Consider the following 72089-nt stretch of genomic DNA (forward strand, 5'->3'; position numbering starts at 1 on the left):
TATAAATAAATATTAAAACACACAGACTACCCTTTAACAATAACACAGTACACACGAGGGGCAGGTTAGTTAATGTGAAACACCTGTTTACAGTTTACTGTTATTAATTATCATCACGTTGTTTGAAATGGTTTAACATAAAAACCTCTCATACTCTTTGGTTTAACTCAGGGGGAAACCTGACAGAAGATATCTTATTTAATATCCTTTAAATCAAGCCAGCTGTAGTGTTTTCTCACAGCGTTTAATCATTAAATAGACATGGTTATATTAATGTGCAATCCTTTCATCCATCAGCGATCTCACCTTCAAAAACAGTCTGTGATTGCTACACAGACTGATCCATGCTATCACAGTTGCTCTATGACCAAAAAGGAGGGACTCATTTGTTCAGCTCCTGCTGACCTGAAGTGATGCTGTCAAATATAACACAACACAGGAATAAATGCAGCAACACTTACATCACAGCTTCCAGATGGAGGGTTCAATCCATCTTCGCTCAGGGGAACAGCAGAGCCCAAACTGAAACGTCTGCATACGCTCAATTCAGAAGAGGCCTAAGACTATTTCTGGGCTCAGTGTCCAGGTAGAGTTTTAGGATTAGTACTTTCATCAAAAACCAGCTGTAGCAAGTCCCATGCATGGCTACTGCCATCTAGTGGATGGTCTGGTGGGCAAGTTTTATTTACTGTTTCTGCTGCTTCCTACAGTTAGTGCCTCTCTCAGGGACTAGAGAGTCCTCTATTAGTGTCCTGTGAATATATGTAGAACGAGTCTGAGACAGCTGCAGCTGCTTGCATTTCGCTCCAGCACTGCCACTCGTCTCCCTTTCCCCCGCAGCCGTGCGCGCACCGCCTCCAGCTTCTTAAGTTTTAATGAGGGCAAAACAGAGGTAATCGTTTTTAGTGTAAGTGCTAGTCATGCCTCTAAACAGGAAATTGAGTTCTCTTCGCTGGCCCCTTATAAAAAAGAGCTAGTCATTAATCTGGGTGTAAAGTTGAATGCATCACTAAAGCTAGAGACTCATAAAATGGAGTGGTGCATTCTTGTTTTTTTCATCTTCGCCGTTTATCCAGGATCAAGCCATAGTGTCACAAGCTCATCTGGAGAACATAGTCCATGCTTTTATTACTTCTCGCCTAGACTACTGCAACTCCTTTTACGCCGGAGTTAGCAAGGCTAAACTTGATCGACTGCAGCTTGCACAAAACGCTGCTGCTAGATTCCTGACCGGTGTTCTGACTATCCGTGCTTCCTCGTCGAATTTTCCTACCAATGCGCATTTCAACAGCTGATTCAGTATGTCCAGGTTTACTGAAAATCGGTAGGTACTGTTAATTTATTTCATGAAAAAAGTGGATAGTGTTAGAAGCAGTTTAGTCATTTCATAAAAATTAACCCCTTAGTAGCTAAAAACATTTGAATATTCTCAGAACAATGACGATTTATCTATTACTTTCACCTATGTCGAGAAAGTGATTCATAAAAATGGAGATTTGTAAGACGTTAGCTCTTACCGTTCTATTTCTCTACCTAATCCTTTATTAGACAAATTAATCCACATAGAACAAACATGCTTTCCCCAATACTTATAGTTATTTGTTTGAATGTATAATTTTGGAGATTATTACACAACTATGATAAATTTATTAAATGTATAATATAAAACTTTTGGATATTAATTTGGGACTCCTTCAGAAACTGTAAATAGGAGAAATTTCAGGTTTACAGTATAATAATAATAATGACATTTTAGAAGCCATTTAGAAGCTAACTGTCAGGTAAACATACAGCAGGCAGTAATTTAATAAAACAACTTAAAGAAATACTTACTGTGACCTTCGACGAGTTGAAAGTAACTAGATAAGTGGCGAGATTAAACGTAAACTTCCACAGATAGTGCGTCTCGACTTGTGAACAGCCTGTGACACAACAATCAGCCTGTGCATTTCCCCAAAGTAGCACATTTCGACGGGGAGCACGAATAGTCGGAACACCGGCACCAGAAAGCGGGAACACATCACACCTGTCTTATACTTGTTTTTGTTTTCAAGTCTCTGCAGGGCTGTGCTCCAAGTTATTTGACTGAGTTACTCACCCAATATAAACCATCCCATGTGCTTAGGTCAGTCATCACAGCGAGACCTACTAGTTTACCCAAGACCAAAATGCTCAACTAGAGGAGGCAGGGCTTTTTCAGTGTTGGCCCCCAAAATATGGAATGGTCTTCCACTCGAGGTCTGACAAGCACCCCCACTGCCGGTTTTTAAGAGTCTGATGAAGACTCACTTTTACACAGTGGCGTTCCCTCAGCACACCAGCTAGCCATATTTTTAGATCATTTAGCTCATTTTAATTCAGTCTTACTTCACTTACTTTATCTTGTTTTTTTTATTATTGTCATTCGTTGCTCTCATCTCCTGCTTTTATCTGGTCTTATTTGTTATGACTATTTTTGTAGACCATTGAATGGGTCAGCTATGTTTTTAATGCATGTACAGCTCTTTGGCTTGCCTTCTGGCAGTTGGAATGTGCTATATAAAGTTGATAAGGATGATAAACATGATTTCCAGCTTTCAATCCAGTGATCACATGAAGTTGGTGCAGGACAACCAACCCAAGGTGAAGAAGCATAGTTTCCCCAAACCAGCAAGGCTGTCATGGAGAGAACCAGCCCCCCCATCCCCCACCCCCACCACCACCACAAGTAATAAATGCCAACGGAACACATTTAAATAGCTTTAATGACATAATAACATTTAAAGAACTCAACCGCTTAATGAACTCCAACATAATGACACAATAATGGTCTAGGCTGTCAACAGCTCAGTAACCAAAGCAAAACTTCCAATGATCCAGAGACTTCAGTCTGTTGACCAACGGATTAGAAACAGGCTTAACTCTGTTATACAGAAATTCAGGTGTTTACTTTGACCACAGAGCTGTCAATTGAACATTAATTGCACTGTTTAATTAATTAACCCCTCCCCCAAGAAAGATGAGAGACAGTCTTGTCTGACTGGATCAGCTGACAGGGAGGTCTGGGGTGGGCCACGATGTTCTCATTAACTCAGAAAGCACCATTTGTTCCTTTCATAGGATGGGTACAGAAACATAACCCAAACCAGTCTGACTTGGGCAACTGGTTCAGTCATACACCGGCAAGCCAAAGAGCTGTGGATCAAACTTCTCCATGCTCCTGAGTCTGAGTGTAGCCCCCTGGGTAAGGCTTGGGTCCAGGTTGTCATCAGGAATCATCACCACCTGCATTCCTGCAGCAAGCGCTGCCTGAACCCCATTAGGTGCATCTTCAAACACCAGGCACTGATGAAACAGGACAAGACAAACAAATATTCAGTATTACAAAGTGTGGAAGGGGCAAAGTTAATCTGACATCATAGGCCCAGCAAACATGTGGCTTTGGTTTCAAGTCAAGTCTCTGTCAAATGACTGACGTCCGCCATTTCATTACCAGGTAAACTTAAATAAATAAAAAACCTGAAAGGAAAATAAAGATCTGCAGTAAAACCTGAAAACAAAAACAAATTTAGAACCAAGAAACATTTCAAAGATCCTCAAACATGAATATTCAAGAGTATAAACCTGATCAGAATAAACGTCCCCTCTTTGTGTACATAAAACCATACATCCAATCTGTTTTCAGCCACTTATCTGTGGTCGGGTAGCGGGGGCAGCAGCCTAAGCAGACTTACCTCTCCCCTGCCACTTGGGCCAGCTCCTCTGGGGGGCAGTCTTTTTCTCTCTCTTATTCAGATCCAGGTCTCAGATGCAGCAGCCCAAGCATGGAAGCCCAAACTTTACCAACCCTACTCACTTTTACCAGCTCTGGGATCCAAGCTAGGGGTCTTCTCTCAGAAGGCATCCCTGGAAACCCTTCCTCGGGGAAGTGGTCAGTGGGCGTGCAAACCACAAGCTCAAACCGCTTCAGCTGGCTCCGCTTAAGATGGCGAAGAAACAGCCTCTCTTCTCCAGTAATTTAGAGTAGATTTTCCAGGGAGGTAGAAGCTTGTTATCCCACTACAAGCACAGGCACTACCTCTGCTTCCAATATGCTGCCAATATTAAAGAGGTGCATCAACCCAGACAGTCAAATGCTATTTTTTAGGACAGATTTTGTCATTCCTGGGGCACCTCCACTACTTAAATGTTTAACTACTTTGGTAATTTCTGCTCCATAAGTCGACTTACACCCAGAACACACGAGACACGGAAGCAGGACGAAGTGTCGCGAAACGCCGTGGAACGACGAGCGCTTCTAATCAACGCCCTTGTTAACCTACGCTCTCGGTCACATCAGCTGCAAAGCACCGCGAAGCCCCACGAAGCAATCGTTTCAGCATGAGCTCTCCCAGCTCTGGTTCCTCAATGGAATGTGTGTTGGTGAGATTGAGGATCTTTTCAACCCTTCTTCACGTGACTATGTATCCAGTTGTCTTCAGCAGCTCTGCTTCCCCACTGTAAACTGTGTGAGTGAGTTACTTACTCTTTCTCCAGACAGTTTGCAAGAACCTCTTTAGGGATGATCAATAGTCTTTCAACAATAGGAGAGCAGAACAAAACTGATTTAGGCTCAATCCCCCATTTCCATTGAGAGGTGGTCTTGACAGATTCGTCCCAGGAGACTCTTACTACTCAATTGGGCCTTCCAGATCTACGCGGGGTCTTCCCCGGACATCTGGTCAAATTCACCACCAGATGGTAATCAGCTGAAGGCTCTCCTATTTACCGAAGTGTTCAAAGCATGTGGCCAAGTGGTCCTGCTTGAACACTTTGGGGATGTTCCAAGTAAACTGAGCATGTTTTCCATTTTACTATGAAATGGGTTTTACTGTACAACACAGTGATTCTCACTTCATTTAAGTCTGACTGTGAGGGAGCACTTACAGAGTATCACGTACACCATCCAGGCGCTTCATCTCTGAATAGATTAGGATGTAAAATAAGACTGCATGCTGTTTGTTTCCAGCAAACAGAAGACAGAATTTATATCAGCAGTAATAAACAAAACCGTCACTACAGCTGAGACATATGACTGATGCTTATGTAAAGCTGAATGCTTTGTATGTTACTATATTTGTCAAAAACACACAACAACACAGTTCAGTTAGAAGAGGCAGAATGTGTGTTTATGTTCTGCAGTGCTGAGTGAATAAATGACAGTGACAGATTGCCCGTCGTATTGTTTAAATGATCCTGGAGCCTGGGGTTGTATGAGCCAAGAATGTGGAACATTTCCTCTTCAGTGATGTTGGAGGACAGAAATAAAGTGATGATACACACAAATGTTCAGGTTGGTTCAGAGGTTTTCTCCTCCTTAAGGCAAGTTTTAATGACTGCTGTGGATAAGATGGATGTGACATAACTGAAGGGAGGAAAACGGTGTCTGAGTTCTACGCAGAGCACATTATTAGCACACTGAAAGGTGTCTCAATAAACTAGGCTGCTGTAACGATCAACATGCTACATACCGTAATCACAGCTTAGGAGTAGGCAGCATGCCATACAAACTCTGATCAATGGGGTTAGGATTAGTCCCACTTGGAATGTTACTGGAACCACTCAGATTATTGTTGGTACCACTTAAAACTGTTATTGACACCACTGAGGATATTATACATCACTGGCCAATAGTTTCTACACACTAGGGCTGCTCGATTATGGCAAAAATAATAATCACGATTATGGTGACTGAAATTGAGATCACGATTATTTAGGACGATTTTTCAATTTATGTTGATTTTATTTGTTTTTATTCAGTCATAAAACTGCTCAGGGCACAATCAGGACGAAAATAAGAAACAAGATGATCACTAAAATAACTCCTGATTCCCAGTATAAAAAGACCAATATACTTATAGCTCATAGTTTATGACCCAAGGGCTATGACCTTGGTTTAACTCATTTAAGTCTAACCAGTACAGACCCAAATACCAATATCTTGCAAATACTGACAGCAAGAATTATACTGTGGCATTCATAACAAATACATGCAAATAAATTGATGGTCACAAAAAATTGCATAATACGTATTTAGTCGTGTCAAGGTGCTGTAGGAGAGTGCACTAGCACCGTATCCTCAGAGAGATTAGTTATTATTTATCAGCGTGAGGAACTTATTTCTACCTTATTTATAAACTATTTATTTACAAGTCCATCAGTTAATGTAATAATTGTCCCAACCACAGCTGCACCCCCCACCCCCAACCCGGTCTCACAGCAATCGGGGCAAGCTGCACGTGTGTTTAGCGCGCCGCACGCGCACATTTAGCCGTTTTTAGTGGCTCAGGAGTCCGCAGGTGCGGTGTGTGTGTCACTCACTCTGGTTGCTCCAACAAGGAGCCGGCTCCGAGAGCTGTTTTTTTAGCGACCGACATCGCTACATCATTCCCTTTCCTAATGTCCTGAAGAACGGTCCGGAGAGCAGGCGGTGTTTAGCTAACCTGCAGGAAACGTCGACGATAGTTATCCAGAAAGTAGCTAAGGGTTACCAGAGATGTTTCTGAGGTGTTCACTAGATACTTTTAAGTTAAAAAGTCAAGAAGGGGGTCTGAAAAGCTGCTAGAAATAGCGTCAAAGTCGCTAAATTGGCAACACTGTGGGAGGAGCGCTTCATTTGCAACTCGGGGCAGCGCAAGCGGGAGGAGCAAATAATCGGCTTGTTTTGTTTTTTATAATCGTTCAAAACTCAGATCGTAATCGTGATTAAAATTCGATTAATTGAGCAGCCCTACTACACACCTTCTCATTCAATGTGTTTTCTTTATTTTCATGACAATTTACATTGGGAGATTCTCACTGATGAACACATGTGGAGTTATTTACTTAACCAAAAAAGGTGAAATAACTGAAAACATGATTTATATTCTATTTCCTTCAAAATAGCCACCCTTTGCTCTGATTACTGCTTTGCACACTCTTGGCATTCTCTTAATGAGCTTCAAGAGGTAGTCACTAGGGATGTCCAGATACAACTTTTCCACCTCTGATACGATATCGATATTGCAGCCTTCAGTAATGACCGATAACGATATCAATCTGATAGGATATCAGCACAAATAATCTATACTTTTACCTATTTCGTAGAGTGGAAATGTATGAAAGGCTTGATCGTTATTTTACTCAATCGGAGAACAAGAAATGACATTTTTTTCTTAACCATTGGTTGCAAAACTGTGAACCTTAATACACTGCTTATATCGGAGACTTTTGATGCCATCCGATATAATCCGATACAGTGTTTTTGGGCTGATATCAAATTACTTTCGATATTAAGATTGGAACGGGACATCCCTAGTAATCACCTAAAATGGTTTTTCAACAGTCTTGAAGGAGTTCCCAGAGGTGTTTAGCACCTGTTGGCCCCCTTGTAAATAGTTATGGTCAAGAAAATAAAGAAAACACCTTGAATGAGAAGGTGTGTCCAAACTTTTGGCCTGTAGTGTATATTAGTGAGCTTATTGCTAGTAGTGGTGATGTTATCGTTGGTACTAGTGAACGCGCTTACCTGTGCATCATTAAACTGAACTAGATAATGTGACTGGAGCCAGACTTCCTCTGTGTGTTAAAGGCTCAGCTTAGCTGGGACCTTCGTCTTCCTGAAGTGACGAAAGCCACAATTTAACAGGTGCAACACCTTCAAACATGTTTATGTGGAGTGTTGCATCAATAGTATTTTATTATTGTGAAATATTGTGCTTGTTAAATATAAACACTGCAAATGAAAGGACTTTACATCCAGAACCAGATGTCTTAAAGGAGGTCTTTATGATATTGTTGAATTAAGTTGAGTTTTCCAGATCAAGCAACTGAACAAATGAGTACTGCAGTCTGTTTGACTGCAGTTTTCAGTTCCTAAGTATCCTGAGTAAATTCACAGCAAACAGAAGGTGTGTTTTCATCAGCAGGAAACTTTCCTCTGTTTAAACAGAAAGCATACGGCTCACAGGAAAGCCCCCAGAATGCCCAGAGACTTCATCAAACATCAGAACTGAGCCAGAATTAGACTCGGCACATCTCTCAGCTCCAGAGCTGGAGCCTGCAGCAGGATTTACTCACTCATTTAAAGTCTGGGCTGATAAAATTAAAACGATTCACACTGACACAGCTGTATCCAGATATGAGTTGGCACAAGCAAAACAGATAACACAGGGGTAACTAAAAGAGCAGGTGACTCACTGAACACTGGCTATAAAGCATGGATAGACTGGGACCAACCCAGTGCAGACAAGGACGCATGCTGCTGTTTATCCATTCACGCTGAGAAGGGTGTTAAGCAGCTTGAGGTAAGAGAGAGAGAGAGAGAGAGAGAGAGAGAGAGAGAGAGGGGTGTAGGCAAAGAAATGTGCAGATTGTGTGAGCTTCGGTGGGGCAGATGCGATCATGAGCAGCAAAGTTAACTGTATATTTAAAAATTAAGCACAACCCAACCTGACCAGCAGCAATCCCAGAGTGGGACAGTTCAGGGGCCAGGGCGCTGGGAAATGTCCCGGTGCTACGATGGCCAGTCCATCTTTGTTTTACAGGGTTAAAACTAGAATGTTTAAATTCTCATCAACTGATCACTTCCTGGTGGTGAGTTGAATACGGTTGTGTTGGAGAATGGGAGAAACTCCTGGTAAAACCAAATGAGTTGTGAAGCTGAAGCGCTTAAACCTTGCCACCATGCCTCTTGTGAACACAAGTCATTTTTGTGTACAATTTATTTTTAGTTTTAGGTGCCTACCTCCATCTGACTGTAGCATTTGTATCAACAGGTTACAAAGTTAAAGTTGTTTGAGGCAGCAGTAGCTCAACAGGTTGAGCGGGTTGTACAGTAATCGGAAGGTTGCAGGTTCGATCCCAGCTCGGACAGAGAATTCTGCTGTTGTGTCCTTGGGCAAGACACTTAACCCACCTTGCCTGCTGGTGGTGGTCGGGCAGCTGTGGCTACATCGTAGCTTATCACCATCAGTGTGTGAATGTGTGTGTGAGTGGATGAATGATACACTGTAGTGTTAAGTGCTTTGGAGTCCTTACTCTGAGAGGCGCTATACAAGTGCAGGTCATTTATCATAAGCGATCATCTTGTCTTTATTAATAGACGGCACATAGCTGATCACACTTTAGACTAGAAGCTAATGATGGTATATTAGAGCATCCTGGTGCAATAAGCTAAACTTTTATGAATGACACGATTAGTCGACTACTAAAATAGTCAATTGTAGCAGCCCTAAAGATGTTGCAGTGAGAAGAAGTGGAGAAAAAAATCAAAATACAAAAAATGAAATGGCCAGGGGTGCACGTAAACTATTTTCTACAATTTTTAAGATATTTATCAATAATTATCGATATCAATCAATATAAAAAAAGTTAATCGATATACTTTTTTCTATATCGTTCAGCCCTAAGTTCATGTGACTGAGCGACGTCATGATGCACACACTGATTTGGACTGAAGTCCAAACATGGATTTTCTTTATGGAAGAGCAGTGCAAATGCTTGCTGGAAGAGAATTGTGAATGGTCTTTTTGTTAAAATGTGTATTTGTTGTTTGTTAGAGTGTTAAAGTGTTAAAAAGAAGCCTTATTTTTGTTTCCCTGTGGTGCCCACTATGTGGTATTTTATGTTTTTGTCAAAAAAAAGGGCTACTGGGTTTCTTTCTTTGAAGAGTTTGAGTTGGAAATGAAATGAATCGCTGCTGCATTTGGACGCACACTGAGGAGGAAGCATTTGCTCACAGCCAGAGGTCACATGATCCATTTATCCCAGTTACATTTGTTTAGAAAAAAAGAAATAATCATTCAATAATATTGTTAAATTTCCAGTAATTTAAATTCATATTTAGTTCAAACAAGCTCAACATATTGCCCCAGTAACATGCAAACAGTGCAATTTAATGATTTCACTTAAAAGTATCTTTCCGGAGTTATCATGTATGATTTTTCAGAAATCCGTAAAAGTGATTATCTTACCATGTACTGTGATTTATTAGCAATACGTCTTGTTTTGTGTGTGTGTGCTAAGCACGGCCCCTGCCCCGCAGAGCTCCATGCAATAGGAAACTGAGCGACGACCAGAACTAACCAATAGCGTTAGACCAGGGGTCGGCAACCCGCGGCTCTTCCATCCATCGGATGCGGCTCTCTGTGCTTGTAAAATAATGAATGGATATTTAAATAAAAAGCTTTATATTTTACTGCATTAATTTTACATCTGTATGCCAATTCTAAATGTAAAGATTGTCTGCGTAAACCTGAACAGGTCCAACCCGGTCTTACTGTGTGACCGGGTTGACGCGTCACGCTTGTGCGTAATCATATAGGTGCTTTCTGAGCTGACGAGGATGTGAGATTCTGGGACTCTCCTCAGCCAGGCTCCTGGATGTGTCGCCACATTGGAGACAGGAACAAGCACTATTCAGCCAAAGTTTCATAATCAGGGAACATTTTCTAAGTGACAAGTCTCGCTTCAGTCGGAGGAATCTTCCTGCATGCGCTCTGGTTCTGCGACGCGCTCCAAGCCCCTCTCCACATCTTCAGCTCGCTGTGCACCTTATGTACGCGCTGACAGTGAGCTGCGCTGAGCGGTGTCCAGCTCAGATGTTCAGATGGGAATCTTTTCTTGAGTGATTTAGCTACATCTGCGATGTGCGAAACGAATAAAATGTCAGTTCGTCTGCATGCGTCGGGGTAATTCTTTCTTTCTCCGTCAAAATAAACGGTCAAATACGGGAACTGTCCGGTCAACACAACACAAGCCCTGCTTTTGACTGTTCTGTTTTCTTGTGAAAATTGTTGCAAAGAGATAAAATTAAACTTGATTAACACCAGAGCCAGGCGCACTGCGCCGTTGTCTCTGTCACTGTAAATGAGGGAAACAAATTGATTGGATCCTTTTCTGACCTTCCCCACCTACAAAGTTTAATTACAACAATCAAACGTGACAGAGCCTGGATTTGTATTCTGAACAGTCTAAACATGTTTAAAAGAAACGTATGACAAAAGTGGCACCTGCTCAGTAAAACCACCAACAGGGTGAAAAATATCAAAATATTGTAGGCAGAGACGGGCTACAACTTCTGGATCCACTTATATAAATCGTTTTATTGATTATCTTTTTATGAAAGATAACTTTGACGTGCACGAGCGACCGGTACTGGCTGCTGTCACCTGTTGTGATCTGTTAAAGCAGCTCTCTGCTGTCTGAGGGTAGGCCCCGCCCACAACGCCGCAGCTGCTGTGGCTCCCAGTGTTGTCTTTACTGTGGGAAACAGGTAATAATGGCTCTTTGATGGGAACAGGTTGCCGACCCCTGCGTTAGACTATCGCTTACTTCATGTTTAAGGAATACCTCAGCTGATGCAGAGTTGATGAACTTTTCACGGACAAGTAAGTCTCTAAAATATAAATATATGAAAACACAACATGACATGAGAATAATACTTGTAAAACAATGTGTTCGCTCCGTTTGTTGACTACAGAAGCACATAAATAAACAAGAAATGTGAAGTCGCCATCTTAAAAAAAACAGAAGGGCTGTGTCTCAATTCAGGGTCTGCATCCTACGTCGGCCGGATTCGTCGGCCGGTTACGTCACAGCGCCGCGACTCGGCCTGTCCCAATTCGAAGACTCCTTCAAATGCGGTCGACGAATGCGGCCTTCTTTTCGCCTGAATGAAGGATGGGTCGGGTGTATCCTTCAATAGGTAGCATTTCCCAAGATGCCTTGCGGGCCGGCCAGCAGAAAAACTTAAAAACAATGGCGGACAGTGAAGCGGGAGCTGTCGGAGAGGATTGCGCATATAAATGTCAGTATAAACTTGAAAACTATTAGGTTAAGGACTTTTTGTGATACATGAACGTTATTTTAGTTTGAAATGTTACAGTAAGAGTGCTTGTATTGCGGTCTCGGCTCGTATGTTCGGCCGCTCGGTGTCGTACTTCTCCCGCTACGTTTCCCCCCTGATTTCAATAGAAGTTTGTATTTTAGGAACAAAAGAGAAAACCAGGGAATTTATTAAGCTTTGGGCGGTGATGGACCACATGATCACCGGAGCAAAGTATTCGGCGGCTGTGGCATGGAGGTACAATAACATCTCATATTTTAAAAACTCGTTTGAGTTTATTTTTTCTGCGAAAACATGAAAGGAATAACCCGTTGTCCTCTTTTCTCTTCCTGTTTCTTTTCTTACATGTTTGTTAAGACTATTCTGGAGAAAATGGGCATCCAGGGGAAGGTGCCAGCGATGACCAGCTTCTGGAGCTGATCAGGGAGGACATGAGGCTGCAGAGGGAGGCAGAGCAGCAGAGGGCACAGGAGAGAAGGAAGAACTTTGACAGGCTTTTTACTTTGCTAGAAAAAAATGGTTAATAAAGATTAAACATGTACATATAAAAGAAATATCTAAATAAAATCAGTTCTGCATTAAACTCTTTTTGCAGTTGTTTTCTAAATTTGGGTCTCTGGGGGTTAAAAAGCTAAATAAAACGTTGAGCTCCATCGTTTAAAGTTCCTTCTCCCTTCTGCCCAGCGGTTCCACGGTTGCTAGGCGACGGAACGTTCGCGGAGGGAGTTCACGAAGGCTAGGCCTGTCCAAATTCACAGCCGTTAACATCCGGTCTACCCGGCCGACGGAGGACGCAGCCCACGTCGGCCGGGTGGGCTGGGTCCTTAGAAGGATGCAGACCCTGAATTGAGACACAGCCAAGGAGAAACTAGTTGTGTGATGTGCTTGTCAGCCACTAGATGGTGCCATCGGATAAAAGACATACCCCAGAAAGAGACTAAATTGGGAACATTTCACCTGCTGCTGACCAAACCTGAACTGGTCACCTGCTTGTGCGTAACCAAATGTCTCTAGGGAGTTTGCAGAGTGTGTCAGAGGCACTCCGAGCTCCGCTTCAACATGCCCTTGCACACACTGTCAGCAGCGAGATGCGTAAAGTGTAAAATAATGCTCAGATACGCTGTTACCTCCGCGATGTTCTCTGTGCGTAATGTGTTAAGTGTTACCGCCTAGAAGACAGAGGGTGGCAGAGTTGCTTAACAGCTGTTTGTTGGTTAAAAGCTCCCGCCAACCCCCATTAGCTTTGCTTAGTTCAGTTAGGTTCTAGCTACATCAGCTGAGTTTGATAGGTGCCAATCAGCTGCCCCCATCCTCACAGCACTGTTCTCAGCTCCAGGGGTGACCAGGCACATGAATGCAGCTTCAATTCAGCTATCAGAAACCTACGGGTGATGTCGCGGAGGGTTTGTCCATCTTATACGTACTGTCTTTGGTTACAGTGTGGTAAAATGCAGTAAAATGGATGAAAGCCAGTAAGAACAAGGGAGGAGAGCAGATCCTCATTGCTGCAATGTTGCAGCATCATTATGTGCACATCCAAAAGTCTGGGTCCAGGAGGGAATTCTACCCTGTGTGAAAACCTTTTTTCCTTTATGATTCAGACTGGAAGCTTCCCCTAAATCACCGCAGCTTTGAAGAAGGGTGCAGCAGCAAACCGTTAAAGAATGAATGCTGGTCATTCAGAGTGGTTCATCTGAAATCATTTTCAATCTGAGAAAAGAATCTGGAGACAAACTGTTAAGACGTGTCTGAAAGACTCCCGAAGACATTCCTCCAAAACAAAATAGTTATGCATTACCACTTTGCTTATTTATACTAGAGGTCACATAAACTGTACAATTGTTTTGTTTAAACCAAAATGATTTCTTCAATTTTATGAATGGAGAACCAGTAAGTATGTGAATGCCTGGTGTGAAAACCCGCTCTGCAGAAATGATGTACAGCTGCTACTCTTGCTGTTAAAACATGTTGCTCATCTGTGACTTAAGCCATGATGAAACCAGGACAGGAAGAGGAGCTCCACTAAAACCATATGGCGTAAAACATCACAACACAACACAACACAACCCCTGGAGATGGACCATATAGTGCTCTTGAAGGGAACACCAAAACACAAATAGAAACCTGGATGTTGCCGGGTGTTAAACTCTATGGTTAAAGGGTCAGGTCTCCTCTGATTTACATAGATGGATCCAGAAGTCCCAGTTTTGTGATTAATAGATATCCAACAGCATATCAGAGACATTTAGAAAGAATGAACCAATTAATACACATCTAAAATCAAACTGAGTGGTTTGAGCAACTCAGTGGTCCTGAATTCACTACACACCAGTGTTTAGTACCGTGGATCTTCACTGGGTGTTTCACAATGTCAAGGCATCTGGCCTCACAAGACATCAACTTGTGAGGCCACTGCTTACAAGGACACTGTCCTTTCTTGGTCAAAGGAAACGGTTCAATGGAACAGACTTGCATCACGTGTCCGCCGCGGAAGCTGCGGTCACGGGAAATCACGTGACACAGTAGATAACATTATATTTTATTTGTATAAGTTTATTAGAGCTGGGCAATAAATCAAACATGTATTGTTTTCGAAATGGAGATCATTTTTCCCATGTCAATAAATTGGATAATAAAAAAATGAAAAGATGTGTGTAGGTTGGCAACGTTCATGTCCCTTTAAGAAGCTGTACCACCTTAAGTCACGTAAAGATGTGACTCAACGTAATACATGTGACAGCCTTATCTAGTGGACAACTTTTGTTTCTTTGCATACCTGTACTTATCGTCCATTTATCACTATCGAGGTGAAATCCTCAATATATCATGATATTGATATTAGGCTATATCGCCAAGCCCTAAATGAGATATCTAATGAGCATTTTACTTTTTAATTTGTGTATATATTTGTTAAATATGTAAATGGTAAATGGCCTGTATTTGATATAGCGCCTTCTAGAGTCCTGGCTCTAGAAGGCTCTTGGCGCTTTACAACACAATCAGTCATTCACCCATTCACACACACATTCACACACTGGTGGGGATGAGCTACAATGTAGCCACAGCTGCCCTGGGGCGCACTGACAGAGGCGAGGCTGCCGAGCACTGGCGCCACCGCTCCCTCCGACCACCACCAGCAGGCAACGTGGGTTAAGTGTCTTGCCCAAGGACACAACGACAGCGACAGACTGAGCGGGACTCGAACCTGCAACCTCCCGATTGCGGGGCGAGCACTTAACTCCTGTGCCACCATCGCCCCATGTAAGCGAGTTACTACCTGCTAGCCACCGAAGCTGCAACTACTGAGCAACTAACCAACCATAGCTAACGTCTTTGGTATAAAAAAAATTCAGATATCAACCCAATAGCTATAATTAGTTGACTTACATTTAAACTTGAAATTTGCCCCTGAAGTAGCTGCCAGCTTCTGATCCACCGTCTTTTTGAAAATACTGCGGTGTACTCTGGGAAATTTTTGACCAAGGCTAGGCTAGAAGATACCTCCTGTGTATCCTTGCTCAGCTAGCTAAATGGCTAACAAATGGAGAACAGATGGCTAAGTAGAACATGAACATTGTAACAAGCCTTGGTGACGTATCCTGAACATGTATCTCTTACGCAACTGGGGAGGGGCCAAAGCATCAAGGTGAGGTTCCTTGGCACTGAGAAACACCCACCGTGTCTTCCAATCAGGAAGTCCAAATTCCAGTTTTAGTTCTGCATCATTTGTTTGTTAACTGGTGAAATTAATTTGATATGATATGTATCACGATACGGGGAGACGATACAATATATCCCAATATATTGCGATACATTCAGTCAGACGTTATTAGCAATTTTTGTTTGACTGAAATTAATGTAGGAATATTCAATAAATAGACCAAACGGATACTTAACATGTTTAACATGAGGTATCTGAAGCATAACAGAGGGATTTACATTTCAATGGTGGACACAAAACCCATTGGACATTGCTGCCAACTAGCAGTCAGCGTTTGAATTACAACAAAAGAAAAAAAAACACAAATGTTTACATGTAAATTCTTCCAAAAATTAGACATATGGCTTTTGAATATCGATATAATATCACAGGGAAAAAAATCACAATATTTTGTCATATCAATATTTTCTTACATCCCTACTGGTGTCTGAGGAATGACTGGCGCAGTTGAAGCACCTTTACTCAACGAAAGAAAAGGTTTGTCCCATTTTTGTCACAGCATCTAAAACCAGAAAAGAAAACTGAAAACCCAAGAACATTTTTAACAAAAACACAAAATGATAAAACTACAGCAACAACCTGCTGATAGAGTGGTGTCACTCTCAAAAACTTTCTGCCTCACATCATAAATGCGGGAGGACATAAAATCTAATGAACTGATGACTCCATCAGATATGAAGATAGACGCTGGTTCTTATTCTGAGTTTCCTGCTGTTTGTTTACATGATTCCTTCAGGCTTCAGTTTTTATGACATATATGCTAATATTTAAGATTTTGGGGATTCCCTGGTATTTATTACAGCATTAGCCTCCATCACCACCAAGACGCACGCATCTTTACAATAATGATGGGAACTCCGGCTCTTTTAAGAGAACCGGTTCTTATGGCTCGGCTCACTAAAATAAACCGGCTCTTTCGGCTCTCAAACAGCTCCTCGCATTTTTTTTACTTTTTAAATTATCTCCAGAAAATTATGTAAAATGTGTGTTAAATTATTGACCAATCTACAAACTTTCATTAAACCAACTTTTCATTGTTTAAAGGGAGACTAGGCAGTTTGGGCCTGGTTTTAGCACCTCTAGTGTTCGTTTAGTAGAACCAAAAGCAAAACTCATCTCCTCTCTGTGTGAAACGTCTCCCCAGCCGCCGTTAGCATCTACAGAAGGGATTCATCGCTAAATCAAACACATCAGATGTGTTCATGATCTAAAACATGCAGGGAATCTGCTGGAAGCAGACTGCAGCTCCAGGTATGTCAGCTAAACAGTGGCCCGCCATGCTGAAGGTGTGTGATATTCTGGCTACAGAGAGCGGTGGGGTCTGAGTGACTTTTCATTAACCCTGTAAAGGGTCATTTTAGCACATACTGGCTCAAGAAAAGGATTTAAAATGTGAAAAAGTTGCATAGTATCCCTTTAACTAACTTCTAACTATCCAACACTAAACAGAGTGCAACAAAATAATTTTTAAATAACAAAAACAAAAAAAAACTCTAAGTAAAATACTTATAGACAATTATTTACAGGAAAATAACTTTGAAACACTAAGATAATCACACAGGAACATTTGTAGATTCTGCTTGAAAAGATATATTTGCTTTGCATAGTCCACACTCTTCCTATGAATTGTCAATATTGGTAAAATGTGTTCAAATCTGGCTGCATTTGCTGCTTAAACTCATGTCCTCACCTTCGTGTAGCCTGTTTTTTCTCACCATCCTGCGCCTGCTACTCTGTGAGTTTGAAACCATGACCTGTCTGTAAGCCCCGCCCCTCACCTCCTCCTCCTGCTCGCTGCAGATGAGAAGAGACGAGGGCTCATTGAGGAGTTGACCAATCGCATGCGGCTTAAACATGGAGAGAGAGAAAGGTAGCGAGACAGAACAAAAATGGTAAATGGCCTGTATTTGATATAGCACCTTCTAGAGTCCTGGAACCCCCCAAGGCGCTTTACAACACAATCAGTCATTCACCCATTCACACACACATTCACACGCTGGTGGGGATGAGCTACAATGTAGCCACGGCTGCCCTGGGGCGCACTGACAGAGGCGAGGCTGCCGAGCACTGGCGCCACCGGTCCCTCCGACCACCACCAGCGGGCAACGTGGGTTAAGTGTCTTGCCCAAGGACACAACGACAATGACAGACTGAGAGGGACTCGAACCTGCAACCTTCTGATTACGGGGCGAGCACTTAACTCCTGTGCCACTGTTGCCCCAAAAATAAATGAATAAAAACTCCGACTTAGTAGTTGAGAGAGATGGCGCTTGCGCACGGTCACGTTGCGAGCTGCTCGTCCTCTTTACGCACTGATGCCTTGCATTTTATCGGTTTTTATTGGTGTTTTATTGGCTTTTATGCACTTTTCTTGTCGCTGATCCCTTTTTTGAATGGTGTGGATCCTCTGCTGACATATGATCGAGCTGCGGTGCTGAGGCTTCGTCCTTCCGTTGATGTAGCCGGCAGCGCGCGCTGGGAACCGGGCTGTGCGAGCTATGAACCTCACGGACGATGCTGCTGGTTGAACTGCCCGCGCGCTCTCTCCACCCAAGCCGTGATGTGTCGGCCCTCTGTCCGCCCCAGCTCGAGAAGGAAGCATCGGAGAAGACGAGGAAAGAGAGGTAGCCGGCGCGTGAGACGTCGGCCTGGATCCCTGAACAAGCGGCTGCCCCGATCCGGCCCAGCTTCTGACCCGATGGTCCCGAGATGTCTCCTGGATTACTCGGCGCCCTGCCCAGGGAACTCGGCCGGCTCTGATGGTGTATCGGCACCGCGCCACGGCCGATCGGCTCGAAGATCTCGCCAGACTGGGGTTTGCTGGGAGAATCTGCGCTCGGTTACGGGCACAGAGTTAGAGGGGACTGGGTCCGTGCGCGATCTCTGTGCTGCAGCCCCGCTGCAGACCCGGTTTGGTTTGGTCAATGCCAGGTCTGTGCTGAACAAAACTTTTATTCTTCGTGACTTTTTTATTCAGCATGACCTGGGTTTTCTCTGCATCTGTGAGTCCTGGATCCCGTTTGGTGACACGAGTTCCCTACTCGAGCTCATACCACCTGGCTGCTCGTGTTTTAATATCCCCAGGTCACGGGGCAGAGGTGGAGGGCTGGTTGTTGTTTTTAAATCCAGCTTTCCTTGTAAACAGCTTACACCCACCATGTCATTTTCTTCCTTTGAACTGTGCTTATTTGAGCTGTGCATCTCCCCCCGCCTGCTCGTTGTGCTGATTTATCGGCCTCCAAAGACTGACTCTAACTTCCTTCATGATTTCTGTGATCTTGTGGCAGACTGCATCCTAAAACATGATTATGTCCTATTTTTTGGTGATTTTAACATCCATATCTGCTGTCCTGATAATGTGCTTGCTAAAGGTTTTTTTAATTTGCTAGAGTCATTCAATCTAACTCAATGGGTATCATCCCCAACTCATGCCAGGGGTCACACCCTGGACCTGGTTATCTCTTATGGTCTACCCATCATGAACCTTGTGACTTTGCCTCCTGTGTTCTCTGACCACTCTCCAATACTCTGTGATGTTACGTTGCCATGTCCTGTCCCTGTGTGTGAAGCTCCAGCTACTAGGTTCAGAGCCCTGGATGCAGAAACTATTTCAAAGTTTGTGGACTGTATGTCCGTAAGGTTAGAGACCTTTAACCCAGATCCATCTAACGTTGATCACTATTCACAACACTTTGATGTACTTTGTAATCAGGTCCTGGACGTGGTTGCCCCTCTCAAGCTTTGCAAGTCTCGGCCTAGGAGGGAGCCTTGGCTCTCTGATGTCACACGGGCTTGTAGGCGGGCGTGTAGATCCTCTGAGAGAAAGTGGAAAAAGGATGGCCTACAGGTCTCGCGTGAGTTGTTCAGAGCATCTCTGGTTGCTTATCAGGATGCAGTGAGGGCCGCCAGAATGGCCTATTTTGCAGAGATCATTGAGACAAACTCCAATAATCCTAAGATTCTCTTCAAAACGCTAAACTCAGTTCTGGTGTATCAGGAGCCTAGCACCATGTCTCCTACAGCTGCTGGAAACTCTGAAGCTTTTCACAAATTCTTTGTTGATAAAGTATCGGGCATTAGAGCAGTCATTTCTGGTAACTCTGTTGACCCTGTTCCAGTTCATCCATTACCACCCACCCTGAGCTCCCTCAATACAGTTTCATACTCTGAGCTGAGTAAGCTAGTTGCGAGGCAGAAGCCATCTGGCTCTCCACTTGACGTTCTACCGCCTCATCTCTGGAAGGCTGCCTTTCCGTGCCTTGGCCCATCACTTGGTCAGATTATCAATGGGAGCCTCAGCACAGGTGTGGTCCCAGCTGCTTTGAAAGCAGCAGTTATTCGGCCGACCCTGAAGAAACCTGGTGCTGATGTCTCTGTGATCGAAAATTACAGGCCTATCTCTACCCTGCTCTTTACATCTAAACTGCTTGAGAAAGTCGTTTATCAGCAGCTGGTCTCACATTTAGCTGACTCTGATCTGTTTGAGGTTTTCCAATCAGGGTTCAGGTCTGGCCATAGCACAGAGTCTGCTCTACTGAGGGTCCTAAATGACATCTATCTATCACTAGATCACGGAACATCTGTGCTGCTTCTGTTATTAGACCTGACAGCAGCCTTCAACACAGTTGACCACGCGATTCTACTCGATCGCTTGGAACGATGGGTTGGGATCAAAGGGTCAGCTCTGGACTGGTTTAGATCGTATCTCCAAAACAGGACATTCTGTGTTAAACTGGGTGATGTTTTTTCTTCTTGGGAGGGGCTCCGCTGGGGGGTCCCGCAGGGGTCGATCCTTGGTCCACTTTTGTTTGCCATTTATCTGCTACCTCTGGGGTCAATCTTTCGTAAACATGGCCTATCATTCCATCTGTATGCTGACGATTGCCAGATTTACTCTCCATTGTGTCAGGAGAAAGGTCACTCTATTCAGTCCTTTGTCTCCTGTGTTAATGAGGTGAAGTCTTGGCTAATGTCCAACTATCTACATCTGAATGAGGGAAAGACAGAGCTCATTGTTTTTCACCCCAACAGCAGGAATGTGGATCGTTATGCTGATCTTGGCCCTCTTTCTCCATACTCAAAACCAGTTGTTACCAGTTTGGGGGTGAAACTTGATGTAGGACTTAAATTTGATGCTCACATCAATTCTGTGATCCGGTCCAGTTTCTTTCACCTGAGACGCCTTGCAAAAATCAAGCATATGCTGTCGAGAGCCCACCTGGAGCAGGTACTGCATGCCTTTGTAATTTCTCGGCTTGACTACTGCAACTCTCTCTACGCAGGGTTGTGTCAGTCAACACTGCGTCGCCTACAGGTTGTGCAGAACAGCGCTGCCAGGTTCCTGACTGGGACCAGGAAACGGGACCACAACAGTCCAGTTCTGGCCTTCCTGCACTGGCTTCCGATTTCCTATCGCTCACAATTCAAAATACTCGTCTTTGTTCATCATTTCTTCCAGGGTGGTGCTCCCCCCCTATCTAGCCACTCTCCTGAACAGACACTCCCCATCACGCGCTCTGCGCTCCTCTGACCAAGGCCTGCTCGCTGTCCCTCGGTCTAGGTGTCGTACCCGTGGGGACCGGGCTTTCTCAGTCCTAGCACCGTTACTCTGGAACCAGTTGCCACCCTCAGTTAGGCTGTCCCCTTCTCTGCCAGTCTTTAAGAATCACCTAAAAACACACCTCCTCCGCTTGACGTTTCCAGAACATGTTTGATTATGGCCCTCTATTATGTTGAATCCATTCCACAGTTTTCATTGGTACACTCAATCCATCCACTCAATCCAATTGTGTTTCACACATTTGTATTTTACCGGAATGTTTCATCTATCTTGTAATTTCCATTTTGTATTTTGTATTTTGTAATTTGAATTTCTTTTATTGTTGATTTATTCAGTATAATTACTTACAACTGAACCATATTCAGCGCTTTGGGCTTCCTGACAGGGTTGCGGAAGGCGCTTTATAAATAAAGCTTTGATTGATTGATTGATTGATTGACTTGGCTCCTCCGAGACGGAGCCGGCTCTGATCGGTCCCTCCAAGAGCTACTCACTACTTTACAATGCTCCCACTGACCTCCACAAACAGGACTAAAAGGCCACACAGTAGAACATACTTCATTTGTTTAGCTCAATTTGGTACCAGATCGCAGGACCCTATCAGCCCAGTGTTCATCAGACGTTCCACCTGTCACAGAATGGCATCCATCCAACTAAACACAGTTAAATCTACATCCACTAGATTTAACCCAAACCCTGACCATCTGACTAGAACACAACCGCTATGGCAGCAGCCTCGGATCAGTTCACACAGCCTGCTTTCCTGTTTGACATGCATGTTCCTAACGTGTCAGTGATTTTAAAATGTCAGGGTGTTGTCACTAAAGTAGGTCAGGCATCACAGATAGTTAACTCTGTAGTGAGATTTCTGACAGCTCACTGTCACCGAGTCATGACAGGGAGATAAAGAGTCGCTGAAAGGGCCTGTTAGAGACCAGCTTGCTTTGTAGTGACTCAGGGTTGGACACCGAGTCAGGGACACAAGGTAAGTCCAATAGGACTGCAAATGATTCAAACCTGATACCAAATGGGGACACAGTGTGGAAAATCAAGATAATAAATTACATACAAGGTTAATGTCTTTAATTTACTGAAGTCACTTCTTCATTATTGGAATCATATTATTGATCTGTGTTTATGTGAATTAAAATCAAGTAAATACAGTTTTGTGTTGGTGATAAATAAACACGAGGCGCTAGAGCAGAAAGATTCACAGATTATTCTGAGAACATCTCATCAGACCAATTCATCATAAAATCAAATCCGAGCCACCGATATGCCCAGTAAATAAATCAAAGGAACACAGCAGCAGTTTAAAGGACTTAGTCGACTTAAAACCTTAAATGATCGGGGGGAAAAAGACGAAAAACAATATTTGCATCTTTCCCCAACAAAGCACTTGCCCGCAGGCTGCAGGTTTACTTTAGTGGAACACACACAAGACACAGTCTATGAGCACCAAATGTAATCTGATGATCTGAGATGATGATTCGAGATAACTGTCAAATCTGAACTGATAGGCTGCTTAAACATCCAATATGTTGATTTTTGATGGCAACCAAACTCTGAGGTACATTTTCCCATTTTATTGCATCAGCGTGGTCTTGCGGTTTATTTGTGGGTTTTACAGGATGGTGAGTTTGATGTGCTACTGCTCTGACTTGTGCTGATTAATGTATGTCATTCCAGAAGCCTCAGCCAGATAAAGTTCTTGCTGAAATTTACAGGCGTACACAAACAATGAAAACTTTCTAAAATACCAAAAGCACTTTAGTCTTTAGGTTGAGGTTGGAAATTTTCAACGCCAAGCAGTTTGATCATCTGCCCAGTACTTCTTTTGGGCCCTGTAGAGGGGTAGATATAGTTGCTTTTAAGCTTAATATATTACCTTTACTTATGACCAATAAGATGTGTTACTCTATATAAATATAGAATATCAACCTGCTTGGTCTTATGATGTTTAATCAGAAGATTCTAGGATTCTTTGCTTTTTCAGGGATCAAACACACTTCGTATCAGTTCAGACAGTCAGGTTCATAAAAGGCAAGAAATTTATTTTCTAAACAAATTAAAAACAAGACAACTAGGGAACACTTTATGTGATGACTGGATCTAAAGTGAGGTGTGATTATGTGTGAATGTGATGTTATCAGAACCTTCATACTTAGAAGAAAATGAGTTCTGTGTATTAAAAGAATTTGGTCTGCAGTAACTAGAAGGTTGATTTTCATCAAAACCACATCAGACGCAATTCATGCTGCGTCTATCTCACCCTTTCTTTGGAGACCCTCTTCGCGGATCCGGAGGTCGGACGAACTCTGGGCGCCGAGGTTCAATAGATTAATCGCAGCACTGACGCTCCAGTCCAGAGATGTCACCCGAGTCTCACAACAGATAGATGAAATTGTTTGCGTCTAGAAGGTCTCTTAGGGAGTCGGAACTGTATCAGCTTTGTTCTGCGGGAACCGTTTTGCTGTGTCAGCTGTAGGCAGCTTTTAGCTTGCCGAAAGCTTGTCAAGAGATGCGGTGTGAGCAGTTTCCCTCCGATGGCCAGTCAGAGTTAGCTCAACTAACAGGATGCTGAATCTCACAGAATGCTGAGTCACTCAGAAGCGATTCTGTTTTAATATTCTCATATTATGATTTACTTGGCCAATCGGGACGTGCCATGTTAAGAGGTGTTAACAAACAAACCTCAGAACATCACGCCCTCTCAGATACATGATGCTCTGATTTGTGGGTAAGAAAACATCTATGTGCAGAAATTACTTTAACTTTATCTCTAATGAACATTGTGTCTGAGTGTAGATAATGACTCACTTGTTAAATCAAACATTACTGATCATAACATCAAAATGTTTCATTGTAATAATAAAATTTATTTCAACTACAGTAATTTAAGCACAGATTAATCAAAACATTTAATTAGTATTCATTTAACATTTGTTCATTCAACCATATTATTATTTAATGATTATTTAAATTATGAGTTGTAAAAGTTCCTTTTTCATGAGAGTGAGCAATTCTGCAGTGTTATCAAAAGAAGGCTTCGTTTGGGAACACAGGCTGACATCTTGTTCCTCCTGAAATGTCAACAAGGTTTGCAGAACCTTGTGGCTTGTTGGAAGGTAGAATGTAAAATCCACCTTAGAGGGTGGGATTAGGTCTGTAGATGACCGGTGGCATGAAGGTCAATCTGTAGGTGAAAACTGACCATTCCTGAACGTTACAGCCCTTTTGCTTTCACAAAAAATAAAATAGATCTTTTGACAATATCAGATATTTTCAAGTTTCACCTGTAAATTTCACTTAAATCCTACCATACAGGTCCGTGATCACTCTGAGCCCTGCCATAACACGATGATCTCGGACTGCCAGGCTGATGGAAGGTCATGCTGCGCTAGCACAACGCTGAGATTGCTCCAGGAACACGCCTAACCAAAACCTTGCTTAAATATAAATCAGCTCTACAACCACGGCTTCGAGTCGTTGGGGTGATCACAGAGGTCTGAGTCTTCCTGCTAACAGAATGAAAGCTGTCACAACGTAGCTGAATCTGACCTATTTTCATGTTTTCTATTTTTAACTAGAGCACCAAAAGAACAAGATTCAGAAACACTGTGTGTGTGTGTGTGTGTGTGTGTGTGTGTGTGTGTGTGTGTGTGTGTGTGTGTGTGTGTGTGTGCGCACGCGCGTGCGTGCGTGTGTGTGTGTGTTTATTTTCAATTGTAGATTCATAGCAAAGCCTCCAAAGAACAAATGACACAGATTTCTGTATGTTCTGCAGCTCGTACCTTCTCAGGAGAAGCTGGGGGGTTGAATCTGCTTGCACACACCAGAAAGGAGTCAGGCTGAGGTTTTCCACTCTTCACCTCAGGATCATCACCCAGAACAATGTGGTCAAACACACCAAAGAAGTCTCTATGTGCGCTTGTCTTCAACTTGAATGTCTCACCAGCGGAGCTGGTTGCTACTGCCATGGGGACACCATGCCTCTTCAGGTGGTTAACCAGTTTCTCCACACCTGGTGGAGATGTTAATGTGTCACTACAGCCAGAAGATTACAAACAGCAAATTAAACATGAAACCCATGATTTGGGCTGAAGAGGGATCACATTTTCTTTCACAGAACACACCAAACTACACGCATTTCCTCAGCATTTGGTAACTGCCTTTAAACTGTATGGCTTGGGTCAAATGTGTTTGGTATCTTTCTAGAAGCTTCTGTAAGTAGTTTGCTTGAATCGTGTCCCCTCCACACAGAACCAGTGTAACTGTGATTTAGAGGAAGCTTCCAGTCACATACGGTTTGTAGGCTGCCTTGCTCCCTCATGTCCTTTCTGCTCTGCCCACAAATGGTCTACGGGTAGGGATCAGGGCTTTGTGATCGAAACTCAATTATTAACTAATTTGGCAATATGTTTTGGGTCATTGGCCATGTGGACCACCCATTCGCATCCCTGCTTTAACTTCCTCTTGCTTGAGTGCTTCCAAGTCATGTTCATTCCTCATGACGCCTTCTATTTTGTGAAGAGCACCAGTCCCTCCTGCAACAAAACACCCGCAGAACTTTTGACTATTTGACTATGGTTGCTGGAGTCTCTAATGCCATGTTTCTGACTATAGAGCTACATGACCAGAGTCGGCTTGTTAGAGGGTGAATCACTGAGAGGACTTGTGTTGACGGTCGTGTCAGAAGACTGCTTCCGTGGCTTTCTGTGGCTTTCAATCGGTTTTGTTACTGACAAATTTTTGTGAGTTTAGAAAAGAAGCAGATGAGATGGTGTGTTCAACAATTTTGTTTTTCATCTGCCACCTACAACTGACTGGAAATTGGTTGTTATTGTTGTTGTTAGCCTCAAGGGCAACATGCCGATTATCACTTTTAAGTCGCTAACCCCCAAATTCCACTACCTCCGCTCCGCTCCGACACGAACGCCGGAGCAAAATCGGTCCCGTTCTAGTTAATCAGAGCAATTCCACTACTGCGGCCGTGCTCCGGCAGTGTGGCGCCGTGCGCCGCCCTCTGTTCCGGCAAAAATAGAATCGATCCTATTTTTGCCGGAGCACCTCCGCAGTAAATGGACAGAAATCACAAACGCCCAACAGGAAAAGGAGCAAGCACAACTTCCGTTTTTCACAATAAATCGATAAGCAAAAGGCGTTTTTTGTTTCATATGCACAGGTTTAACAACTTTTAACAACTATCAGTGGCGGCTGAACTTTAAATGCACAAAAGTAAGCCATAAATACAGTTTCCACTATCAAAGTAGTCACACTTTGTTGATCCAAACACTGCTGATCTCTCAACACAAATGATGGGCAGATTAAACAGATCATTTCGATGCTTCTCCCACACAACGGGTGTTTGGATCTAACTTCCGCGTTTATTGCTCGGACTGTATCGCAAGATCTCGAAAATCCCGCGCATGCTTGTTTGCCCACCTCAGGTCTCCGCACCGGAGCGGAGCCGTTGTAGAGCGGGTACCAGTAAAAATTGAGTTCGGAAGCGAGCGGCTGCGGAAGGCGGGGGCGGACCGGAGCGGAGCGTAGGTAGTGGAATTTGGGGGTTAGGAGAAAAGCGTCTGCTAAATACTGTAACAGAATGAAATGACTGTTTTTCCCTCCTCTGCACAGGACTAGTCTGCATGAGAAATGGTCTCAAGGTCTCATGCATTCCTTCTAACCTGCTTATTTTCAGCTCAACAGAAGAATGAAGAATGAACTCTTCTTTTAGTTAATCAAAAAACTCAGTTTTAATAAAGCTAATCCAACCAAGTGTTAGTCAATAAATAAGGTGTGACCGATCTGTGAAATCAAAATATTAATTACTCTATTATAATCCTATAGAATATAAAGGTACTACGACTTTTAATGTTCCAACAGGACTCATTTCACGTAGTGTTAAAAGACATGAAACATTACTTTCGCTGATCCAATCAGAATCTGACAGATCTGACAGAGGCATGGTTTTGATGGTGTTTGGTAAAACCTGTCAACTTTTCATTCGACCATAAACCAAAACATCCAAAGTATAAGGACCACATTGACCTTGAAAAGGGGGGATATGTAAGGTTATGAAGTTCATGGTTTTCAACTCCATACAGCTGGCCCCTGGGCACAATAACACCGTGTAGAAAAACCAAGGTCGGGTTGTTCCTCAGACTGTTTACATTCCAGGAGAAGAGTCCGAAGGAGAAGAAGAAGCTTTACCTAATCAAAGTACTTTATTTGTGATTAAAATTATTAAGCAAAACAGATGTTGATCAACAATAATCAAGTGAATGATCTGTGAAATAAATATGTCATGAATTATGTTTAATGAAACCAGGACTACGGTGCAGACATACTGATCCTCATCTCCATAGAAATGCATGACACATTGTTCCAACCAATCAGAGCTTTCGGCTGCCGCAGGAGAATCTGGTGTTGACTTCAAGTGTCCAATCTACTTTACTGAAACTTATCAACAATTCAGAGATATAAAACAAGGCAACGCCATTTTAAGTCAGTTCCATTTTGACTTCAGTTCTATTCACCATCATCCTAAAGACAAGCGCAGCCTGGCCGGATGCGTTTTCTTTAAACTAAGAACTGTGAAACGGGAGATTTTCGTCGTTTAACAACCAGACGACGTCCTTTCAAAATAAGAGCAACTGCTGACGCTGCTGAATCGTACCGGGCCGACCCTCCAGACAGGTTTTGAAACGTTGTGACCGCTGCACCGACAGCTCCATCGTACATCCGAGGTTTCCAGACCTGGCAATTCCTGATCTACTTGGGAGACCCCACTGGGTACGTACACGGCAAAATAGCGGCTCATGTCATCACTTTATAAGCCTCGTGATATCTAGTCATAACAAAGACGACCAGATTCGATTACGTCATCCTAGAGAATCTGAACCAGACCCACACACACACACACACGCACCAACACAACATCCGAATCCATTCTCATCCATCACAGAGTAGTCCTGGTAGATTGTTTAGAATTTATAATTCAGAAATTAAAGATTCTCAAACGATCCCATCTCTCTCTCTTTTATTGTCTCAAAGTCAATACAGAGTGTTTAATTAAACTCCCTGATGATAAAAACAGCCTATTCTTCTGTTTATAAAAGTGAACTACTAACAGTGTATTAAAATACAACTTTGGTTAGTTACATCACTTTGATTCCGTTACAAAACTATGCCCATGTCATCTTTAACGCCAGTTCAAAGCATTCTAGAGAAAGCTTCGGAGTGGCCAATCCGCAACTCTCCTCTTTAACCAAAAGAACAACGACAAGCTGGAAAATGCGTTTTTGTTCCAAATGCTGCAACGGTTCCTATCCAAATAAAAGCTGAACCATCAAGACCCAGACTCGGGTCTCACCAGATGCCAACAAATTGTCATGACCCGGAAGTATCTCACAGACTGGTCTGGTTGGCAACCGCTGCTTTTCCTACCGGCTCGATTCCAAGAAAGGTCAAGCTGGACCTCGACATTCCTGATCTAACAGGGGCTTCCACCAAGGGTAGGTAGACCGGCAAATGGCGTCGAATGTGTTTATGAACCTCCTAATCAAAGCTTAACGCAAAGACATCACCTTCAGTTCCCATCAGAACTAAACGCTTCTTTGGATTTGCTGGTTCTGAAAAACATCACACGTCATCCATTCACCGTCTTATCCACCTTAGTTACACCATACATGTAGTGCTTGAAGTCAGTCTAGTTTAATTTGTTAGTAATAAAATTCTTAACTTTTGAACTCGACTCACTCTCTCTTCTGTTGTCTCTGAGTGAATATGAAGCTGTTATCTAATACCTGCATTAAAAAGATCCAATCTTCTGGTTTAAATAACCTCACAGATACGTAAGGTGGATTTCAAATTTCCTATGGAATCCTACGCCTTATGGCTTATTAAATAACATGTAATTTAAATCATTACAATACATAAACATAAACATAAACGGAGTGCATGTGGGGTGTGTGGTGGTGCGTTCAAGAGTTGGGGTTGCTAAGCCGTTGCTGGGCCCAATCTTGGGGTTGCTTTAGCAACCCCTAGCTACCGCCTGGCGCCCCCCATGGCAATAAGGTGGCAGGACATTCCCATGGCGTAAGTATATGTGTTTGAACCATCGACATTTATACTGGACATTTCATTTCCATAGGCTCCATTAACACGTTTTTGAGCCCAAATGGGAGGTGGCCACCACCGCCATTTTGACCGTATCACAGGTTCCGTCAAGCCCAGACAATTCCACAAAAGGGAAGAGAGGTGGAGCTGAGGGTGGGGCTGTAAGGCTGGGATCAACTGACGACACCCAGTCGAACTAGCTACAAGCTAACCTGAAGCTAACCCAAAGCTAATGGGAGCTAAGCTAACGGAGGTAGCAACCTAGCTATAACCGGAGTTAACTGTGCACAGCACCAGAGCTTCTGAGTCAGAGATATGCCGGGCTGACCGCGGGTAAAACCGGGTGGAACACAGAGGTCTCCAAGACCTCCACAAGCCGGCAGCCGCACAGCAGACAAGCGCCGCTGCGAACTGAGATGCGCAGAGCTGCCGCTGGGGAGAACCGGGTGAAAAGGTTTCCATCCCAGAGCTCCACAAGCCGGCAGCCCACGCAGCAGACAGAAGCCGCAATCAGACAGAGATGTGCCGAGCTGCGGGGAGGGGAGAACGGGTGGAAAACATCGGTTTCCATCCAGAGCTTCACAAGCCGGCAACCCGCACAGCAGACAGAAGCGATCAGACAGAGACCACTTGCACTCTGGCACTCGCAGAGTACAGACACTTCTGTTTTTGCTCCCTTATCTTTTTTTCCCAAGGCTCTTTGTACTGTCTGCCCACAGAGCGCTTCTCTGCATTTCTTCTGAAAAACCCTATTTTTAACTATGGATTTGAGGAATTGGTCATTCAACGCAATTGATAAGATTTTTTCAATAATGGGAAAGGAGCAGGGGGCTCCCACATGCCCGCGGTGGACACACCCGGCGGGGTATATGCTGGATTCCTGGAGGGAGTGGAAGATCGTATGCCTCTCCCAGCTGTCCAATGAGAACGTCGAAGACGTGTGGATATTTGGCCTGATGATCACTGGATGTCTTCTGATTGGAGTGGGAGGATATCTGGTTTTCTGGAAATTTGGGAAGACGGGAGCGATTGGAGGGCGACCCGCACCCAAGGAAAGCACCGTCCATGTGGAGACCTCACAGACTGGGACGTTAGTCGAGGTGAATCGTAAGCTGGACAATGTTCTAGCTGCAACACCGGTATTAATGCGCAAAATGGATGTCATCTCTGAGAGAGTCACCGGACAGTATAGACAAGTTTTAAAAACCTAAATTGGCTTCACTGAAGGACTGGAATGATCAGTAAAGACTGAAGGCAGAGAGGAAAATTATCTCAGCCTGACCCAAACAAAGTCTTGTTATCCGAATCTGACGCCAGAGCAGCCTCAAGATGCTACCAACAACCCCCCACGAAGGAATGCAGACAGATGCTGTGAACCCCCCCCTTTGGATTGGTGGTCTTCAGCCTGGCGAGGTCATCAACCCGCAGGAGTCAATGTACTCTGCGCTTCTCCTGAGATCTCCCTCCCACCTGTGGCTACAGTGGCTGAGCGCCGTACATGGCTGCTCTCGCTGGGGAAACAGGATCCCAGCCCCCACCCCCCTGCCTTCCTAATGGAGTATTTATGTTGTGTCATGTGAAGTCTGTTGCTTATCTGTCTGAGGTGTTTTTTTTTTGTTTTTTTTTTTGCAGAGCAAAGCTGCCCTCCTGGTGGGAGAGTAGCTATGAAGTGCCTTTTTTCCCTCCTCCCCAATCAATTCGTCATGTTACCCTCTTATCTCTATTAAGGAAGCGTGACTAAGGGTTGCGAATGACCACAGTCACCAATTCTTGTCATGTGTCTTGCCCATGTATGTCTGATCTCTGAATTGTGTGTACTGAAGCTCTAATTTCCCTCTGGGATTAATAAAGTATCTTTGAATTTGAGATGCGCCGAGCTGCGGGGAGAACCAGCCGGCTGCCCGCGCAGCAGTCAGAAGCCGCGAACAGACAGAGATGCACCGAGCTGCGGGGAGAGGAGAATGGGTGGAAAACAGAGGTCTCCCGAGAGCTCCACAAGCCGATAGTCGGAACCCAGCTCCACCAAAATGTTATATTTCAACCCATTTTCTAAAATGCAGCATTATGTTAAATGCACTGGGTTTTACCCTATTACATTTAAATTTCATGGTTAAACAGTACATGTTAAAATCTAAGCTCAGCTCGGCGGTGACCTAAAATACATAAATATAATTTTACTTACCGAAAAAAATGAAGTGGAGACTCCTTGGACGCTCTATCAGCGCAATTAATGCCACAGCAAGTCATTTTGTCCAACAATTGCACAAATAATATCCAAAAAAGAATACACAAACACAGAGACTCAAAATCCCGGAACAGTTTCCAAGCCAGACCGAGGCTCTACTGAGGCCTTTCCATGAAGCTAGCTCTGTGGTCACGTGGGTCTGATGCTCATTAATTATACAGAATTTTAGTCTTTTAATACACTTAAACAGAAGAGTGAGAAAAAATTCACCCCCCTCAGAGTTGTCATGAGTGTAAACTAGATAATTTAAACCAAAAACATGTTTTGGTACCAGGCTGTAAACATGTTTATTTCTGCTGTGAAATTGATATTTTTAACATGGGAGTCAATGAGGATTTGCTCGCTTCAGACACCAGCCCCCAGCGGATGAGGGTGGAACTGCAACTTTTTGGTACTTCCGGGTTGGGCTCAATTTTTGAGCCGCATTGTGGGGGCTTGGTTTGAACAGATGATTGTGGAAGCTTCAGCCATCTGAAAATCATCCCCAGAGATTAACCAGGGCTGTGAAGGTTGATGGTTCTTTTCCAGATATTTTGGCAGAGTTTGGGGGATTTTCACACAATGTCACAAAAAGAAGCAATGTGTTGGAGACATGCCTACAATTTACTAAGCAAACCAATCAAAAGCTACCAAAACCAAGACGCCACCATCTGGGCTTTACCAAATTGTCTATTGGCAAAATTGGGACTTTTAAGAAAGCTATAGACTTTTTTTTAAAAGACTGTCACTATTCATTCAATTATTAACAAGAAAACAGGAAGCGTTTAGCCTGATTTAATGTCAGACAGTGAGTACAAGTGGTTTAATGTCTTTTTATACGGTGCTTATAAGTGTGGTTTCAACTGTATTTAAGGTGCAATGAAGCTTAAAGTCCCCTGAGACACTTTGTCTCATTATAGTTTATGTAAAGACCGACACGGCAACAATAATGATGTCAAACGGCTGCTGTGACACAACAGATTCATCAAGTGAGGTGGTGGAAGAGATGTAACATTGGTAGAAGCAGGGTAAAGGGGACTCATCTCTAAGGCATTCTGAGCATTTTGTGAAAACAGCTATTGGATAACCTTGGCAGTTTAATAAAATCTAGTTATTAACAGAAGAAAGTGAAAGCCCTCAGACAGCTTTAATAAAATATATCTGAAGTTTAAAAATGAAACGGTGTAAGCAGGACTCCCAACACCTGACTTACTGTGGCTAGAACCACATCAGGTTCTGGGTTTTCCGAAGGACCTGATCATGTTATCAATAGTATACGATTTCAGGTTAGGCTGTGTGTGTCTAATAAAGAGCGGCTCTCTCATCACTTTGACAGAATAAATAAGCTCTGGTAGAGACAGAAACTGCTGCTTTTAGTCTTGATTGCATGAAAATTACTGCGCTCTGAAAAGCTCAGAAAGACCAAATGTGTCTGATCTGCAGAGTGTGTGTGGATGTAAAAGAAGCTCATCCTGATAAGTGCTGGCATGCCTGATGAAAGTCTAAAGTGCCTTTTAAATGTTTTGTTTCCATTAATCTATCAATATGGCAGAGTCATGTTTGAGAACCCAGCCTGGTGCTGTTCTAGAACATTCTAGAACACAGTAGGACCCAGTATTATTCGTTCATCACTATCAACACGCCTCGGGTCTGAGCGGCTGCGGTCACTGTAGTGAAGGGTTCATCTGTAATAAAACCTGATTACTGCCTTAAGAATGCAAAAAGAAATGGACAGAAAAGCGGAATCTAACAGTAAAAATCTGGAATCTCACTTAAAGAGCTAATTGCAGCTTAGAGACTCATTTGAGCAGATTTTTAGAGAAACATAAAAGGAACTTGTTCTAAATAAAAGTTAACACATATATTAATTATTTAGGCTTTAGGAGTCATTTGTGTGAGAAAACAGTTTTTCTGCCAAACCAGATGTGACGCAGGCAAAGGAAGTCTGTTAGCTTGATCAAGAGGAAAATATGGATTTTAATGGCGACTCTAGCACAGAGGAAATTTTAAATGTTTATAATTATACTTATGGTGGAAAACCACTATATAGTTATGAGCATGCTGCTTGCCCCAGAGAGCAGAGAAAAGCCAGAGGGAGAAAAGATGGCCAAAGGAGCGAGATTAAGCTGTGGTGTCAGGAGGTTCTGTGGAGCGAGCAGGTGTCTCGGTGAGTGAACAACGCTAGCTAGTTAGCTTAAACGTGTGTGCTAACATCACAATATTGTGCAGATTACTGTCATGTACCAGACAACTAAATATAGTATTGGTTAATTAATATAATAGTGATTCTTGACAATAATAAACTATAATGAGCCATTGTAAACTGTTTCATATTCGCTAATATCCCTTCACGTAAAGTAGCTTAGCGCTTTAGAGAGAGGGAGAGACGCCAGTCAACTTATTCAGGGCAGGCGGTTCGGACCTGGGTCTGACACAGAAACCAGCTTCCCTGGCCCGCTAGGAATTTTTAACAGCTCCCCATCCTCTTCTGGAGCTCAGCACAAACCCCCCTGGTCTGGTTTCGACACTGATTTGGGCTCGAGGAACCTGCAAGTATCTCCGCCATGAGGCTCTGGAGGACAGGAGGCATGGTGAACTCCCATCACATCTTGTAATCCTCCAGTCTGAGGTGCAGCACCGCAAACAACCATGTTCTCAGCTGCACAAAACACACCAGAAACGTTCATTCTCTTATTTGGAAACCTGTGGACTCCGTGTCCTGACATGCTGGAGTTTGCACAGCCTCCACAAACACAATAGGTTACCATATAGAAATGAAAAAGAAAAATGAATGCAATGCAACACTAGTGAACACACACACTGACTCGATAACGCAACCTATCCACCCAAAAACGACCTACTCGCCATACTGAGCTTCAGTCAGTCTGGTTACTCACAGGCAGAGAGGCACATGAGCGGCGAGACTAGGCAGCTCAAAAATAACCAATCAGAAAAAAGGCGGAAATGCTGACTGTACCGTGTGACGGTGTAGTTTTTAGCTGTAGTCAAAAATGGCGCCTGACATTGGCACAAACATCTTTTTTTAGAAGAAAGGCTTTTAGCGCTTCTAATTGTTGTGGTTTTATAGACATTCAAGTCATTTCGAACAAAGGAAAGAGCCGCAGCGAACTCCGCCGCCGTCTTCGTTGTTTATGAGAAACTAAGCGTCACCTATGTGTGATGTCCGCAATGCTGTAGTTTTTCAGCTGTAGTCAAAAATGGCGTCTGGCGACAGCGCAAGCATTTTTCTTTAGAAGAAAGGCTTTTAGCGCTTCTACTTGTTGTTTTAAAGGCATGTCCAAGTAATTTAGAACAAACAAAAGAGCAGCAGCGAACTCGGTGTCAGTCGCCATGTTTATGACAAACTCGGCATTGTGGTGTGTATGTATGCTGCTCAACGCTGATTAGCTTGGTTAGAATTCTCACGGGGTGGGGTTATTTGAATTGGAGAGTTCCCAGACCCTTTCTCTGTGCAGAATTAAACAGAGGAGGAGTCTGGCAGGCCAGGCTACCGGACTCTTGCCACCGAGGATCTATTAAAACCTGGATGGCAGCTTTCTGCAGCTGAATGAAGATAAGACTGAGATCCTCATCTGTGCCCCAGACAAGCTGGTTCCCAAAGTCAGAGACTCTCTTGGTCAGCTTGCTTCTCACACCAAACCTTCTGTCAGGAATCTTGGTGTGACCTTTGACCCAGCTCTCACCCTGGATTCTCATGTCATTTCTCTTGTTGGCTCTTCCTTCTTCCATCTCAGGAACATTGCTAAGCTGGGTCCCATTCTGTCCCGCTCTGAACTTGAGACAGTTCTCCACACCTTCATCTCCTCACGCTTAGACTAATGTAACTCTCTTTTCACGTGTCTGAGCAGAACCTCCCTGAACCGTCTACAGGTGGTTCAGAATGCCTGTGCTCGGCTTCTGACCAAGTCCTCCAAACACACCCACATCACCCCGCTTCTCCTCCAGCTTCACTGGCTGCCAGTCAACTTCAGGGTTCATTTCAAGATCCTGGTTCTGGTCTATAGGGCCTTACATGGACAAGCACCATCTTACATTGGTGATCTTCTCAGTCCCTACACCCCCAGCAGGTCCCTGAGGTCCAGTGATCAAAGCCTACTGGTTGTGCAGCACCAGGCTAAAGACCAAAGGTGACAGATCATTTACTGCTGTGGCCCCCAGACTCTGGAGCTCTCTCCCCCTGAGCCTGAGATCAGTGGACTAAGATTCTAACATGCAGGACGAGGTGTCATGCCACACAATATGACTGAGACTAGTATGAAATGTTTGAACTCCAAACAGCTGCAACGAAAAATTCTGAGCATGCAGCAGCATCTTCACCAGTCAAGGCTTCATTGTTTTGGACAAACCTTCATGTATCATTCAATAACAACATTAAAAATAAAAGTCAAATACCAACCGAGCCTTTGAAGTCTTCCAACATCAAGCAACTCCATCAGGAGAACTTTTAAGCACAGATCAAAAGACGAAGGGAGATGAAGGGCCCTGTCAGTTACTTTATTGATGCCTTTATATATCTGTTAACTGTCGATTAAATAAGACTGATGAAACAAGTGAAATGTTATTTTAGAGGGATGGATTGCGTGTGTGTGTGTGTGTGTGTGTGTGTGTGTGTGTGTGTGTGTGTGTGTGTGTGTGTGTGTGTGTGTGTGTGTGTGTGTGTGTATTTATAACTTATAGAATATGTTTGTGTGTGTGTGTGTGTGTGAGAAATTAAAAAAGCCTGAGTTTACAATCATGTCCATGTCTATTATCTGAATTTGTGAATCACTGAAATTATTTTGAATTTAAAAAGTAATTGTTTTGGGGCCAATTTTCTTAAAAGTTTAAAATGTGATTAATCAAGGTTATTTATTTACAAAGTCTCTGATTAATTATAGTATTTCTTAATCAAGTCCCACAATAGCATAAAACAGTGGCATGTGGTCAGAGGAGGCACTGCTTCCCTTGTCATTGTGACAAGTAAATTACTAATAATAGTTTAATATAAAGTCAATGTGTCCAAACAAGCTTTTCTTTTGGGATTACATATTTATAAGTCTGACTCCAGAACAGTTAATGCCTTCCTAGTCATGAACCTTACTGCTTTAAAAGTATTACATGTAAATTAGATTTCTAATGTGAACACACACGCAGTCGGTGCAAATGAACCAGTACAAAAGCTGGATGGCATCCATTCCATCCTCATGTAAATGAGGCATTAGACACCAAGTTATATCATTTCTCCCTGAAGCAAGGGATTTATTCCCAACACGAGGAAGGCCTTCAAACTTTCTTCTGGTCCAGAACGATGGCCCCAGATTTGGAGGAGATGACTCTTAGGCCTAAAGCCTAATTTATACTTCTCCATCAGCTCCACCAGGGAGATACACACACGTATGGATGGAGACAATTTGTCCTCATACGTTTCCGTCTCCTGGAGAGTGTAGCAAAGCAAAACCCCGCCAGGACAATGGAGGGCGTAGCGCTGTACTGTGGTATCCTGTCATGTATCTGGTCCAAGATAGTGTGTTTATATTAAAGAGAGACATTTTAACACAGACAAATTTGTCCCTCATTGTCCTCCACCTTTTCATGCGTTCACCACCTCTAAACCCACGTTTCCTGTCATTTCCATCCACGAATAAATCACATGCTGAGCGACTTTTCCAGTCATGGGTAAATAAAAAGTTCATATGTTAAGAGTTTTTCCACGAGGTTGTCTTCAAGCTTCTCCGTGTCTGCCGCTAGTTATCCTCAGCCATCTTTATGTTTTTGAGAGCACAACGGCAGCGTCGTCCTGACCAATCACAAGCTTGCGTTCTCCATCTCGATGGACAGATGTTTAGAAAGGAGAGATTGACTCGGTCCGTCCTTGCGAGGGCTCTCCGGCAGGCTCGTAAGGACAGATAATGGCGCTGCGTGCATCCGTCCCGACACAGGCGGAGAAGTATAAATTAGGCTTTAGGCTTAAGAGTGTATAACTCCTCAGTTTAACTGATATTGACATTATCCTGATACACAATAACATCAACGCATGTGTATCAGTATGTGTTCAATACTTGCGCAATACCAGATGTGCATTAATATGCCAGTGTCCCTTAAGCCCCATTCCCACCTGTACCGGGTCGGCCCGGGCCGGGTAGCCCCAGTCGGCCCCAGCCTGGCCCGGTTGATTCCACACATCCTTGCCTTGAGCCCATGTGGGCTGATTCTACCCACCAATCAGAGGCTTGCTCTAATGGAAGGTGTGAATGGGCTGATTCTACCCACCAATCAGAGGCTTGCTCTAATGGAAGGTGTGAATTTGCTGTCAGCAGTGGGCGTGTTGGCCCTGGTCGGCCTGAAGCAGTACCCCTCGGGAAGAGGGCCGAGAATGAGCCTTGGTTGGCCCGGGAAAATTCCAGGCCACCCAGATATGTAAACAACCTACGCTACCCGGCCCGGGCCGACCCGGTACAGGTGGGAATGGGGCTTTACAGTATGCTGCATTGTTCTGGAACCCAGGTTTCATTTTTATTCGTGGTTCTTAGCGGTCGAAGGTTACAATAATAGCTTACTGCTTATGTGTACATGTCCCTTTGTTTACTTTTGTTTTTCCTTCGAAAAACTATTTAAGTGTATGTGCTGCTGTAACAAGTGAATGTCCCCACTACGGGATCAATAAAGTATATTCTATTCTACTCTACTCTTTTCTAAACACATAAAAGGTCTTGGCTTGAAGCCACATCATCTGTAAAAAGCAAAGCAGGTCTTGGTAGCTCCATCTGTGAAAGAAACTCTAAACATGGAACATTCCTGTTCCTGGTCCTAGCATTCCCTGGAATGTGGAGCAACTCCAAGTAAGCAAGAAATCTGCACACCTTCTTCCTCCATGGTTAACGTCTGATAACTTGTTTTCAAAAGGTCTGGGCTGAATCGGGTTTACCTGGCATCAGTCTGGCTGAAGGGAAGATTTGTTCTTGTATTTTCCTGCTTTCAGAAAGCAGCTCTTCAGCAGTCATCGGAAGATCCAGAGCATCCCGGATGATCTGGGCAGCATCCAGAGCTTTTTTACCCATCACTAAAGACTTCACAGTCCAGGTGTACTGCTTTCCAAAGCGGTCACATATTTCCTGGAAGGAGACGGTGTAAAGTCTCTCTGTATCTGAAAGGAAAACACAAACACCTGTTGATGGCAGGTAGTGATCCTGGGACAAAAATAAACTAAAGAATACAAAACGTTTAGTAATTAACTATTTCAATAAAGATGCATTAAATGAAAGCCCTGAAACTTAACTAGAGGCTTTAAAACCAAACACCATTCAGTTAAAACCATTTTTCCCCCCAGATATGTCATTTTGCTGTTTATACATCAGTCAGGTACTACTGTGAGACAAATAGTATTTCATGTAAATAAATTCGGCAACAGTTTGTCCTGAAATAAATCTTTTAAACTCTGAAATAAATGTGAAATGTGATGATAGGATCAAGCATTCACACCTGAACTTTCCTCTATAAACGGTCATTTTTCCTGTTGAGACACTGATTTATTAGTGAAATATAAGCCGAATGTATCCATATATAATACTGTACAAAGAAAATGCTACAAACGTTTCATATTGTCTTCTTCAACTGTATGACAGTTAATATTCATCTCTTCCTAGTTTCAGCATGAGAACTGTTCCACGTTTAGAAGCTGAATGATATGAGCTACATATTTAACCCGAGGAGTTTAGTAGATGAAACTCGCTTAAAACAAATAAAAATAAAAATAAATATGTTTATTCACCCAGTAATAATCCATCCATGTCAAAGATGACATGGCTCACGGGTTCATAGCCGTTGCTCGACATGTTTCACATAAATGGTTCCGGCACTTCCGGCTTTCGGGACAACAAAAAACTAACACGGAAATGGTCTACATAAAAAAAACGTACACAGTAGTGGTTATTTATCTAAACTAACACTAAATCGCTTAAACAACTTTTTTTAAGTGAATGCTCCATCAAAACTAAATAAAACGAAACGGATTTGGTTTAGGGCTAGTTATAGACAGTTCAGGAATACGTTTTAGTTGGCCCTGCGCAAGGGTGGATGGGAAATAAAGTCCACACGAGTGGTTTTTAGCCTACTGTTTCTAAAAGTTTTATGTTTGCATGTTAAAAAAAGAAAAAAGCGTGCATTTTTGAGGAGCACATCTGTTAAAAAAATCTAAATAAGCATAATTTTTCAAAAAATATATTTTAAAATAATGTGTATGTTCCAGCATCACTATGTTTAAAAAACGGTAGAAAATGTAATTATTACATTTCAATCCTCTTGATATTTGCTTTCAAACACAATTTTGTTTCAGATTTCATTGCCAATGGAAACATCAGTATAAGTCCGTCTACCAAGAACTCCAACACTCACTTTTGGGGGGCAATGGTGTAGCCTAAATTTTTGGTCATGTGCATCCCTAACAATAATCCTGAACACACAGTGTTCATCTTGCTCAGTGAATAAAGCTGGATACAAAAGTGTTTCCTGCTACCGTTTCATTCTGTGTGTTATAAGTGGTACCTTTGGTTCAGCGACACACGCCTAATAAGTATGATCACTTCCTGTTCAGGGACCAGTGGTGTCCTTGTTTGTCTGTCTGTGTGACGAAGTGGTATGGATGATTTCCCATTCGCCCCTGTAATTTATTTCTGTAGCCTGCTGGCACTGTGATGGGGGGTATTTTAACCAGACTGAAATGTGAATATTGCACTGGTGTGGATGTGCTTACCATTTGGGATTTCATGTTTGCTTTGTATCCAGAGTAGGTTGTGAGGGGAGGGGGAGGGGGAGAGGGAGGGGGAGGGGGAGGGGAGGGCCCACCCAGTACTACCTCCCTGGATCATCCTATGATTGGCTGCTTCATTTGTACAAACCAAAGGAAGTGGGATTTGTTTCTTTGGTCTTAGTGTGAAAATGTTTCTTGTATTGTAGAAACAGTTTTGTCTTTTGTATATGTTAACACTTAGGTACATTTATGTGGATGTTTATTTTCTTTTGGATTTAATGTTGGAGCACTGATGATTAGGGCTGATTGTTTGCAGGTGTGATTTTCTGGGGTGTTTAAAGGAAGCCAGGTGGAGGCTTGGCGAGGTTTTTTTATTTTTTGATCTGTAAAAGGAAAGCAATGAAATAAATGCCTGAGAAGAATTTTGGCTCCCAAGGAAAAATGTCCCTGTGCTGTAGTTTTCCTCTACTTCTGTCACCTTCAAGACCTTCTGGCTGCTCTACATTCTCACAGTCTGGGTTCCAGACTTTTAGAATCTTTAAGCTGGAGCCTGATGCACAATTTGAAGAAATGTTGTAAAAGTCCACAAAACTGTCCATGTAACATTTGTCCTCCTTTGACAAAACTTCATGAATTCTCTCCAGCAATCCTACAGTCCTCATCCAAAGCCTTTGGACCAATGGTAGCAATCATTCCAAACAAGAATCATATTATATAGTTGGTAAACCTTATTTGTACTTCAATCCAATATGAACCTAGGGCTGTCGCGGTTGAGGAATTCCCCCTGCGGTGATTCAGGGTGGCTTAATATTGCGGTGTGCGATATTATTGCAGCCCTTTTTTATTGCAGTACTATCTAAACATAATGTTTACACATTTAAAAACGGTTAAAAATTGCCGTGCCTTCTTTAATAACACTTTACTGAATGCAGATCAAAGGGCAGTAACAACACAGATCGCAGTAACGCTTGTTTCTCCGACAGTCGGAGTCCGACTGAACTTAAAAACAACAAAATTCAGGAGAAGGTTAAACTTTTAAATGCAAATTTGGCTGCAGCATCTAACAAATAAGAAACAAGTCCCCATTTTGTTTAGTTGTTTAAAATCAAGCATAAAAAATTACATGTACCGGGCGCGCGAGCGCCGGGGGGTGGGCGCACTCTTTCACACACACGAATGACGGTGATTTATAGCTCGGTCACGTCCTTGTTACCTACAAGGAAAACCAGCATGTTAACTACGGTTTGAGAGAGGATCTGAGAGGGGTGGCAACATTTGCAGCAACACTGAAAACCCTCTCAGATGGAGCGCTCGTTGCACTAACGCACACGTACTTGCGTGCGACCCTGGCGAGCAAAGGGAATCTCTCCCGGTTGTTGCTCCACCGTGTCACGGGGGTTTTCTTTAGGGTGGATGCATTCCTCCTGCAGGTAGCGAGTGAGCTCCAGCTCGGCTCAAACTCTCTTCGGGACGGCTGCAGAAGCAGTGCTTGTCCGGGACTTCAGCAGGTCTCCGAGCATTTATTTATTTATTTTTGTGCTGGTGGCAGCTCTGTCTCGGCCAAGGACCCTGGCTGCGCAGCAGCTGACGTACTGAAAACCAAAGTGCTCCCAAAGGAGCGAAGTAACGTTTCGTTTTGATACCAGTGCAGCCATCCTTCTCAACATGCATCATTGAGTTGAACCAAGTTCAGTAATCGCGGTGGCGCATGATGCAGCGCGGTGGGCTTCTTCATATCGCGATATTTCATTTTTGCGGTTACCGCGACAGCCCTATATGAACCTTTGTGTAAATGTGAAACTGCAAAACTTAGACCACAAACATGAACATGCTGACGGTAGAAGAACTTAACCACTCCTTTACCAGATGTGAGGATAAATAAATGATAATAATAAATGGCCCGTACTTGTATAGCACCTTTCAGAGTCAGAGGACTCCAAAGCACCTTACACTACAGAGTATCATTCACCCATTCACACATTTGCACACTGCTGGTGAGGAGCTAAATTGTAGCCACAGCTGCCCTGGGGCACACTGACAAACATGAGGCTTCTGAGCATGTGGGTTAAGGCCCTGTCCACACGTAGCCGGGGATCTGCCAAAACGTAGATATTTTTCTACGTTTTGGCCTGTCATCCACACGAAAACTGAGTTTTTTCACACGAAAACGGATCTTTTTAAAAACTCCGGCCAAAGTGAAGATCTGCATTTTCTCCGTTTTGGGTGTCTGCGTGTGGACAGACAAAACCGGAGTTTTAAGGTGCGCAACGTCACTTTCCGCGACAAAAAATGCTGACATCACGTGTGCGACCTGTGCTTACACTAGCCGGCATCATGGAAGCCCTCAGAGCTGCGCTCGCTTTATCAATTGTCCAAGCGCTTTCTGCTTTTTTGTTTTTGCAAGCGGAATTACTGCTCCTTGCGGAAGACCACAGACGAAGAACGAGGTTAAGAACGGGGGAAGTACTGCCGCCTACAGGTCTGGCATGTCCTTAACAACGTATTTACGTATCTGGGTACGTGTGGACAGAGTTTTTTTTTAAATGAGGTGGTGTGGATGCAAGTTTTTGGAGGGGCGGATATTCGTTTTTAAAAAAACCTGGCTACGTGTGGACTAGGCCTAAGTGTCTTGCCCAAGGACACAACAGCAGAGTTCTCTGCCAGGAGTCGGGATGGATACTACAACCCTCTGATTGATAAACAACTCATTTTAAATCCTGAGCTACTGCTGCCCTTAATAGGTCACATAGGTAACATCTGCACAGCCCCCACCCACTGGCAATGGTTATGAGGATAATTTCACCTTCATGCAAGTGTGACAGGGTGAGTGTCACTGTATCCCGACTGATCGTGTGCCCTGGCTACTTGGCCAAGGGGATGTCCCTTTGGCTGACTGGTTAGTTACTCTCACCCAGGAGTCTGGGGATCGAATCCCGCCCGGGCCCTTGTTTCTCCACCTTGCCACATAAGAGCAATATGTGCAGCAGGTCCTGAAGTCAGTCAACCCGAGAAAAGCTGCTGGACAGGATAAAGTACCAAGCAAAGTGCTCCAGATCTGTGCCGATTAGCTCTTGGGCATCTTTACAAAATCACCTCTCTGAGACAATGCACCATAGCATCATCCCTTAAAGCTACTACCATCATCCTAGTGGCCAAAAACAAAAAACAGTCCAGAAGAACTATAATGACTACAGACCCATCACACTGAGTACGTTTACATGCAGCCAATATCCGGGTTATGATCGGGTTAAGGTCGGTATTCGGGTTTCTGAGGTGATCAGAATAACCCGTTTACAAGCATAAATAGAAAGAGTTACACCTAACTTGCATAACCCGATTTAAAAGCGGACGTTGGGGTAGCGTCAGGACGTATGGACTACGTCCAGACGCAATATGCGTCATTTCCGGTTCTTCTTGTTCCGGTATCCGTGAAAACAATAACATGTTTCCCAGTTCGGAAGAGATAGCGACCGCGTTTGTTTGTGCTTTAGTTTCTTCGTCACTCCAAAAGTGTGGTGATGTGCCGCGACTCGTCATTTTGCTCCCAACTTGTTGTTTACTTCCGGTGTTTGGCGCATACAAGACGTCTCGCTACTCAAAAGAACAAGATTCCTTGCGAACAGAGCATGCGCAGAACACACGCTTTGATGGGGATATCCCGATATGCATTTACACGACCAAACATTCGGGTTAGAAAAGGGTTACCCCAGGTGTAGTAACCGGGTTTCTAAAAACCCGGTTATGAGCATATCTGGGTTTTTGACGGTGTTTACATGGACCTGCGGAACCGGGTTATTGTGAATATTCGAGTTTTAAAAGGGTTGCTGGCTGCATGTAAACGCACTGATTGATACCAGTTACTGTAAACAATATTGAGAAAATTGTGCTTCAGTACATCAAAGCCAGACTACCACCTTCACTTGTGTTGGTCTCTCTTCCGTTAGACCAAGCACGGGTACGGAGTAGATGGAGTTAAACACCTTTTAAGTTGACAGAACGAGGAGACAAATGATCAGAAGTCCATTCACTGTTTCGCCGCTCATGAGGGGGAGAGTCTCTGCAGCAAGTCCCGCGACCTGCTCTTGCCAGATGCTTCGGACAGACTCTCGCCGTTCTGCTGAAAACGGCTGATTTTTATTGAAGATTACAGGAATGTTACATACGTAGTTTGCCATACACACACGTAATTCTGCCATCTGCACCTGCAGACGCACGTCAGCTAATAGCCTTGTTAATGAAAGACCAATTCATCCCAAGGACATGCAACCTTGAGATGATCAGGACACATCCTGCAACATCCTTTGCTAACAAAGACAGTTGTTCTTGTATTGAGGAACTGAAGGAAGGAACGCTTTCACTCCCTTATGCAGCTGTTCAGCTTGAGCAGAAAAGGCACAGAGAGGTCTTTGATATTATAACAAGATTCCATGAAAAGGCATATAATAATGTATTTATGATAATATATAAGGGGCAAAAGTGAGAGATACATATTTAATCATATAAAAGAGCTTATAATAATATATGAAAGAGCTTATATGAGAGATATATATTTTCAATCCCCCTTTTGAACTCTTTTAAGAGTTCAATAAAGATATAAGAAATCAAAACAATAACACCAAATTCCATCAAAAAGAATCCAATAAGCAAAGTTTTAAAATACCAATACAAACAACCAATCAGATTACATTTACTCATCTTTCTAGCAGTAAACTAATACAAAAAACATGATCATACTTTCAACTGAACATGTTACAACATGAATGGATCGCATGCAACTCCATATGAGGGCGAAAAACCCTAATTATCATATGTTTATAGGGAAAATTCCCCCATGTCCCCCCATTTGTCATATCTCAATTTTGGGGCGAACACCTGTTGGCATAGAGTGTGCATGCCTAGGACATCAATGATCAAAAGAAATAAAAACAACACAATCAAAAAACTCATAGAAATAAACAGTTTAAGGGATTGTTACAGAAATCACTCAATATTCTCACACTCTAACAACATCTTCTTCATCATGAGAGTCATCACTTTCATCAGAGGGTTCCCCTCCCAAATAGATGTTAGGATTGGCTAGTAACAAGGGCATCTGGATAATTGGGTCAGCAGGTGGAGGGTGTAAAATATTACCCTTGTAAAATAAATGAGGGTGTTAAATACAACCCTTGTAGAATGTTCATAGGGTGGTTACTTCTTCCCCCTGTTGAGGACCCTTCACTGGCTCCAGGCAGCTGCAGGGGGTGATGATGTCATGATTCTCGTCCTGCAGGATGTGGTGGCAGCTTGGCATGCTACTGCAGTCAGCTACTTCTCTTCCTGGCTTTTGGATCCTTTTTCTGGTTAGGCAGATGTCAGCTGCTTCTCGTCCTGGTCCTTGGGTACTTTTTCTGGTCAGGCAGATGTCGGCTGCTTCTCTTCCAGGTTAGGCTCCTCCCGTCCAGCCGGACAGCGTGTGACGTCCTCTCCGTGATCCTGTATGGCCCGGTCCACCTTGGTTCCGTCCACTTCCTTTTGGTGACTTTTAGCAGGACCCAGACGCCTGGCACCGAAGGCGAAGTATCTTCGTGTGCGTGGTTTTGGTCCAATGAAAGCTTTCTCGGCATGTGCAGTCCTTGATCTCGGCAGATAGTTGGTAGGAAGGCTCACACTCCGGCCGGACCAGAAGTTCCCCGGACCGATCGCCTAGGGATTAGAGGTTATGCACAAAAATGTCCTAGCTCTTACTGACCCTAGCCTCTGATACCTTCAACATCAGACACATACAGTTACGAACAGCAAGCGCAATTAAAGGTACAGTGACATCACGACATGGACACACAGACACACAAACACATACACATGCACATACACAGAGAGAGAGGGAGAGAGTAAGAATGTGTGTGGGAGAAAGAAATGTGTGGGATCCATTTTGCCACCAGCATCTCCACCTGTGTCACAGAGAAAAAATTGCAAAGAAATTAAAACATAAAGCAAACAACAATAATTCAATGAGTATAAATGATCAAACTAAAATATACAACCATGCATGGGTTTTATAACAGTTCCAGCAACACTGGAGATGATGCCTTGTACAATGAATTCTTAAGATGTCCTTCATCAATTAGAGGTTATAACCAAATTGTTTCAGGATCCTGAATTTGAATTTGAATTGGTTAATTTACTCAGAATAGTCCAATGTCTTTGTTGATGTTTCTCAAGGCTCGGCCATGCCCATATAGATAAATAAGCAAACAAACAAGACAAACACAGTCAAACACACGGTCCATACACGTCTCTGTGCCCTCACACACCAAGCAAATGTCAGACTGAAGCGAAAGTGTGAAATACTTAACCTAACGCTAAATCAGTGGAAAGAAAAAATAAGACCTAAAGCGTGTAATCAAATTAATCCAACAAAACTTCCCATAACTGCCGTTCTAAACTCACGTTGCGATGTGATCTCTCCAATTAGAAATTAGGACAATCACTTTACTATCAATTCAACCAAAAAGTTTCAGGTTGTCCCTTACCTAAACTACCTGTCTTTCTTACCTTCTTTCTTTCTTTCTTTCTTTCTTTTTTAGGAACACTACTCGCACAAGAAATCCTAAAAATTAATTCACTACTTAAGGTTAATTCATAAATAACGAAACTGCAGTTACAGGTTTGTTTGTGCATAGTATTGGTAATCAGCAGCTTTTTTCCTTATCTCCTCATCTAGAAGTGTTTCTGTGCTACTCCTCCATCTATAACACAAGTTAGTATCATCCTTAAAGCATCTGAAATTAAGCTGCATTGCTAAATCAATAACGTGATTTGTGCTAAGAAATACTCCCCTATCCTCTTCCTTTTTCCAGTGGCGCTGAATGACAGATTTTAGATCAATTTAACGTTTTATCACTATTACGTTTCATTTAATTAATTTTGCTTTTTCTCTCTTATTTTTGTCTATTTATTTATTTATGTTATTTACTTATTTATCATGCCATCCTGTGATGATAATCTTAAAGACTTTTTAGCCAATTGTCGTCAAAAAGGCCAATTAAAAATATTATGTTAAAGATTTCACAAGATAAAAAATGTGAACATAATTTTTATCGAATGAGGGGTACCTTTTATTCAATATCTTGTAACATTATTTTCTACCTCACTATTGTCTCGGATGAGATGTTCCATGAATCATTTAGTCAGCTGAATGCCAAATTATTCATTTAATGTTTATTTTTATGCAATGAATGGAATGGGATGGAACGTTACTATAAACTGTCCGGAAATTTGCGCATGTTTGCTCGAAGGAGAAAACTGTTGAAGCCTAAAGCGTTCTCCTAGACTTATAAATAGACACCGTTTCCTTAACTAATGAAGATAAGTGATGACGCCGATGAATGACTTTTTGAAAAGAAAATAAGGCTTTACTGCATGTCCGCTGCAGCTGAGAATCCTAAGACAATAAAGATTATATTGACGTCCAATGGTGAGTTGGGCTGAAATCCAGGTTACTAATCCTATTATTTATTCATTTATTGATATTATTATTATCTTTTTTTAGGCTAACTTTCTCAGTTAACTATGTTCTACAGTAGTTTAGTAAATTTTCCACAGTTCTGACATTTCATCAATTCAACTGGTTGTTGCCAAAAAGCCTTGTTCATTACCTGACTGCAGCAAGCACTCTTTTACTGGGTGTAACCATAGGAAACAGTCTCTTTTGAGCCTCTCTTTGTAAGTCCAGGATGACCACCGTCATTGATTAAAGTTCACATGTTAGCACACATGCTCCCCCTTTTGTACTTTGTTTCATCAGCAGCAGGGCAAATAAGTTTCTGCCTCTTTGTCCATCTTGTAGTGCTCCCCGTCTTTATGTTATGAGTCACAGTTTTTGGTGAGGGCTTCCAGGTTCTCTTTGGTGAGGGCTTCCAGGTTCTCTTTGTATAGAAGTCAGAGCCAAACATTCTTTGCAGCTGGTTGTGACAGGCCCACCCAGTAAAGTTCATGCCTCCACAATGCACAGCAAACGTTTTCCTTAAATATGTTGATTGAGTTGAAAGGACAGAACTTTCTCTTTTACAAATCAAAATCAACGAAGGTTTCTAATATTTAGTCAACTTTATTGACTCAAAGGTAAATCTAGACTATTTCCTATGCACAATTTTTCTGACTCGTCAAATCGGTTCTACACAGGTTTTAAACTTTAGGCACAATCTATCCCAAATGCAAGATCCCTCCTTTCATTTTTTATTTATCTATTTTATTTTGGGAAAATAACTACCAGTTTTTTACTCAAAACAGCCTAGTACAGTTTCTAGCCAGGTTACAGGAAATAATACTTAGTTTATCTGTTTTTTCATTATTCAGCGTCCCAAAATCCAGCCATTAACGTTAATGGTTCTTAAAGTTGAGGCAAGACAATTATTGGATTTTGTTTTATAGCAAGATTTAACAAATATTTTATTTCCTTACTGATTATTTGTTAATTTTATGGTTTTCATAAAGATGATCCTGAGAGGTTCAGAGCTGCTTTTCGCAGTACCCTGTGCTATTTTTAGACTGCGGGACTCCTGTGTGTAAAAGTGGGTGGAGTCAGGTCCCCAGGCTGAAACTCCAGTCATTCTCACTAGATCTGTCCGAGAGGAAGGATCTCCTGAATACCCTAACCAGAAGCCTTAAGGTACGTCCAAAACACCGAAAAATATCCTTTCTAAAGTCACAAATTGCTTAAAACTGCATGTTACACAGGAAAACTGTGAGAGCGAGGGAGTCCAGCTGACTCCACGGCCCATAATCAGACAAAATACTTCCTTTATAACCACGACCATACAACTTTTGTATTTTAAAGGATTTTCTTGTCCTCACACTAACGATAAATTCTTTTTCTATTGTTTCCACAGTCTCTCGAACTAAATAACCGTCTAGTAAAAACATGGACCGCACCCTGTTTCTCAAGCAGCTGCTCCCTCTATTAAAAACTGCGTCATTCAGAAGATCCAGCGAAAGCAGCTCATGCAAGAAGACACACATTCACTCATTCACAAGGCACAGAGACATTCTTTGTTTGTCACAGTCTCTTTTTATTATTATTATTATTTTTTTAAGGTAAGTCAGTTCGTCACTTATTTATTCTCTCTCTATATATATATAATATTTTAAGCACAGAATTTATTTAACACTGCACTGGTTATTTTCAGAATTTAATGCTTACTATGCTTTTAAGCAGGCCTTATGTAACATTAGAGCAAATCCAATTGCAATTTTTTTGAGAGCGCTCTGAGGAATAGTTTATATATTTATTTTCTGCAGATCTGTTTTGATTTTACTGTTTAGCAGCTATATGACTATATTTCTAAAATAAAGCTGTCATTTACATCCTTACTTGCGTTTCTTGGTGGTTTTTTCCCTTTTTTCATCTCCAGGTCACTTAACCCCCAGATCGGGGTCACTCACATGCTGCCCCACACACCAATGATTATCACGCTTCTACACTACATATGTATATATGTATACACATATACATACATACACACATACATATGCATATGTTACTTTAAAAACCTTTTATTTATTAACTTATGGTGTTCTGTTCAAAGACTGATCAGAACAGGGTTGCAGAATTTGAATTTTGCGTAGCTCCAAACATTAATTTTTAGCACTGCAGTGTAATTTACATATACGAGTTGCAACTTTTTAAAGCTCTTATTTATCTTATTTATTTATTTTCTGGTACCGCATCAGGCCTTCACACACACACCCAGCGCTGTACACTCACATACACACACACACGGAGCTCCCAAAACTCTGCTCTGCATTCTGCACTCTCCTAGTGCTGCACTTTCAATCCAGAGCCGTAAGCAGCCTCTTGCTGCGCCTCACACACACAGGCTGAACTCAGCTTACACACACAGTGAAGCTTGTCTACAGCTGTGCCTTTTTTCTCTTGATTCTGCAGCCTTCACTTCCCAAATCTTTCTCCAGTTACCTCTACTGTTAACATCTACCCCTTTTTTCTTCATCGCCTCTTCCGCTGACTTTCTCAATAAAACCTTATTTCTCGTGGCTTCAACTGGGCTGCTTGTCATATTTAAACATTGCTCATTTTATGCAAAAACAGCCAAAAGCACGCAGAAATAGCCAAAAGCACTGCTCTCTTCACACAGAAGCAGTCAAAACATTTATCATCTTATGCAAAAACAGTTACCTCAGAACATTTTTCTCATCTCATGCAAAAGGTCCTCGACCTTAAAATCCAGGGAGCTCTCTTTTAGCCTCCCCTTCCCTTAACACAAAAAAACCAGGTCCTTGACCTGTGGACTTTTAGGGTTCCCACACCTATGGATCCAGCCAAGCTTTATATAACCTTGTTATATATTCTATCCGCTCGTCAGCAAATAGTGTGGTCAGCCACGACCTGGAAAATGGAATTTAGGACCTTGTCCTGGGCCTCCAACCCTTCTTTAAATGGAATTTAGAGCTTATTAATGCTCTGGGCCTCCAACCCTTCTTTAAATGGAATTTAGAGCTTATTAATGCTCTGGGCCTCCAACCCCTATTTCTGTACTATTTCCTTTTCTCATTTACTCATTAAATCATTAGAAAATCCTCATTTCATTTCACCATTAAACCATTACAAAGAAATATCTTATTCTTTCTGCACTTGTCTCCACTTTCTTCTCCAACTATTATTTTAGGACCACAGCTACTATGATTCTGGACACAAATGCTTTGGATAAATCCAATGAGCAGATTTTAGATAATAGGCTCTGCTCACCTTGTTTTCCACCGCGGTGTTCTGTGCCAAGATCGTTCGCTGGGTCAGTAGGTCGAATCATCCTCCAAAAACTCCTTTTTCTTCAAAAAGAAAAAATCCTGTTCGTGACGCCAAATTTGTTGGTCTCTCTTCCGTTAGACCAAGCACGGGTACGGAGTAGATGGAGTTAAACACCTTTTAAGTTGACAGAACGAGGAGACAAATGATCAGAAGTCCATTCACTGTTTCGCCGCTCATGAGGGGGAGAGTCTCTGCAGCAAGTCCCGCGACCTGCTCTTGCCAGATGCTTCGGACAGACTCTCGCCGTTCTGCTGAAAACGGCTGATTTTTATTGAAGATTACAGGAATGTTACATACGTAGTTTGCCATACACACACGTAATTCTGCCATCTGCACCTGCAGACGCACGTCAGCTAATAGCCTTGTTAATGAAAGACCAATTCATCCCAAGGACATGCAACCTTGAGATGATCAGGACACATCCTGCAACATCCTTTGCTAACAAAGACAGTTGTTCTTGTATTGAGGAACTGAAGGAAGGAACGCTTTCACTCCCTTATGCAGCTGTTCAGCTTGAGCAGAAAAGGCACAGAGAGGTCTTTGATATTATAACAAGATTCCATGAAAAGGCATATAATAATGTATTTATGATAATATATAAGGGGCAAAAGTGAGAGATACATATTTAATCATATAAAAGAGCTTATAATAATATATGAAAGAGCTTATATGAGAGATATATATTTTCACTTGACATGCCCCAAAATGGGTCCCAGCGCAAGAGGTCCACCAAAGATGCCATCAGCACAGCCAAGAATGCTGCACTAAATCATCTGGAAGACAGAGACCTATGTAAGAGCACTATTCGTAGACTTTAGCTCAATATTTAACTCGGTAATTATTACCGTAGACTCTGATCTCCAAGCTGATTCAGCTGGGCCTCCCCACCCCCATCTGCGTTTAGATAAAGGATTTTCCTAGAATCAAGCGTCAGACTCGGTCTCCATCACTTTTCAGTCAGCACGGGTGTTTTTCAGGGCTGTGAATTGAGCCTCCTAATTTTCTCTGTACACACCCATTACTGTACTCCAGTCCACCAGAGTAGCATCTCCATCAAATTTCCTGATGACACAACTAGTGACGCTTTTTCTGAAAAAAAAAAAAAAAACAACAACAGCTGGATGGCACACAGAGACTGACATCTTGCTGTCTAGGAAATAACCTGCTGATGCAAAACACAAAAACAAAGAAAATCATCATCAAGTCACAAAAGAAACAAAAAGAAGACCCACCGCTCCTGCTGATAAATGTCAACCGTGTCAAGAGAGTCTGCTCCTTCAAAGATCTGGGGGTACGATAATGGACATCATGGTCTGTGAACACTGATGCCATTGCAAAGATTGCCCTCATGGATTCATTTGTGTTGCGTGATTGTACCTGGGCCTTTGCAGAGTTAGCACTATATTCATTGTGAATGAGACTTTCTGATCTCAGCCATGTTTGCTGTTCAAGTTAACAAGCAGGAACCAGCCGTCGAGATGTTTGAAGCTATCTTGTTCTAATGTCTCTCTGGTGACAGACAGTGGTGAAAGGTCAGCTGGATCAGTCAGAATGCTGTGTAGTGGCAGCCTGAGATGGTTGGTGTTTCATAGAGAAATGTTCTTCAGTCGACGCTCAAGGGCAGTCGTTGCTTCACTTCATTCCCCTGGTGAGCGGTATCGATCTTCACTGCTGAATTAGCATTTCATATCCCCTCTCCTCATTTAAAATGGTGATTGCTGATATCTCACCCAGGATAAATGGCTGGCTGGGGATTTTGAGCTAGGAGCAATACCGATCAGCCATGGAGCGTTAACAAGCTTCTCATTCCAGTGTAAATGTGTGTGTACATGTAGGTGTGTGTGTGTGTGTTGATTGCTTCAAGGCAGACCCTCATGTTGAAATGCCATTGCTGGCAATCAAAGCAGAAACTGGGAACTGAGACTTATTAATAAACCTTTTGGTTCCTCCTCTTTTGAGGGCTGGATCTGGACAAACGTTGGGTTCTGAAAATAAAACTTATATCAACCTTGTTTAGATGTGGAAATGCTGCAATGAATGTATGATGTGCGTTAGAGAAAACAGAAAGCTTGTTCTGGTCTAAACGAGCCCACAAAGCCAAGCCCACCAGCAACCAAAGATAGAACAGCCAACCTCCTGTGCACGAAGTCCTTCTGCAGACAATGCAGCTGAGGAACCTGAGGGTTCACTACTATACTCTAGATAACTGTCTAGAGTCTGAAGAACCAAACTTGTTTCTGATCTGTTGATTAAATAAATCTGACCCTTCCACTGCAAAACTACTGATGAGATCCCATTGCCAACCCACTGGATCCAGAAGCATGGCAGGAGCTGGTTTTTACCATCTGTGGAAGAACTTTGTATCTAAAGGTCTGTGGGTCCCATTCCATCTTTTAGTTTTTTTAAACACAGAAAGGTTTTATTTACCTGCAACGTTTCGTTTGCGGCTGCAAACTTCATCAGGCTGACGCTGATGGTGGCGTCACTTCCTTCTCTGTTTATTTTGGGTTAGGTAACACAGATCAACATTGCAAAAATAGCATAGAACTGGCAAAAGAACTAAAATAGATTACAATAGAAGATAACGACATACTCATCTCACATGACGTCACATCTCTGTTCACAAAGACACCAACCCAAAAAAACCATGGACATAGTAGTTAACAGAATCAGGCAGGACAAAACTTTACACAAAAGAACAAACCTCACAGCAGATGAAATAGCACAAATGATAGGACTGGTAGCTAACTCCACGTACTTTACATAACATGACACAATATACAAACAACTGGAAGGCTTCACCATGGGTAACCCATTATCAGCCACCCTGTGCGAGTTTTTCACGGAAGACCTGGAACAAAAAGCTATAGCCACTGCCCCCCCCCCAACTGCAAAATAAAACTATGGAAACGCTACGTAGACGACAGACTGGAAATCATACCAAAAGGACAAACAGAAACATTAACACAACACTTGAATAACATTGACGACACAGGCAGCATAAAGTTCACATATGAGTCAAAAACAGAAGGCAGTATAGCATTTATGGATTTGAAAATAACCAGGCAGACCGACGGGACCCTAAACATAAACATATACAGGAAACCAACACACACAGACCAATATCTATTATGGACACCAGAACACCCCACCATACACAACATGTCAGTAATCAGAACATTATATCACCGAGCAAACATGGTAACAGAAGAGACCGTAAACAAGAGGACGAACACATACAACACGCTTTAAAGACCTGCGGATACCTGACATGGACAATAAACGAAGGAAAACAACAAACAACAACAGAAAGAAAAAAACAACCAAAGCAAAGAACCAGCAACCCAGAAAGACTTGAACCAAAACTAGTGACAACCCTACCATATATCAGAGGCATAACAGAAAAAATAAGAGCAACTATGAAAAATACACAACATAAACACACCAACAAAACCATACACATAGTAACAGTTAGAAACAGACTAGTACACCCAAAAGACAAGATATCAGCTGGACTTAAATGTGGAGTCGTTTACGAAATCCCATGTAAACTCTGCACTAAAACATGCATAGGAGAAACCGGACGCCACCTCAACACACGAACAATAGAACATAGAAAGGAGTGCGAGAAAGAAACAAGTCGAAAACACACAAGAGCAGCAAAACAAGGAGCAGAAAGTACAATAAAGAAGTCAGCCGTAACAGATCACTGCATAAGAGAAAACCGTGTAATGGACTGGGACAACACATGGGTCATGAACACCGAACAACAGAAACACAAAAGATGGATAAAAGAAGCTATAGAGATAAGGAGACGTGGATGTGGGACTATGAACAAGGACGATGGAGTTTACACGTTCGATCGCGCATGGGACTGCATCATCGGAAAGGGGAGAGCAGGCAGCAGAGGGCGACAACGTCTCTGCTGCCCGCGGATAAAGCCTGGTTTATGCTTCTCCGTCAGCTCCGCAAGGGACAGACACGCACAGATTGACGGAAGTGTTTTGCTCTTTTACACCGTCTCCTGGAGAGTTTTGCAAAGCAATTGCCCGGCAGGACAACAGAGGGCGTAGCGCTGTTCTGTGGTATCCTGTTGTGTATCGGTCCAAGATCGTGTGTTTATATTGTGTTTTTTTGTATATATCATTCTCCCATCGCTTCATGCGCTCCCCACCTCTAAACCCATGTTTCCTGTCATTTCCGTCCACAAATAAAACGCTTGCTGCGCATCTTTTCACTCCTCCAGTCACGGGAGGATGAAATGTTCATATTTTTAGAGTTTTTTCACGAGGTATTCTTCAAGCTTCTCCGTGTCTGCCGCTAGTTAAACTCGGCTCTCTTTGCAATGGCGGCGCTGTAAACAACAGCGGCGTCCTGACCAATCACAAGCTTGCGTAATCCGTCTCGTTCGACGGATGTTTAAAAAAGTGGGCTCGACTCCGTACGTACTTGCGTGCCTGCCGGAGCCCTACGCAAGGACGTTGCGTGTCTCCGCACTGACGCAGATGGAGAAGCATAAACCAGGCTTAAACGGAGAAGGAAGTGACGCCACCATCGGCGTCAGCCTGACGAAGTTTGCAGCCGCAAACGAAACGCTTCAGGTAAATAAAACCTTTCTGTGTTTTAAAAAAAACTAAAAGATGGAATTGGAATTTCAACACAGCAAGAACACACCAAAGAAGGTCTCTGGGTTCTTATGATGTAAAGAAAGTCAGGTCTCTTTAGGGAGCTGGATTATTCCCAGGTTATTTCTGTTCGACTAAGGTTTCTGTAGGAATTTGATGACAGTTAGGGCAGACTGCTGCATCAACATTACACTCTCACTTCAAAGACCTAACACTTCACGAGGAGGCTCTTCTGAGATGAGAGAATAAACCATCAAACACATGTTTGATGGTTTGAAGTGAGCTGTTGTTTTGTCCCAAACCTGCTTAAATAAATAGAATCTGAAAATAATTGAATAACAAAGAAAATCTAAAAAACAAACAGAACACTGTGACAGCTGTAATAAAGCTAGAGAAACTATTGTTCCTGATTGACATCTGACCCCTCCTTCTACCCCTATGATATGTTGTTCAAAGGAAACAAAGAACCAATCAGCCGACTGAGCAAACAAAACTGCAGTTTTACACATTTAAGGCTTCAGTGCTGGGGTTGGTGAGAGAGAGAGAGAGAGAGAGAGAGAGAGAGAGAGAGAGAGAGAGAGAGAGAGAGAGAGAGAGAGAGAGAGAGAGAGAGAGAGAGAGAGAGAGAGAGAGAGAGAGAGAGAGAGAGAGAGAGAGAGAGAGAGAGAGAGAGAGAGAGAGAGAGAGAGAGAGAGAGAGAGAGAGAGAGAGAGAGAGAGAGAGAGAGAGAGAGAGAGAGAGAGAGAGAGAGAGAGAGAGAGAGAGAGCGAGCTCGGGCAAGGGTATTACCCACAAGTCATTGCTGCGGGAGAAAAGGCTCAATTTCCTTTTCTGAAAATATGTATTTTCTTGCTAAATTACTTAATTTTAGAACAATTATTTGATGGTCCGAATGTTTTAGACAAAGCAGCAATGAAGTGAAATTAATTTCAAATAATTGCTTTATTGTTTGTTTGAAAGGTGTTAATAAAGGTTTTTGAAAAAAGTTTCACAGCGACCAGCATCCCGGCACGCATTGCGATCGATGACGTAATGCTCCCTGTCTCAGTTCGGCAATTATTTGCTCACTTGTGTACTACGCACTCGAGCCCTACTGTACACTTTCTCTAAGTGCACTTTGCTGAAGACCGCAGGGCGCAGTGTGAGTATTAAGATTGGTCCTATGTCTCTGGGCGACACCAAATTAGGTTCCATGTTTCCTATACGGAAGCCTGTGAGGAAGGAATGCATTTGCTGATTTGTAACAAATGGTTTCAAAACTTTCAGCATTAATAAACATTCTTTTACACATTTACCTCTTCACTCATTGAAAGTGATGAAAGGGAATGTGATGTTCTTGTTATATTGCTGGAGGTTGCACTCCCAAGGATTTTGACCCTAATGGCAAGCTGTTGGTAAGGTCTTGAACATAAAAATAATGCTTTCTTGCAGTGATTTAGGTATGTACTGCCCCCTATTGCCAGGAAAAATGCACACTATCACTTTAAAGTATGTATTTTCAAAAGTAATACCATTAAAGAGTATTGTCCAACAATTGCACAAAAATATCCAAAAAAGAATACACAAACACAGAGACTCAAAATCCCGGAACAGTTTCCAAGCCAGACCGAGGCTCTACTGAGGCCTTTCCACGGAGCTAGCCCTGTGGTCACGTGGGTCTGATGCTAATTAATTATACAGAATTTTAGGCTTTTAATACACTTAAACAGAAGAGTGAGAAAAAAATTCACCCCCCTCAGAGTTGTCATGAGTGTAAACTAGATCATTTAAACCAAAAACATGTTTTGGTACCAGGCTGTAAACATGTTTATTTCTGCTGTGAAATTGGTATTTTTAACATGGGAGTCAATGAGGATTTGCTCGCTTCTGACACCAGCCCCTAGTGGATGAGGGTGGAACTGCAATGTTTGGTACTTCCGGGATTGCTTCACTCTTTGAGCCGCATTGTGGGGGCTTGGTATGGACTAAGGTTGACAAATCCATAAAAAAACCAGATTAGCACATCTACTCAATCTTATAATAATTATTAATTAATTTACAAAGAATTAGATTTTCACTTTTTTTTATCCATTCTGATTCCTTTGGGAGGGAAGATCAGTCCAGCTGTGTTCCATTTCAGAGACAATTTTCACACAAATGAGAATGGTTTGAGAGTGTCGAGTGTGATACTTGTGCTAGCCAAGCAGCCATCCACATGCTTTGTGACTTCCTAAATATTGTTTGTCATGCAACAGAACAGAACAGCGAGGAAGAATTCCAGAACTACACGAGGGGAACTGGTCAATGACCAAAGGAGACCTGTGACCACAGTAAAAACTATCAGTGATAAACTACATCATGTCCAGGTCTGTCTAAAATATGCCAGAGATCATCTGGATGATCCAGAAGACGGCTGGCAGAATTTCACATGGTCAGACGAGACTAAAATGGAAGTCTTTGATATAAATGCAACTCACTGTGTTTGGAGGGGCAAGAGTGCTGAGTTGAAACCCAGAAACACCATACCCACTGTGTAGCATGGGGGTTCAAACATCATGCCCTGGGGGCTGCATTTTATTTATTTATTTATTTATTTATTTATTTATTTTTATTTATTTTTTGGGGGGGACATGTCAATTGATCAATCTCAAGGAAAGGATGAACAGGGCCACGGATCGTCAGATTTTTTGGAGCTTTACCATACCATACCATACCACACCATACTATACCATACCATACCATACCATACCATACTATACCTTACTATACCATACTATACCATACCATACCATACCATACCATACCATACCATACCATACCATACTATACCACACTATACCATACCATACCATACCATACCATACCATAGCATACCATACCATACCATACCATACCATAGCATACCATACCATACCATACCATACCATACCATACCATACCATACCATACCATACCATACTATACCTTACTATACCATACTATACCATACCATACCATACCATACCATACCATACCATACCATACCATACTATACCACACTATACCATACCATACCATACCATAGCATACCATAGCATACCATACCATACCATACCATACCATACCATACCATACCATACCACACTATACCATATTGTTATTTCCTAACCCAAATATACCCCTGAACCAGTTTTTTGGCTGCATTTATGAATTTTCCTAGCCAGACCAGCCAGACCAGATGACTGCTTTGAACCTCCACTGGTATCCACCCACCCACCCATCCATCCATCCATCCATCCATCCATCCATCCATCCATCCATCTGTAGCGTTGTGGTTTTATGCTCTTTTATGAAAGAGGAACCATGCTACGTATTAATTCGGAATATTAATTTTTAATATTCAATAACCAAGTTTTATATTGTTCAGAAGACTCAAAGGTTGTTTTCATCAATAAACTGCCGATAATATCTGAGTGTCTGTGTTTCAGTTCAATGAGGAAACCAGTTTGACGATTAAAAGTTTTAATTCTTCAAATTAAACTAATGATTTTGAAAATTGACAAACAGGAAATACAATCAACATTGGTAACTTTGTGGGACAATCTTTAACAGTTGATATGCTGTTCTTGCTCAAATAGACCTTCTGGTGAACTTATGAAGATTGAGCATGTTGTGAGTTGTGAGAGTGATATGATGTGATTATGAATGCGTGTGGGTGCAAAGTGTAGTGAGATGAGGTGAGATGGATGCGTGTGTGCATCTGATTTTGCTTCAGGAAGAAACAGGTGTCTGAGTGAAAAGTGATGGTTTGAATAAACTTAGGTTTAGTTGGAAAAAATGCATCCAAACGCTAAACACCGTGTGCTGTCTCACTGAACTCTTGTGGACCCTCTTTCGGATCCGGGCCGTGGAGGATGTTGTGGTTCATCCAGATGACACTCAACGGCTGACAGGGAAGACGTAGGTGTCGAACGGAACCGGTCCAGAGTTGTCCTCGGTACACGTTGATGGTAAAGCGTTTTGTCGACGCGCTTTCTTAAGTTAATTCACTCAGAAATCAAAAGACTCGGTAATGTTTCTGCGTTAGAAGTCGCGATTCAGCTATTCTGCCTGGCTTGGCAGGAACAGCGTGAAAGGGGGGAGAAACGAGCCAGCCGGCTCTGCCCCCCCTTTGGTTCTCTCTCTTTCGTTGTCAAGCCCGAACTGCAATCATAAGACTGAAACCTTACCAAAAACCTTTCTCTTCTCAAAGCAAACGTGTGCGTCATCAAATGTGTCTGGAGTTTACTGTGGGAAGATGTGTGTGGGTGTGTGTGAAGGTCAGTACCAAACATTCAACATTATCTACTTAAGTGTGGATTCATTAATCCATTATAATTACCCCAAAGCATAAGAACCATTCATTTGATTAAACACATTTATAATGAGCAAAATGATAATGGTTACTTTAACATTAAAATCAAGAAAAAGAAGTTTAAACTTTATGTTTTGACTTGGTCTGGGTACAACTCATGGAAACACATCTTCTGGTAGACTGCAGGTGGCTGATGTTATGGTTTCCTCCCAGACTCGCTGGCGTTCAGGTCTTAATCTGTGGGTGAAAGTTCTCAATGACCCAGCTTTGACCTCCCTGCGTCCAACACCACCATTGTGACAGAAAACCCATATTTCCTCACGTTACACATCCATCCATCCATCCAATTTCAGTTGCTTATTCAGAGTGGGGTCGTGGGGGCAGCAGCCTAAGCTGAGAGGCCCAGGCTTCTCTCTCCTCAGCTCCTCCGGGGTAATCCCAAGGTATTCCCTGACCAGTCGAGAGACATTGATACCAGAGTGGATACTCTGACAAATTACTTCTGGGTTGGGGACAAAACTTGCATCCTGTTCACTAAGATGCATGTAATGATCAGCACAGAATATGTATGTTAGGTGACTAGTTCAGTGGTTAGAATAACCAACTGGTATGTGGTTTTGCACTAGCTCAAATCCTAGTCTTGCCAGTACCATTTTTTCCTTCTTTTGTAGCTGCACTTGCCAGTATTATGCTTTCAAACTTTTACTTGTAAACTGTTTTAAATATAAGGACTTATCTGTTATTGTTCAATATATTATTTTTGCTTATTTAGCCTGTGTGAGTCCATCTGAGGTGAGCTGAGTAAATCCACTAAAATGCTGTTTGGAAAGGACCAAATTTAAAGATCTTTAGAAATACAAAATATTTTGCACAAAATAATCAATAAAACTAAAATATAAATGAAAAAAAATTTTCTTCAGCTTGCTAAATAAATACCTGCCGACACCGGGAGTCGGATTGCGTCAGGACATGGAAAAGCAATGTTGGGGTTATTAGGAGCGAACAATTAGTAAGCTTCAACTTACTTTTGGATTCTTCAATAAATTCTGTAAATATGTAAATATTTACTGATTTATTAATTAATTAAGATATTCTTAGATATACGGGGCACCATTCCCCTTTAACCGGGGAAAAATTGAATCCAAAACTCTTATCAGTCTTTCTTGAAGTTCGTAGAATCCTTGGAGCAGAGACTTCTCTTCGACACAACAAAGCTACTGGAGACGAAAATCTGAATTTTATAACGTTTAATTAACAATTTGTCAAATGAATAGACAGTGGCATAAATTAATAATAACCATGTGATATAATAAAAGGATGTATATTCAAAATAATGTTCAAGGTGTTTTGTGTGTATGTATGTGTGTGTGTGTTTCTAAAATGGAGTCTGTATGCAAGATGGCTGACCCCTTTGTCTGGCTAAAGTGTGAGTGGCAACTTGCACTTTAACTTCCAAGGCACTTAGAATCATCAGTAACTTAACCTTAAATTCACTCAAAACATTTCAAAGGATCATGAAACAACACAAAGGATTAATCACGAATAATATCTTTTAGTTTAACCACGTGGCCAAGCAGAAAACATTTAAAGATACCAAACAGTGATCAATAAGCAGTTTATTTATTCAAAATGACCCGAAGGACGAATTGGGAGCGAAAGAGGAAAACACGAAGCTACTTTTTAAGCAATAGCGCGGTTTTATTGCTTATTCTGGACTATAGAGGAAACGGGAGAAGAAAAGGAGAGAGAAAAAAATGAGTTTTCTGATCACCAGAAGAGCAGCAAGGCGTCCCCAGCTGTTTGATTTGACGGTTCTCCGTTTTCTCCGCAGTTTTCAGCGTCATCCGTCGGTTTGATGCTTTCTCCGTTGTTTGGCGTTCTCCGGGAGTGTTTCTCCACGGGCTGGACACAAAGAGAACGAAGTTTCTTTTGTGCTGAGTTTGACAACTTACAGCGTCTCTGAGAGCTGAATGGAGCTCCGCTCGTTCCCAGTCAGGTCCCGATAATGGTGGAGTGGTTTCCAGCGGTTGCGTGGCTCAACTTGGGCACTTAGAGCTTCCGCGTGCTCAAGTTGTCGGAGCGTTCGACAAGCGTGTCCTTACCGCCAGGTATCCTGGGCAAAAGAACGAGGTTTCTTTGTCTCATTCATGATTTATAGTCTTTGAAGTCGCGGGAAAGCTGTCCAAGCTCCCGCCTCCCGCAGATCGTGTTTCTGGTATTAGGCGGTGACGTCGTCACAATGCTTCCGTGTGCAAAGCATCATGGGAAATGAAGTTTCTTGGCGCTGATGTGATTATTTGCTTTTCAGAGCAATTTAATCACTGTCATTTTGGAGAAAATCACTGCATAGTAATTTCCTCATGAGGTCAGACCCTCAACATTCCCCCTTTTGGTTTCGGGGATCGCGCCCAAAGCTCGATCGTCGGAAGCACAGATGGGTTTGTTCCTCATGAACGTAGGTCGACTTGATCGTCGGAAGCACAGGTGGGTTTGTCCCTTAGGACGTTGGTCTCCTTTGACGCCTTTGTCTTTGGTCTTTGTCTTGGATCCTGGCGCCTTTGGTCTTTGCCTTTGTCTTGGATCCTGGTCAGGCACAAAACAAAAGAGGATAGGAAACGGGATAGTCCCCAACGCGCATAACGAGAAGAAGCCACTCACGCAAGTGGTACGCAATGATGATGTCGTCCATGCGAGAGGTAGTAGTGTAGAAGGAGGAAGGTCGGTGGGCGGTTAACTCCACGAGGGGACACAAAGGCATCTCACCGCCGGCCATACAGTTCAGTTTATGGAGCACGCGGTGATGTACGAGGTCCATAGTTCGCAAACGCGCATTGACCTATGTGGTCCCAAGATTCCCCCCTTTTTGGTCCAAAGGGTGGATCAGGACAGTCTTTGGGCTAAAACAAGGACCATAAAACTAAGAGGTACTACAATGTGCTGGTGCGTCAGACAGAGTCATTGACAGACTGAGCTGGGCCGGCACATAACCACTAGTTAATATGTGACCAAGTAAGAAACAAAAATACAGAAAACCCAAAAAAAAAGACATATAACATATAATATCCAAGAAAATTCATAGCAACCTTGAGGTCTCATAAAATACATTCTTAGGTCATACATTCAGTGTGTAGCTTATAAAGAATGTGACATAATGCAACACTCAGATAAAAATGTGAGGTAGACTAAAGTGAGAACTACTCTTAGGGTTACAAAATAATAAAGAAAATGTTGCTCACCCCCTTTAGACAGGTGTGGTACATTCACGCTTGGAGTCTCCCCGAACGCGGTTACGAGGCACACCGTAGGTGAGCAAGTGCATCTTATCTTGGACTTTCTTAACACGCCTGTAGGCGGAATAAGCAATCACGGCCGTGATGAGCCATCCCATCCCCAGGGCGACCAATGTGCAGATTAAGGTCGAATAATCTGTGTCAATGTAGTGTCTTGGGCGTCAAAGTAAGTTCACGTGGGGTTTGTGTGAACTTAACAAATTTAGTTCCTTCAATCAGTAATTGTTGGTCAATTTCTAAATAGAAGGCAAAGTTATAACCCTGGAAAGCGTCCATGATCTCAATCTCTGAGTCATGCTGTTCGAGGTTGAGATGATGGAGTGCCAGGTTTCTAGTTCAAAGTGGAAATGCCTACCGTCCTTTCAAATACCAATGTTCAGCATCGACTTAAACCTATAGATGTGAGGTGTCACAATTATGGGAACGTTTGACAGGAAACCGAGTTCTAATTTTCTGCATCAACGTGAATGGGAATTGCACTGCCTAGGCTGTACGCTAGGTGGATTTGTGAAAGGTGCACAGTAGAGAGGTAAGTACGGGGAAATACGACTTTCAACCAAGCTGTCCAGCGTGGAACTTACTTCCCTGAGCAGGTCCTGCATCAAATCTCTCACCACTCATGTGTACACAATATCCTGATGTATGGTTTCAGACAAAGTCTTGATTGCACGTAGAGATTCATTAATCAGAGCAGAATGTAGGTTGACAGTTACAAGAGTACCCTGTAAGGTTTTAGTAAGTACTTCCTGTTAGCGTTCTAGGAGGAGTTTCTCTTGGTTAGTGAAAATGACGGCGGGGGGGGGGGGGGGGGGCTTGGTTCTTTGTCGGTTAGTACATGTTAGTGGGTTAAACGTGCACTTTCCCCCCTTTCCATTTCCATGCATAGAACTATGTAGCGACTACGTCTACCTCCTGCGGGGAGTCTGGTCTCTGTACCCGCGGGGATGGTTTGACGTAGGGTTTGATTTGGTTTGCATGCACCCATTTGTAGACAGGCTCCTGTCTCGCTTTGGTGATGCGTAACCTGTATGCAACTGGAGAGAGTTTTGCCACGATCTCAAATGGTCCTGACCAGCAGGGCAGGAACTTCTTAGCTTTGCGTGCCGGTTGGGCGAACCGAAAGTAGAATACTTTGTCACCCACCTCATATTCGCGGCTGGTTGTCTTTTGGTCGTAGTAGGCTTTAGCGCCTTCTACGTTGGTCTCCAGTTTCTTCTGAGCGTGCGCGAACGTAGCTCTGAGGTGTGTTTTCAAGTCTGCCACATACTGATGGGCGGTATAGGCAGTGGCAACACTGACATCCTCTGGGTGATACAGGAGGTGCAGTGGTAGAGTCATCAGTCTGCCGGTCATCATCTCAAAGGGCGTAACCCCAGTGGATCGCTGTGGAGTGGACCGTATGGCCATCAGGACCAGAGGGAGCTTGACGTCCCAGTCCTTCCCAGTGGAGCAGACGTACTTTTTGAGCATGGAGACGACCGTGCGGTTCATCCGTTCGACCTGTCCAGATGACTGTGGGTGATAGGGAAGGTGGAATCTCACTTCCACTCCCAGAAGTTCAAACAGGGACGTCATTACACTGGATGTGAAATGAGTTCCCCGGTCAGAGTCAATGCAGAGTGGAAGTCCCCATCGACTGAAAACGTGGTTAATCAGCAGTACAGCGGTTGTGACGGCTGTATCGTTTGGCGCTGGAAGGCATTCCACCCACTTCGTGAAACTGCAAGTTACAGTTAGCATATATTTGTTTCCTCTTGCCGATTTGGGAACCGGTCCAACTCAGTCGATCTGCAGGTGGGACCAAGGGAAGGTTATTCCCCTGCGTTGCAGTGGTGCTCTAGCAAGCGGCTGGGAGGGTTGAAACTGGGCACAGATGAGGCAGCCTTGGACATAGCTGTGTACATCCTTGGACATCGATGGCCAATATGCTACTTCTGTCAGTGACGCGAGGGTAGCGTTTGCTCCGCGGTGACCTCCGACCGGAGCGTCGTGGGCGTAGGCAAGCATTACTCCTCTGTGGTCGAGTGGAACAACCCAGCGTGGTGGGCTGTGATCGTCACGCATGTAAACTAACAAATCGTTTTGTAGTTTCAGGTGCGCGAGTTGACGATGCAGATTTACCAAATCTCGGCTTGCGCCAATAGGTGGTGATGGTTGTTTAGACATCGGGCCCTTTTGGAGAAGCTCGCGGATGAGCTTCAGGTCAGGATCTTGTTCCTGCATGGTGACTAGGTCCGCATCATGTGGTTGTCTGCCTAGAAACACGGGTACCCCAACGTTCTGAGGTTCGTCTGCCTGTTTAGCATGGCGACGAGTAATCGTGCAGACCTCGTGAACGGCCTTGGGTGGAAGCCACTCGTCTTTGAATTCCCAACAGGTTCCCTGGTCAGCACCGAGCTTAGCAAGGCGGTCAGCTTCGTCATTACCATCTTTCTCCGGACCTATGGTCCTGGAGTGACCTTTGACCTTTTTCCAGTAGACCATTATGCCTTTCTCAGTGTTGAGCAGATCACACGCTAGGAATAACTCCGAGTGTTTCACATCTCTGTTCCTGGCGTTTTTCATGTGGTTCTCCTTCCACATGGGGAAGTGAGAAATGAAGCTGTGTCTAGCGTAGTTTGAATCTGAGCAAAGGACGACTTGAGTGATGTCCAAGGCTGCCGCCTGCTGGAGGGTTATCAACACTGCAGCAATTTCGGCGTACTGACTAGACTTTTGGCCCAACCAGTAGTGATTTGGTTGCTTAGTGTCACAGTCCACCCAAACGACTCCAACCCCGGCACGGAGCTGGCCTTCGTGAAGGTAGGCACATCCGTCAGTGTAAACTTTCGGAAGCCCTTGGCAAACATTCTCATCAAAGTAGCGATGAATGTATGCGGTTGGGTAGACTGCGGCAGGTGTGTCCAGGGGGCCCATGACGGAGTCAGAGTCACAGTGCTGGCAGCCTGCTAGCCCTTGTCCTAGCGCTAGCTTGGTGTTCTGACCATACTTGACCTCAATGTTGTATCCTTGGAGCACCATCATCCACGTCGCAATGCGGCTGTTTGACACTCTTCCTTCGCGCAGTCGCTGGCTGTTTAGGAAGGTGACAGGCTGATGACACGTTTCAATGATCACTTTCTGTCCACCGATGTAACTACGAAAGTGTTCGACGGCCCAGACTGTAGAGAGGAGAGCTCTCTCGCAGTCTGAGAACTGGAGTTCCACCTTGCTCAGAGGCTTGCTGGCGTATGCCACAACTCTCATGTCCTGATCGTGTTTCTGCTTCAAAGCAGCGCTCAGGCAGTGAGAGGAGAAAGTAGCCTCTATGTAGAACTCTTTATCCTTGTCTGGGTAAGCCAGACAGGGTGCGGATGCCAACTTCTGTTTTAGGAACTGGAAGGAGAGTTCTTGGGGTCTGTCCCACACGAAAGGTGTGTCGTTCCGAAGCAGCTCAGTGAGGGGCCTCGCTGTTTCAGCGTACTCCTCAATGAACTGCCTGGAGTAGTTGCAGACTCCGAGGAAGCTCCTGAGTTCAGTCAGATTAGCTGGGGCTTTGATGTCCTGAATGGCTCTAATGCGTCCCGCTTGGGGCTCGACTCCATTAGGGCCAACCAGCAGTCCAACATACTCCACTTTGGTTCGACACCACTGTCCCTTGAGAATCGCCAATTTAGCTCCGGCGTCAGCAAGCTGTTGCAGCACATGACGGAGCTCAGCCAGGTGCTCCTCGAAGGTTCGACTCCTCATCAAGATGTCGTCGACATATATGAGGTTCCCTCTGGAAGCAGCATCTGACATGGCTTTGTGGAGGAAGATGTTGAACTCAGCAGGTGAGTTAGAGTAGCCAAAGGGGCAGCGGTTCCAAGTATATTGGCGATTTCCAAAGGAGAAAGCCAGTTTATACTGGTCCGCCGGCTCAACCTTCATGGTCCAGAAGCCGTTGGCTATGTCAACCGTAGAGAAGAAACGAGCATCTCTGACTCTGGCTAGCTCTTGATCTAAATGGATCATAGGCCACCTGGAGAGAGGCACTTGTTTGTTCAGTGCACGATAGTCTATGGTGAGACGCCATTTCCCAGTCGGTTTCAGAACCGGCCAGATGGGAGAGTTGTAAGTGGAGTTACACTCTCTGATGATGTTTTTCTCCTTCAGCTGATCGAGGATCTCCTGGATCGACTCATAAGCAGCGAGGGGAATCTTGTACTGACGTACAAAAGTAGGAGGGGCATTCGGGTTCGTTGGAACGCGAACCGTGTGCAGGTTTGTGAGTCCACAGTCCAGGGAGTCCCTGGATAAGATGGACTGAAACTCATAGAACAGGCTTCTAAGCGCTGCTCTCTGCTCCTCTGACTCCAGCGCATCCGCTTTGTCAAGCTGCTGGCTGACTTCGGCTTCAAAGCCGTCATAAGGTTCAGAGGAGGAGGGTCTCTGGTGTTCCGGGCTTTCAACCGGTGACTCAGAGGGTTGAGTATTTATTGCAAAAACCGTTAGACACTGACCGCCGTCAGAATCTAAGGTTGCACTGCAAATGGGTTCCTCAGGAAGGGCTTCATGCCGCTTGATGGTAATCATTTGTGAAGGGAAAGTACTGAATGTGTCTGCACCAACCTGTCTGTCATTCAAGAACAACGGAAGTTGTCCGATCACGGGGACTGAAAGTTCGAAGTCATGGAATGAGCTATCTATCAGCATGCCCAAGGGCTTTCCTGGCGGCATGTGGATAGGACTCCGGGTCGGATTTTCGACCAACAAGTAGGCAGAACGATTGTTCAGCTCCAAGAGTGGCGTGCCACAGACGGCTAAGTTGAGCTCCAAGAAGTGTGGTGATGGCTGGAAGAAGGCCTGTGTGCCTGGCAGCTTCTGATGCTTCATCAGAGTCAGACGAACAGGCACTCCTTTGACCAGTGGGGGCAGAACCGTGCTAGCCTCAACCACTGCACGGCAGGCCTGTGGAATGGTCTGTCCGGACAGCAAGTGTTCAGGGCCTTCTGAGCAAGGCTCAGAGGATGGTGTGGCTCGGGCCCAAAGGACTTGATTGCAAGTGTCCAGCTGGGCACCGAGTCGAACCAGCAGATCTGCTCCAATGAGTGCAGGTGGATCAAGCTGTGGTATGATGCTGAATGTATGTGTGAGCTGTCTTGCTCCAAGTTGGATAGTCAGAGAGCAGACCTCTGGCGCCTTCAGGAGCCTCTGCGGCCAAGTAGGTGACAAGAGACGATGGCTACGTGTCACACTGACCAGAAGGGGGTCCTTCTGACGCAGGTGTTCAAACGTCTGCTGGCTGATGGCTGACTTTTCTGACCAAAGAGCAAGGCGAGCATCTGAGATGTGGGTGCAGTTGATGGTAAGACCACCAACTATGTGTGGTGCATATGGCTGCAGGCTGACGTTCTTCAGCGAGCAGAGAAAAGATGAATGTGTGCAGAGAGGAGTTCCAGGAGCGGTTTCGTGCCTTTGCAGGCGGACATCGTCTGTGGGAGCCGTAGGGAGGGGCATGACCTTGGAACAAGGGTTTTGCGGCTCACTTAGGCTGACTTCAAGAATGGTGGATGGTCGGCTGCTATCTGGGTTCCAGGGCTTAGGTGTTTCCACCTGGGCCCACAGTTGACCCTTCTGGCAGTCGATGAGGGGAGCTAGACGTTCAAGCAGGTCCTGACCAATGAGAAGTGGTTCAGTGTCTAGCTGGCAGACATAAAACGGGTGAACCAGAGTCATGTCTTGGAAGGTGATGTCCAGCCATGCCCGGTGAGTGATACACTCCCGGGTCTGGGTGTAGCTGGTGATTTTCAGGTCACAGGGTTCTACCTGGACTGGTTTCCCGAGCGACCGCATGGTGTCAGACACGCGATGGAACAGTGTGGAGCACATCAGGGTGATTTCTGAGCCGGTATCCAGCAGAGCATCAACCTGTATGCATCCACCTACCTTGGTGCTACAGTACAAACGGCGAGCATGATCATGGTTTGTTAAGTCACCAAGGAACTTCAGAAATTTAGTATCAGGTTTCTCTGGGGGGTAGATTTCAGGAGATTCCTGTGATCTACCAGTACTGTTCCCCAGCTGATCAGGTAGGTCCTGGCCACGCTGGGAGGTTGAGCCACGCCTAGTCATGCGGACGTTGGCTCTGGGTCTGGCTTCTTAGAAGAAGACTTTGGTGCAGGGGTCTCATCTGCAGATCTCAGCTGTTCCTTCTGTTTAGCTAGGAACTGCTGAAACATCTCCTGGAGGTCGGCTTTGGTCAAGTACTCACCTGCGGACTTGCGTTCGGGACTTACCTGTTGGCGGCGCTCCTTAAACCTTCCACTGTTCCGACCTGCCTGCCGTTGGTTTTGGTTGGGCCACTTCCTGTCTGATTGTCCAGACCTAGGCGGCCAATCAGCACCCCCCTTCCCCTGTTGAGGAGATTGGGACTGCTTTCGTGGTTTAGCAGGTCTAGGTTTAGCAGATTTTGGCTTAGTGGGTGGAGCTTCTGTGCCTTCGAGCTCCAAACGCGGCTCGGCGTCGGGAGCTAGGTGCATGACGCGGTGATGTGCGTCAGGCTTTTGGGGCTTTCCGCCGGCTTCCCAAGCCTGTTGAGCGTATCTCCTAATCTCCTGAGTTGTCAGTTTCTTCATCCGACAATACATTGAGACTTCGAAGCGAACACACTCGTGCAGGTTGTGAATGAACAGGGATCTGAAGGCAGGGTCTTCCTCGAGCCCAGGGCCGTTTCGACCTTGGAAATAAGCACTTTTGAGTCTGCGATAATATTCTCTGGGGGGTTCGTTCCTCCCGTGTTTGATGGAGAAGGACCCCATTGTAGCAGACGCAGAGTCTGCATACGTGGCGTATTCATCCCTCAACGCTCGGCAGAGCGAGGAGTACCGATCACGAATGTCAGGTGGTAGAGTTTCCATGAAACCGTGCACCGTTCTAGATGTAGTTTTCCAAATTAGCTTGAGCTTTTCCCTTGAAGAGGGTGCTGGAAGATCAAGCAGACAACGTTCTATCTCCCTGAGATAATCGTCGACATTGGATTCATTGGTGTTAGGATCAAAGCGTTCTATGTCTTTAGCTAGCGATTCAATTTGACGTACACGGAGCCCTGACTCACGGTACGGCGCGTCATCCTCTGACTCTGACCCACGTTCTGTCTCAAAGGGCGCTGGATATCGCTGGTGTGCTCTGGGCTCCCAATGTTGACTCCTGGGGCCCAAATCGGGGTTCGGCATGCTGTGGCGGGCTGCTGGCACGTCACGTGGGTGTCTTGGGAGGTCCTCCTCCCGGAGCACGTCTGCGTAGTGCAGCCTGCGTCTTTCAACTGGGGCATCTGCGTAATACGCTCTGTCCGGGTACGGACTGGCGTATGATGCTTTGTCCTGCAGCTGGTTATCGGCATGCCGAATACCGGAGTAGCTAGGATGGGTAGATGGTTGAGGTGCAGCTTGGGGTGCATAACCCCAATCGGCACCTTGCACCCTTCGTGGACTGGGGGAGCGGTCTAAATAGAGGTGCCGCTCAGCTGGTCGACTTCTCACAGATTGAGAAGGCCGTGAAGATGAGGGTGGTGGTCCAACCTGGGGTTCGAGGGCGAATTGCCCTCGGCCCCTAGATGGTCCTGAATGCCCTAGAGTGTGTGTAGGGAACGGGGCCGCAGGTTGGGACAGATAAGCTTCATCTCTCCCCTGCGGCGTGCGTCCGTCTAGAGAGTCCTGGTGTTTCCCCCCTTCCCACTGTCTGTTGTCATCAGCAGAGGGGGGCGGGGTCTTCTCCCCATCTTCCCCAGAATCGGTGCTGTCTTCCTCCTCGTCATCCTTCTGCCTTCCATTTTGCTGCCTTTCAGCTAGCATGCTCTGGAGCTTCATGATCTCTCGATCATGTTGGAGTTCTCTCTGATAGAGGATCAAGGCTAACTTAGCTAAGTGAACCTGGATTGGTTTTGTACCATCCGGGTTTCCTATTTGATCGATTACAGCTTCTAGCTCGACGCTACGCTGTTCTTCAGTGAAATCCCTAGAAGGGTAGTCGGGTTCTCGAGCAACCGCGACCAGTTTGGACAATATTTGTCCAGAAAGTAGGCCAGGTTCATAGTCGTGGGCCGCAGCGCCACCTGGTTGCTGGGAGTTGGTCAGTTCACTACTCTGTCCCTCCATTTAACAACCGAACCAAAAATAGCCTAGTAGAGCTTCTGCAGATAGCTCAAACTGCACCTTTTGGCAGCAAACTGCTAGCTTTGTAGCAGAAAAACACTAAATTAACCTTAGTGCGCACAGGTTTTAGCGTTTTAAGATTGCACGGAATGCCGTGACTGACGCTTAAAATACTATTCCTTTCAGTATTTTAGCAAAAGCAGGTGCGTTGCCGTAGCAACGTCTTACAACACTTTCAGTGTTAAATGTGCTAGTTATTCCTTCAGAATATTAGCAAACAGGGTGTTATCAGTCTTTGAGTGAAGGTTTCAGTTAGTTACAATAGCCACTGTGAGTTAAAGTCGCTAAATTAGCAGTTAATTTTAGCGTAAAAGGGTTAGTCAGAATCACTTACATACTGCACCTTTAATGAAGAACTGAATTTTAACCTAAAAGGTTAACCAGAATTAATTACACGTTGCACCTTTAAGGAAAAACTGAATTTTAACCTAAAAGGTCAACCAGAATTAATTTACACGTTGCACCTTTAAAGAAGCACTGAGTTACTGGTGAGAGTTCGATGCAGCTTCCTGCTCAGCGAAATCAGCACCACTCTGTTGCTGGTTCAAGGCTGAACAACTGATTATTTTTAATTCAAGCTCTTTGGATTTATTTGTTTGTTTGTGCCGGATAGAAATCTCTGTGTATCCAAGCCTCACACGGGGCACCAATTAATGTTGGGGTTATTAGG

General features: G+C 43.7%; 1 protein-coding gene across 1 annotated transcript; it reads right to left on the bottom strand.

Annotated features, from left to right (window-relative positions):
* Nucleotides 1-2726: 2726 nt before the first annotated feature.
* pudp (pseudouridine 5'-phosphatase) lies at nucleotides 2727-39372 on the bottom strand. Its single transcript, XM_015957815.3, has 4 exons — nucleotides 39240-39372; nucleotides 38397-38615; nucleotides 24921-25150; nucleotides 2727-3324 (listed from the first exon to the last, which is right to left on the bottom strand). The coding sequence occupies exons 1-4, from the start codon at nucleotides 39301-39303 to the stop codon at nucleotides 3148-3150; spliced, it is 690 nt and encodes a 229-aa protein (XP_015813301.3). The 5' UTR covers nucleotides 39304-39372; the 3' UTR covers nucleotides 2727-3147.
* Between the last annotated feature and the right edge of the window lie 32717 nt (nucleotides 39373-72089).

This window comes from Nothobranchius furzeri, chromosome 3 (assembly GCF_043380555.1).
Source record: "Nothobranchius furzeri strain GRZ-AD chromosome 3, NfurGRZ-RIMD1, whole genome shotgun sequence".
Classification (NCBI taxonomy): domain Eukaryota; kingdom Metazoa; phylum Chordata; class Actinopteri; order Cyprinodontiformes; family Nothobranchiidae; genus Nothobranchius; species Nothobranchius furzeri.

Excerpts from the sequence above, each read along its gene's own strand:
- pudp (XM_015957815.3), bottom strand. The coding sequence starts at position 39,303 with ATGTCGAGCAACGGCTATGAACCCGTGAGCCATGTCATCTTTGACATG. Across the intron at positions 25,151-38,396 it reads TTCAGCCAGACTGATGCCAG|GTGTGGAGAAACTGGTTAAC; the intron begins GTAAACCCGATT and ends CATCTCCACCAG. Across the intron at positions 3,325-24,920 it reads CCCCAGCTTCTCCTGAGAAG|TGCCTGGTGTTTGAAGATGC; the intron begins GTACGAGCTGCA and ends CTGTTTCATCAG.